The sequence below is a fragment of the Chiloscyllium plagiosum genome, unplaced genomic scaffold (genome assembly GCF_037043375.1).
Source record: "Chiloscyllium plagiosum isolate Xiang-an unplaced genomic scaffold, Cpla_swu_hap1 HiC_scaffold_4, whole genome shotgun sequence".
Taxonomy (NCBI): Eukaryota; Metazoa; Chordata; class Chondrichthyes; order Orectolobiformes; family Hemiscylliidae; genus Chiloscyllium; species Chiloscyllium plagiosum.
The window spans coordinates 10,441,914-10,512,334 of NW_028270142.1; the positions used below are offsets into that span (position 1 = coordinate 10,441,914).

General features: G+C 42.4%; 1 protein-coding gene across 1 annotated transcript; it reads right to left on the bottom strand.

Moving 5' to 3' along the window:
• Window positions 1-32,124: 32,124 nt before the first annotated feature.
• Window positions 32,125-60,584, bottom strand: prdm14 (PR domain containing 14). Its single transcript, XM_087985803.1, has 8 exons — window positions 60,140-60,584; window positions 59,982-60,038; window positions 58,815-58,975; window positions 57,161-57,428; window positions 56,864-57,066; window positions 50,649-50,750; window positions 49,503-49,725; window positions 32,125-32,336 (listed from the first exon to the last, which is right to left on the bottom strand). Exons 1-8 carry the CDS (start codon window positions 60,582-60,584, stop codon window positions 32,125-32,127), a joined length of 1,671 nt encoding a protein of 556 aa, XP_087841929.1.
• Between the last annotated feature and the right edge of the window lie 9,837 nt (window positions 60,585-70,421).

Below are 70,421 nucleotides of genomic sequence, written 5' to 3' on the forward strand. Positions count from 1 at the left end.
CCAACAATGGATTCATTAGATTCTTAATTCCATTTTTTAATGTTAAATTTGAACTCCACCATTTGCCATGGCAGAATTCTATTTCAGTAAAGAGTCTCAGATATACTATTCAGTACCATGTAAAGATCACATCATTTGGCCAACCAGGCCTCCACTTCCCTAAACTCAATGGATAGAACAATAAATCAAAGAAAATGATCATTATTTTACGTTTATTTCTAATTTTCTAGAAAGAGTAACCTCAGTAATGAGTTGATACATTAAATATCACATGCATAGGCCATTTAAAATGACCATGTAAAATGTTCCAATTCTGTTTTCGTTTTATAGATTATAATTTGTAACTCTTCTCAGTTGATTGCATTATCCATCAATACAATTTGAACTGATGGTTCATGTTACCACAAAACAATCTAAAAACTGAAGAAAAGCATTCAGTCGAATTAATTATTTAGCCTTAACTGACTTTAGTGAGATGATGTAATCCTGAAGTTCAGGCGGTTGTTATTCTTGATGTCAGAAACTTCACTCTCATGTTTTATCTCCATCCTTCAGTTGGAACATCAACTAACCATTTCTGCCTCGCATATCCTTCATTCCAAATTTCTTACTGCAATTGCAGAGGTGGTTTTTGGGAAAAGTGGCTTATAACCTGCCAGTTCTTGTAGAAATGTTATCTTTGTTAATAGTCCATGATATAGAGATGACACTCAGAGCTTGTTGAGGGACATGGAGAAAATCTATGGAAATTTGGAAATTTTGGAAAGTGTGAGATATGTAGATAGATTGTTTTCACATACAACCTATTTAGCCCTGGGGCATACCATTATATTGATGACCATTATCATAGTCATTGTCATGATTGCCTACAAATCTGCTCCCATTCTGTTTCACGTTTCTACAGAATGCATGGATCAGACTAGAGCAGCAAATGCATCGTCCAGAGGAGGGGGAGAGAATCGGTTAATAGATAAACTTACCCTCTTTGCCTGGTTTTGTACTAGCTTTGTTAATTCCAAGTGACATTTATTGATGACTTCAGTTTACCACCCCTACCATCCATCAACAGGACAATTGTGAGGCTGGTGCATTTGTGATCAGCAGTGCAGTAATACCTTGCCATATACAAGCTCTTATCAGCATACAGTGCACTAGGGACTTGATTATTAGCCTTCTGTTCCTGCACTAAGGCCATCATTGCGAACCATCCATTCAGGCTTGCATGCATATAATCTAATCTAGTAAAACTACCCTCAAAACGTTGACCAGGAAATCTAAATTTTTAATTGTGTGTATAAGTAGATGCCTGCGATGCAGTGGACCCCAGGTAAGGTGGAGCAATCAAACAGTTTGACCTGAGGCTAAAGGACCTGACTCTAATCAGTTCTAAATCCTTCCTTATTAATATTCAAAGCTACAGAAATAGGGCAAGATTGTTTTAATTATATTATTATCGAGAATGTAAAAGGTCTTTTTTCATTTCAGGGTGTTGGCTGTTCACGGCGAGTTGCAGTTCCCATGATAAATGTTATGAAGGTGTAGACAGAGTGAATAAAATGAACATGAAATATTGATAGGAGAATGAAATACAACACCAGAGATAGACCATTTATCCCTTAGAAGATATCATGGTCCCATAGGAAGGACGAGTCGATAAAGTGTGGTGCTGGAAAAAGCACAGCAGGTCAGGCAGCATCCGAGGAACAGGAGAGTCGACGTTTCAATAGGACCTTTCATCAGGACCCATAGAAAGAAAGAAATATATTTACTATCAAGCCTTTCATGACCTCAAGAACTCACAAAGCATTTGTAGCCAATGAAGTGTAGTTGCTCTTGCAATGTTGGAAATGAACCAGTTTGCACAGAGCAATCATGGAGATGGTAAAGTAGTGACTGTGTCACTGATCCTGCAATTCAGGGGTCCGGACAAAGGTGCTGGAGATATGAGTTCAACTCCCAAAACAGCTGGTACAGTTTGAATTTGATTAATATAATCTGGAATTGAAAACTAGTTTCAATAATAGTGTCATGAAAATAACACCAATTGATACATGAACTCACTTTGTTCAGAATGCTCTTGAGGGAAGGAATTCCTCCATCCTTACCTGGACTGTTTCCTTGTGACTCGAGGTTTTTAACTTCCCTCTGCAATATGGGATTCAGGGGAACATAGCTGCCTGGATACAGAATTGGCTGGCCAACAGAAGACAGCGAGTGGTAGTAGAAGGAAAATATTCTGCCTGGAAGTCAGTGATGAGTGGTGTTCCACAGGGCTCTGTCCTTGGGCCTCTACTGTTTGTAATTTTTATTAATGACTTGGATGAGGGGATTGAAGGATGGGTCAGCAAGTTTGCAGACGACACAAAGGTTGGAGGTGTCGTTGACAGTATAGAGGACTGTTGTAGGCTGCAGCGGGACATTGACAGGATTTAGAGATGGGCTGAGAGGTGGCAGATGGAGTTCAACCTGGATAAAAGCGAGGTGATGCATTTTGGAAGGTCGAATTTGAAAGCTGAGTACAGGAGAAAGGATAGGATTCTTGGTAGTGTGGAGGAACAGAGAGATCTTGGTGTGCAGGTACATAGATCCCTTAAAATGGCCACCGAAGTGGACAGGGTTGTTAAGAAAGCATATGGTGTTTTGGCTTTCATTAGCAGAGGGATTGAGTTTAAGAGTCGTGAGATCTTGTTGCAGCTCTATAAAACTTTGGTTAGACTGCACTTGGAATACTGCGTCCAGTTCTGGTCACCCTATTATAGGAAAGATGTGGATGCTTTGGGGAGGGTTCAGAGGAGGTTTACCAGGATGCTGCCTGGACTGGAGGGCTTATCTTATGAAGAGAGGTTGACTGAACTCGGACATTTTTCATTGGACAAAAGGAGGAGGAGAGGGGACCTAATTGAGGTATACAAGATAATGAGAGGCATAGATAAAGCCAGAGACTATTTCTCAGGGCAGAAATGACTAACACAAGGGGTCATAGTTTTAAGCTGTTTGGCGGAAAGTATAGAGGGGATGTCAGAGGCGGGTTCTTTACACAGAGAGTTGTGAGAGTATGGAATGCGTTGCCAGCAGCAGTTGTGGAAGCAAGGTCATTGGGGACATTTAAGAGACTGCTGGACATGCATATGGTCACAGAAATTTGAGGGTTCGTACATGAGGATCAATGGTCGGCACAACATCGTGGGCTGAAGGGCCTATTCTGTGCTGTACTGTTCTATGTTCTATGTTCTATAGAAATGGACCTTTCGATCCAACTCATCCATGCTGACCAGTTATCCTAAATTAATCTAGTCCCATTTGTCAGTGTTTGACCCATATCCTTCCTATTCACACACCCATCCAGATGCCTTTTAAATGCGTAATGGTACTACCTCCACCACAAGTGCTATCTATAATAACCAAAATGTTGCTGTGGGGACGTCGGCTGTATAGAATCTGAATTGTACCTTAGAGAGAATCTCTATAGCTAAGAATTTAACAAGTCATTATCTTTACTTGTGCTAATGCTTTTACAAAAATAATTACTTCCTCTACATTTGTCTTCCTAAATGCTTTCCAGACAGCATTTTTGGCCAAACAGAATAGTAGCAATGTTGCTAACACCCCAACCTATGCACAATGGATTTTGCAGATCTGTCTAGCTGGAGATCCTCTGATCTATTCATTTTGTACAATAATTGACCAGAAATGGTAAAACCTAAAATTGAAAAATCCTAGAATTTCAGTTATTGAAAGAGAATTGCAGTCTATAGTACCATGTGTAAGTGTGAAAATCAGTTTCAGTCAGGCTTGGGAATGGGTGAGCAGTCGGGAGAGGACATTTGGGAAGAGGCTGAAGACTGCACTATTCAACACTCTCCACTCTAGCTCCCGACAGTAGCAGGAAAGTTCACTGAATTCTTCACTGTAGGATTGCTCACCAGGATAGACTCGCTGAAGGTGGGTTTACAGTGGAAGATTACAGCTGAGATGTTTATGGGCAAATTTAATAGAGATGTTCAAAATTATGAGGTGGTATCGACAGATCAAATACAGAGAAACAGTTTCCATTGGCAGAATGGTCAGATGGAATATAATGTGCAAAAGAGAAGAAGGAAGGAGAAAGAAAGAGGATACCTTTTCCAAAAGCAAACTGTTAAAAGTCTGGGATGCATTGCCTGAAATTGGGATGAAAATAGATCCAGGAGCAACTTTCAAAAAACATTGTATAAAAGGGAAAAGAGAAACTGAAAATGCTGAGATTGCTCAGCAGGAGAGCAGCATCAGTTTGGATGGAAACATTGGACAGAATCTTGTTGGCCCACCCAAGCTTTCAGATAGAGTTTGGGAGCAATTTATTCAGTAGGAGGCTAAATGACACCTTCTCAAAAGGAGGGTTAACCCTTTGCTATTTAAGTTCACAGAATCGATGGGAACATCTTTTACCTTCATTAGCATGTCCTTAATACCTATTAACAGTCTGGCCCGCTACAATTATGTTCATGGGTTTAATTTTCTTTGCCAAAAACTGGAAACATGTCTGTTCACCAACCCAACAATATATCTGAGACATGTATCTGTCAGGGTCAACTGTTTCCTCTAACCTCTGGCGCACGATGGTGGTGTTAAACTTTAACTTTCGCCCTTTAATCATCCCCTTTTGATCTTTGTTTCACTTTTCCTGAAGAGTGCATGTGTGTTAGGCATAGTTTTTACATTTTAAAAATTCATTCACAGGATGGTGGCTTCACTTATTAGGCAAAAGTGAGGACTGCAGATGCAAGGCCAGCATTTATTGCCTACCCTTAATTATCCAGAGGACACTTAAGAGTTAACCACATTGCTGTGTGGCTGGAGTCAAACAGTGGCCAGACCAGGTAAGGACAGCAGATTCCTTCCTTAAAGGACATTAGTGAAAACCAGATTTTTTTTCTGAAAATTGACAATTAATTCATGGCCATCATTAGAGAGATGCTTATTGAATTCAAATGTTACCACCTGGCAAGGTGAAATTCAAACCCGGGTCCCCAGAACATTACCTGGGTCTCTGGATAACACTCCAGCGATGATACCATATCTGGAATGTCAAATGCAAATCCAATGTTTGATTGCTGCTTTCTTCACAGATAAAGGAACACCAAGTCGGATATGGGAACCACTGAACACAGCAGCTGTCTGAGCACTGAGAGAACTAAAAAGGTGAAGAAGGAGGAATAAAAGAGAAGTGAAACCACGGCAGAATCAGAGAGCAGCGGCTGAGTGGACTATTGCTGTGGACAAGCAAGCACTGTATGTCGAGTGAATTCAGGATCTTCGCCAAAGTCAAACAGCCCACTGTGAAGGCACTGCAGCCACCTCCCGATGAGTGGGGGAATAAAGCAGGAGAAATACTTGCCTGACTACAGCAGTTGTCACCTATATCTGCTCCCATTGAGGACAGGCTTGCAGCCTCTAAGCTTGGCAAGAAGGGCTATATCTATGGGGCTGAGGAACAAAGTAACATTGAACTTCTTCACAAGTAAATAAAAAAAGTGCTGGAGAAACTCAGCAGGTTTGGCAGCATCTGCGGAGGCAAAGCAGAATTAATGTTTCAAGATCAGTGACCCATCTTCAGAACGGGACTTGAAACCTTTTTCTCTCCACAGATGCTGCCAGACCTGCTGAGCTTCTCCAGCGATTTCTGTTTTTGTTTATTTCAGATCTCCAGTATCCGCAGTTCCTTATTTGTGAACTTCCTCACCCCAAAGTTCTTCCAAAGACTCCTGTGGCAGCTCCCAATTACCAGTCCACACATGCTTCTCCGTGTTTACTGATGCTGTTTACGAGAAAGCAACTCAGCTTCACTGTGAAACCGGAGAGCCTAGCTGTAGAACCATGCAATTTGCACCTATTGCTGGCTTCTCTGAAGTAGTAAGGCCATTAACTGCATTTCTGTGATGCTCCCTTTGCATTATGCAGCCAGATAACAGCCAGAGCTTTCACTCACTCACATTCAGATTATTTGTGATGAGTCCCAACAATGCTGACAGGTGTGTGCCCATGATCCAGAGAGATGACACAATGCTTGCATTCTGTAGCATTCCCAGGTTCCTTAATTGGTTGTGCACCACACCCCACCCCATCTCCAACACCATCTTCACCCTCGGGCGACTGTGTGGAGTTGCACATTCTGCCCGTTTCTGCGTGGATTTCTTCTGGGTGCTTTGGTTTCCTCACACAATCCAAAAGATGTACAGGTTAGATGAATTTGCCAAACTAAATTGCCCATTGTGTTCAGGGAAGTGTAGGTTAGGTGCATTAGTAAGGGGTAGATGTAGAGTTATAGGGTAGAGGAATGGGTCTGGGTGGGTTACTCTTTGGAGGGTTGGTGTGGATTTGTTGGGCCAAATGGCCTGTCTCCACATCGTAGGGATTCTGTAGAAGAGGTGCCCCAAGATGACATGGTAAATGACCCGAAATTCGATCACACTGCGTTCTTCCTCCCCACAGGGTTTGCTCCATCCAGGTGACAGAATATCAGCACCGTTCACAAACTGTGACCATTGCCCAACAAGTTAAGCTGGAAGGGAATGCAAAGCAGTTTGTGATGATTTACATTGTGCAAGATCACAGGACTTTGTGACACATTTTTTAACATGTAAGTACTGTACAAAATGTTCCCCCCGTGGGCCAAAGTGCATTCAATATTCTTTTGCATGGTTGCAGTTCCAACCTGCTTTGCTGGGTCCTTGGCAGAGCAGAGTTGTTGCAGCAGGACACCTCCAGAGTGTCCATGTTTGAAGGAAATGGTGCGGAACATTCTGTCATTTTAATTCAACATGGGCTGGGTCAGTGCAATGAAGTGGAAGGCACTGATTAGACTGTCATCCAAACACCTGCATGATGGTTTCATACAGTGGCAAACCTGTTATGGTAGGACAGATAAAGAATGAAATAGTAGATAATGGTACTCAATGAACATCAGAACACTAGGAAGCTCAGAGGATGAATCTTGGATTGGAGATGCCAGTGTTGGACTGGGGTCCAACCGGTTTATTTGGATGTTCGGAGCAGTGCTTCCAAATAAACCTGTTGGACTATAACCTGGTGTTGTGCGATTTTTAACATGGATCTTGAAGTGTTTGTCCACAGATCCATGAAGGCAGCTGTTCAGATTAACAGGGTGTTTAAGAAAGCAGTCGAGAGTGTGGTGCTGCAAATGTACAGCAGAAAAACACAGCAAGAAAGCCTACAGGATACTTACCTTTATCAGTCCTGGAGAAGTCAACGTTTTGAGTGTAACCCTTCTCCACCTCCTGATGCTGCCTGGTTTGCTGTGTTCTTCCAGCCTCCTGCTTGGATTCCAGCGTCTGCAGTTTTTTTGCCTTTATCAGACCCGGAGATTATGCAGAAACTATACAGACCTTTGGTTAGACTGCAACTGGAGTACTGTATGCAGTTCTAGTCTTCACTCAATATTGTGATTGGACTTGGAGGGGATGCAGAGGAGATTCATCAGGATGTTGCCTGGGATGGAGCACTTTATGTATAAAGAGAAGCTAGACAAGCTTGGGTTGTTTCTTTATAGCAGAAAGGCTTGAGAGAGTAGACAGTAAGGACTGCAGATGCTGGAAGCCATAGAGTCAATAGATATGGAGCTGGTAAAGCACAGTAGGTCAGACAGCATCTGAGGAGCAGGAAAATCAATGGTTTGGGCTGAAACTGTCCTGATGAAGGGTTTCTCCCGGAAACGTTGACTTTCCTGCTCCTTCCAGGTTAAGGGGAGACCTGATTGAGATGTATTATGAGGGCATGGACAAGACAAATACAAAGTGGCTGACGGTCAATAATGAGGAATCAATTTTAAGGTGAAAGGTTTAGAGGGGATCTGAGGAAAACCTATTTCACCCAGAGGGTGGTGGGTGTCTGGAATGCACTACCTGTGCGCGTATATGTTTCAGGCAACCTCACAACTCCTAAAAAGTACTTGAACGAGCACTTGAAATATCATAACTTTCAAGGCCATGGGCCAAGTTCTGGAAAGTGGGATTAGTGCAGACTCAAAGGGCCGAAGGGCCTCTGCTGTGCTGTGTAACTCTTTGGCACTTAATCTGGCAGATCATATCCTCTGGTGACACCACACCCAGTCACACATTCAGGTTAATTGGATACTGATGATCTCATCATCTTGCTGCCTTGACCAGGTGGGACAGCCTCTTGTTGCCATATCTACAGAGACAGGGGTGTCCCTGCACTTATGCACACTCTAATTGCAGGAACAAATCAAAGGAGCGATGACTCAATTTGGATGCTGCTTTCTACCTCTTCTCCAACATGCCCAGGGTGAGGGGTGGAGTACCAAGGTGCCAAAGCCATTGATGGTGCAGGGGTTCAGAGAGTGAAGCTCTGACTTTCATAGCTTCCCTACATTATGAAAGCAGGCCATTTGGCTCATTGAGTCTATACTGATCCTCCTGTGAGCATCCCACCCAGACTCACCCCCTCCTTCCATTTTACCCTGCATTCCCCATCTAGGCTGCACATCCCTGGGCAATCTAGCATGGGCAATACACAGTCAACCAAAGGAGGAATTGAACCTGGGACCCTGATGCTGTGAGGCTGTAGTACTAGCCACTAAGCCACTATGCCATCATTTCTAAACCTGGCTCCCAGGAGCAGGAGAGCAGAATGTGCTGGTGGGGGCAGGGCTTCTTGTCTACCCGCCAAAACAAATTGGCATTTTCCACACAAATGCATATGTCATGAACTTTCAAGAATATAATCGCATGAGCATCCTATCCTGACCCCACAGCATTAGTGCCTCCAGCTTTTTGACCCCACTATGACACTTGGCCTCTGGCAATATAATTCTACCCAGTAATTCTGTTTCTCTCTCTCTCTCTCTGAGTTTCTGCATGAGCTGTGGAGTGTTTCCAGGATTTTTATTTCCATTTTCAGATTCCTAGCAAAGTTTTGCCTTTGTTTGAAAAGGAGAAATTTGCAAAGTACACAGAACGAAGAGAGAAGATGACATTAATTGCATAGATATTTGAAAGAGCTACCACAACAGATAATGGGGCTGAATGGCCTTCTTGGGTGTTCTATGACCCATGAGAGGAAAGTGAGGAGTGTATTGGAGCAAGGAATGCATTAAATTGATTGGGACAGGGAACATTTCTGACAGAGAATCAAGTTGTGAGGTAGACATGCCTTGAGGAGAGTTCTAGGGTAAAATATCAAAGGGGAATTTGTTTTCCTTAGCCATCCGTGATGCTGTCCTGACGCTAACAGTAGGCTGACATGCTGTGTCTCTGCCACACAATCTGAGAGCAGTGATTTATCTGCTCACACGTCTTGTTAGATGTTGAGGTGAATGATTGAACTCCAGTAACATTCACATGAAAATAGAAAGCACCAGGTCAAGCACTTTGGGTTAAGCTCTTCTGTTTATTGATATGTATATTCATAAACAAAGCCCTCTGGGGGTGTTTTATGTAGTGGATTAAATTTAATGAATTGTAAGCTGGTAATCAGATTCTCAATGGAGAGCATTCAGAAACCCATTCATTCCTTTCTCTATAGAAGGAGAGCTGGTCTTCAAGAGGCTGTTGGGAAGCTTCATTGATAAAATTCAGTGATCTTTTCTCCTTCTAGCAGCAGAGTGGTGAAATGTTTTAGAGACTCCTCACAGCTGGTTACACAAGAGTTTTATTTTTAGTGTTAGTTAGAGGCCTCGCCCTCCCTTAAATAACAAAAAAATCAAATTGTAGCACAGCAAAAAGAGAGAGTCAACACATAAGGAGAGATCACGTCTGATGAAGCTGACTATGTTATTTGAAGAGGAGATTAAAAATCGTGGACGTATGGATGTCTGTGGATTTTAGAAGGGATTTGACAAAGTCTCTCATAAGGGACTGTTAGAACAAGTAGAGGATTATGGAAAAGAAAGAAATTATTGGCCTGGTTAAAAGATTAGTTAGAGGCAATAAAAAAACTGCAAATGTTAGAATCCAAGGTAGACAAGCAGGAGGCTGGAAGAACACAGCAACCCAGGCTTGCGGTGTGCTTCCAGCCTCCTGTTTGGCTAAAAGTTTGGCTGAGTGATAGTAGTGTTGAAAAGGGTAGTGCTGAAAAAACATAACAGGTCAGGCAGCATCCTGGATCCTCCCCTGACCTGCTGTGCTTTTCCAGCATCACCCTTTTCGACTCTGACTCTCCGGCATCTGCAGTCCTCACTTTTTCTTGAGTGACAGTGGTGGACTTGATGTTAGATAGGCACAAAAACAGAAGTTCCTGGAAAAACCCAGCAGGTCTGGCACATCTGTGGAGAGAAATCAGAGTTAACATCTCTGGTCCAATGACCCTTCCTCAGAACTGATGATAGTTAGGAAAATGTCGGTTTATATGCAGAAGTTAGGGTGGGGGGAGGAGATAAACGACAGGTGGGGATAGAGGCCAAAGGGAGATAGAAGAACAGTTGGACAGACAAAGGATTAGATAGCCCAGTTTGCCAGTTCCAAACAAAAGCAAATAATGTACTCTCTGTAACACTGCCAGAGGCCTCTTTGCACCACAGGGTTCTGCGTTGCATTGTGATGGAACCACACACTTCAGACAACCTTCCTTTTTTAAAGGCATTGTCCCTATACAAATGGAGTGGCATTATTGCATTGTGAGCTGCTGAATAATCACACAGTGGCACTAAAGCTGGTATCATACAACATGAAGGAAAGAGCAGCTCTTCCCCCTCAGACCCACTTGTCAGAGCAATGGAGGGTGTCTATGTCACTGCCAGGGACCAGGGAGACCTCCACAGAGAGAGAGAGAGAGAGAGACTGAGCGAGAGAGCCTCAGAGGGAGATAGGGAGCAGAAGCCATGGTTGATTAATAGCCGGGTTACCCAACACAGGGCATGGCAGCAGTGCCGAAAGATAATTAGTGACTTCATGCTTGAAGGCAAGGCAAGTGACTGCAAATCCCACCTCCTATCCACCATATCACCCAACCATCAATGCTCAATGCACCTCACCCACCATCACTCAACCTTAATGAGTTAGTGAGGATACCCTAGCGTATATCTCAGCTGAATACACCTCCCAAACCGATCCTAGAGGATGACATTGCTGTCAGATTGTGCTGCAGTGTACAGGTGAATACTGATGACAATATAAATCAAGATGCATGTTGCATTATCAGACCCATCACCATCTCCCCGTGTCTGCGTGGTTTTCCTCTGGGTACTCTGGTTTCCTTCCACAGGTTAGGGGGATTGGCCATGCTAAAGACCCATAGTGTCCAAGGATGTGCAGGTTAGGGAGTGTTAGACATGGGAAATGTAGGGATACAGGGATGGTGTAGAGTTTGGGTCTGAGTGCAATGCTCTTCAGTGTGCCAGTGTGGACTCGATGGGCCAAATGACCTGCTTCCACAAGCGATTGGATCATTCTATGATCTGAGAGTATGAAATAGTTTTGTTTTCTTACAGCTGGGTGCTTTGCATATAGCTTGCAGCCCACGTTCTCCACTGTGTCAGCAGTGATGGATTGGGCCATGAGGAGATCCCAGTCTCAGCCTCAACTGCAGTACAGGTGGCGTTCCGAGCTGCAGTGTAAGCTGAGATGGAGGTCACGTGATCAGTGTTGCTGACATCCAAGCTCAAAGTGCTCCCATACTGGGTGTCAGGCTCAATCTTCAATGGAGTACACAGAGTCTATCCACAATCCAGCAACCTGTCACCCAATACACCCTGGTACCATATGGAGGACAAACATGTCAGATCAACAGTATTCATACTCCTTTGACTGCCAGTCCCTTGCTGTTGCCTGCCAGCCAATGCAGAGCCTAGAGTCAGCAGTATCACAATCTTCAGCCAATTCAATTTACTCTACATGATCTCATTGAAACATAGAGGCTTGACAGGGTAAATGCTGAGAGGATGTTTCACCATATTGAAGAGTCTGGAATGAGAGGACATAGTCTCAGAATAAAGACATGCCCATTTTTACTCTGAAATGAGAGGAATTTCTTCTCTCAGAGGATTCTAAGTATTTGGAACTACTTGCCACAGAAAGCTATGGAGGCAGAGTCCTTGCGTATATTTAAGAGATACAGATTCTTGATCAGTTGGAAAATCAAGAGTTGCAGGGAAAGGGCATTATTGTCAGATCAGGCATGATCCCATTTAATGGCGGAACAGACTCAAGGGGCTGAATGGCCTACTCCTGTTCCCACTTCTTGGGCTCCTATGGTGTTATTTTAAGAGACAATTGTAGGCACTGGATACAACAAAACCTTATTGGTTCTGACAACATTCCTGCAATAACACAGAAGACTTAATGCACTAGTGTTTTCCTATCCAATAGTGGAGGTCTGTTATCTCAATTCCAGAGCAACCATTAGCAAACATCCTCACTTCTGACTGTACGATGGAGGGAAGATCATTGATGAAGGAGCTGAAGATGCTTGTGCTGAGGACACTATCCTGAGGAACTCCTGCAGAGATGTCCTGGAGTTGAGATAACTGATCTCTAACAACACTTACATCTTCCTTTGTACTAGATATTGCTCCAAGCACTGGAGAGTTTTCCCCGATTCCCATTGATTCCAGTTTTGCCAGGCTCCTTGATGCCACACTCAGTTGAATGCAGCCTTGATGTCAAGAGCTGTCACTCTCACCTCACCTCTGAAATTCAGCTCTTTTGGCCATGTTGGAGCCAAGGTTGTAATGAGGTCAGGAGCTGAATGGCCCTGGTGGAACCCCAGCTGGACGTCACTGAGCAGGTTATTGCTGAGCAGGTGCTGCTTGATAGTTCTGTTGATGACACATTCCATCACGTTACTGATGACCAACAGTAGATTGAAAGGACGTTAATTGGCCAGGGTGGATTATCATTTTTAGTGGATAGTTTTCCACATTGCCGGGTAGATGTCAATGTTGTAACTGTGCTGAAACAGCTTGGCTAGGGGAGCAGCAAGTTCCTGAGCACAATCCTTCTGTACTATCTCCGGAATGTTGTCAGGTCGATTGGGTTTTGCAGTATCCAATGTCTCCAACTGTTGCTTGATATCACTTGGAGTGAATCAAATTGGCTGAAGACTGGTATCTGTGATCTTGGTGACTAATGGAGAAGACCAAGGTGGATCATCCACTTGGCACTTCTGACTGAAGATTGCTGTGAAAGCTTCAGCCTTATCTTTTGCACTGCTGGGCTCTTCCATCATTGAGATTGGGGATATTTCTGGAGCATCCTCCTCCTGTGAGTTGTTTAATTGCCCACCACCATTCATGACTGGATGTTGGAGGATTGCAGAGCTTAGATCTGATCTGCTGGCTGTGGGATCACTTAGTTCTGTCTATCACTTGCTGCTTATGTTGTTTGGCATGCAAGTAGCCCTGATTGGTAGCTTCACCAGATTGACATCTCATCTTCAGGTCTGCCTGGTGCTGCTCCCAGGATGCCCTCCTGCACTCTCCATTGAACCAGCGTTGATCCACTAGCTTGATAGCAATGGTTGAGTGGGGAATATGTCTGGCCACGAGGTTATAGATTGTGCTGGAGTACAATTCTGCTGCTGTTAAGGGTCCATAGCCCCTCATGGACGTCCAGCCTTGAGTCTGTTCAAATCTGTCCATTTAGCCCAGTGATAGTGCCACACAACACGATGGAGAGTATTCTCAATGTGAAAGTGGGACTATGTCTCCACAAGGACTGTGCAATGGTCACTCTTACCGATACTGCCATGGACAGATATATCTGCAGCCGGCAGATTGGTGAGGATGGGGTTTGTATGTTTTTCCCTCTTGTTGGCTCCCCCACCAGCTGTTGCAGACCCAGTCTAGCAGTTATGTGCTTTAGGATGCGACCAGCTCAATCAGGAGTACTGCTGTCAAGCCACACTTGGTGGTGGACATTGAAATCCCACACCCAGGGGACATTTTTCACCCTTGCCACCCTCACTGCTTCCTCCAGTGTTGTTCAACATGGAGGATTACTGATTCATCAGCTGAGGGAGGATGGTACATGACAATCAACAGGAGGTTTCCTTACCCATGTTTAGCATAAAGCCATGTGACTTCATGGGGTTTCAGAGTCAATGTTGAAGACTCCCTGGCAACTCCCTCCCAACTGTACACAGGATCTTGATCAGATGGGCCAATGGGATGAGGAGTGACAGATGGGGTATAATTTAGATAAATGTGAGGTGTTGCACTATGGAACGGCAAATCAGAGCAGGACATATACACTTAATGGTAAGGGAAAAACAAGGACTACAGATACTGGAAACCAGAGTCAAGATGAGGCAGGTCAGGCAGCATCCGAGGAGCAGGAAAATTGACATTTCGGGCAAAAGCCTTTCATCAGGAATAGAGGCAGGGTGCCTGCAGTGGAGAGATAAATGAGAGGGGGTTGGGGGTGGGGGTGGGGGTGGGGAGAAAATAGCATAGAGTACAGTAGGTAAGTGGGGGTGGGGATGGAGGTGATAGGTCAGAGGGGAGGGTGGAGTGGATAGGTGGAAAGGAAGATAGGCAGGTAGGACAGGTCATGAGGGTGGTGCTGAGCTGGAAGGCTGAAGCTGGGGTGAGGTGGGGGAAGGGGAAATGAGGAAACTGGTGAAATCCACATTGATGCCATGGGGTTGAAGTGTTCCGAGGCGGAAGATGAAGCGTTCTTCCTCCAGGCGTTGGGTGGTGAGGGAGCAGCAGTGGAGGAAGCGCAGGACCTGCATGTCCTCGGCAAAGTGGGAGGGGGAGTTGAAATGTTGGGCCACAGTTAATGGTAAGGTCCTAGAGAGTGTTGCTGAAGGAAAATACCCTGGAGTGCAGGTTCATAGCTCCTTGAAAGTGTAGTTGTGGGTAGACAGGATAGTGAAGAGGTGGTATCCTTTCCTTAATTAGACAGAGCATTGCATACAGGAGTTGGCAGGTCATGTTGCAGCTGTACAGAACATTGGTTAGGCCACTGTTGGAATATTGCGTGCGATTCTGGTCTCCCACCAATCAGAAGGATGTTGTGAAACTTGAAAGGGTTCAGAAAAAATCTACATGAATGTTGCCAGGGTTGGAGGATTTGAGTTATAGGAAGAGGCTGAATAGGCTGGAGCATCGAAGGCTTAGGGGTGACCTCATAGAGGTTTATAAAATCATGAGGGCTTGGATAGGGTAAATAGACAAGGTATTTTCCCTGAGTGGGGGAGTCCAAAATAGAGGGCATAGGTTCTGAGTGAGAAAAGAAAAATGTAAAAGGGATGTAAGGGGCAACATTTTCATGCAGAGTGGTGCGTGTATGGAATGAGCTGCCAGAGGAAGTGGTGGAGGCTGGTACAATTACAACATTTAAAAGACATTTGGGTGGGTATATGAATAGGAAAGGTTTATAGGAAGGGAGGGATATGGATCAAGTGCTAGATTAGGTTAGATTAGGTTAGAATATCTGGCCGGCATGGATGATTTGGACCGAAGGGTCTGTTTCCGTGCTGTACATCTCTCTGACTCCATGACTCTACGACTGTATACCATTGTGTCAGCATCTTTGCTGGGTCTGTCCTGCTGTGGGGGACAGGGCATTTCCAGGGATGGTGATAGTCGTGTCTGGGACATTGTCTGTAAGGTTTGATTCTGTGCTTATGACTGTGACTGTCTCTTGACCAGTCTGTGAGACAGCTCTCCCAACTTTGGCATAAGGCCCCCAGGTGTTAGCAATGATTTGGAGGTGCCGGTGTTGGACTGGGGTATACAAAGTTAAAAATCACTCAACACCAGATTATAGTCCAACAGGTTTAATCAGAAGCACTAGCTTTCGGAGCGCTGCTCCTTCATCAGGTGGTTGACACCCACTTGATGAAGGAGCAGCGCTCCGAAAGCTCGTGCTTCCAATTAAACCTGTTGGATTATAACCAGATGTTAGCAAGTAAGAGTTTAAAGGGTTGACAGGGCTTTTTCTGTAGGTGTCTTTTCTGGTGTCTAGGTTAATGCCAGATGATCCATCCAGTTTTATTACTGTGAGACTTTGTAATGATTGGTACAACTGAAAGACTTCCTAGCCATTTCAGAGGGCAACAAAGAGTCAACCATATTGCTGGGGGTCTGGAGTTACTTGTTTGCCAGACCAGGTGAGTATTGCAAATTTCCTTCCCTGAAGGACATTAGTGAACTGGATAGGTTTTTCTGACAATGGTTTCACGATCATCAGTAGATTCTTATTTCAAGATTTTTATTGAATTCAAATTTCATCATCTGCAGCAATGGAATTCATACCCATGTCCCCTCAATATTGGCTTTGTTTCTGGATTAATAGTCTAGCAATAATATCACTAGGCCATCACCTTCCCTTAACTTCCTCTGGCAGTTCATTCCATATATGAACTAACCTCTGTTACCCCTCACGTCCCTTTTAAATCTTTCTCCTCTTACCTTGAAGATATGTCCTCTAGCTTTGAACTCTGCCAACTGGGGAAAAGACCTTTGTTATTCATCTTATCTATGCCCGTCATGATTTTAGAAATCTCTATAAGGCCACCCACAACCTTCTATACTCCAGGGATAAAATGTCTCAGCCTCTCCTTATAACTCAGACAGCTGTCCCTTCACACTGAGGCTGTGCCCTCGGGTCCTAGTCTATCCGATTAGTGGAAACATTCACATCCACTCCATCCAGGCCACTCAGTATTCAATAAGTTTTAATCAGGTGCCCCTCATTCTTCTAAGTTCCAACTAATCCTCAACCACTCTTCAAATGACAAGCCCTTTTTCCCCAGGCTCATTCTTGTAAACCTCCTTTGGAGGCTAGGGTTGGGAGGGTGTGTAACAGGATGCACAGCTGACTCAGTGACTGTCTAGTTGACTGGGAACTGGGAGTGTGGGTATGGTTCCATTCCACTCACTCACCCAACCCTCCCCCAGTTAGTCACTCACTCACTCACTCATCCACCCCCTCACGCTGTCCCTCACTCACTCAACCTCAGCCTCCCAGTCAGTCATTCTTTCAAACCTCATACACCCAAAACTCACTCCATTCACAATGTCACCCAACTCTGTCATCCCTCAATCACACAAGCCCTCTCCCAGTCGTTCAATCATTGAAATGTCCCTCAGTAACTCACCCAATTCACATACTGAATCACTCCAGTCTCTTATACATCCAACTCTGCAGTCAGTCCCTCACTCACCCATTATCTCTGAATTTTCTCCCTTTACCATGAGTGCCATTTGGCTGCAGTGCATGTGCAGGACACATTGCAACAAAACTGCCAAGTGTCTTCACAGGAATTCCCAAATCTGTGTGCCCAAAGACAATGCACTGTTCATGAACATCCCACATTGTGGACAGGTGTGGAAGAAATCAATAAATACTATCAAAGTCACGCTCCCATTGGCAAATTCAAGTCAGCAGAACACCAAAAAGCTGACTGCCAAGAGTGTGTCCCCAGCTAGAATCTTCAGATTTGCAGCAATTCCAAGGCTCAGAACATTAGTAACAGCAAAGTTTAATGTTTCTCATTCTAACTGGTGCATTGTGAGTGTAAATCCAGAAAGCTATGTTGCAGTTGTTGAATCATTTTCTCTCATTAGCTTACACTATAACGAGGTGATTCTTTAGCAATGTCAAGGAAGCTCCATTCACAACTCGTTTTAATGTCACCGGTTTTCAGTTCGCCCTGAACCTCAAATCTATGTCTTCTCCAGCATGTCCTCCACATTGCATGGCTCAGAATTAAAATTCCAGTTGAAATCTAAAAGTAAGACATCCACATAATTCCTATTGTCAACAAGGTATGTAATTCCTCAAAGAATTCCAGTAAATTATTTCAGTTTGCATACATCCCATAAAACCTTCTTAGCATTACTTATTAATGTCTGCTCTTTGCACCTTGAACCCTGCACCCTGGGTACACTTTGGTTGCACGATACATTGCAACAAGTCATCAAAGTTTCTTCAACAGATATGTCCATGACACCTACCATTGGGAAGGCGAGCCAACAGATAAATGAGACCATCACCACCTGCTATATTTCCTCATACTTGATCCTGATATGGAAACATATTGCCGTGACTTCATAATCTCTATGTCAAAATCCTGGAATTCCCTTGGCACCAGCATGACACAGATTGCAATGGTTCAAGACGATGGCTCAGTACCACTATCTTCTCATGGGAATCGTATAAAACCAAGATTGGAAACAAAACCTAAAACTGCTGGAGGAACTGGTGCGAGTCACCGCACTCACAACGTTAACCCTGCTTTCTCCCCACAGATGCTGCCAGATTTGCTGAGTTTTTCCAGCAAATTCTGTTCTTCTCAATGGGCACCAGGGATTGGCAATAAATGCTGGTCTTATTCACAATGCTGACATCACAAGAATCAACAAAATAAGCCTTTCTCCTGATGTTCAACTTCCAACAGACTTTAGGGTCACAGGTGCTGTGTTATCTATTTTACAATCCTTGGACATTACTCCCATTTCTAATGATTCCCGGAAGACAGTGGTGAGGATGTGACTGATTGATTTTGCTTGCTGCTGTTTTACTCACCCCTATAGGGGCCTGGTGCCTTGACTTCTGTTAACTTATTTTAGAGCCCATAGCATTTCCACTGTTCCTCCTAGAAATTTAATTTCCATGAAAGCAAATGCTTGCAGTTTCCCCTGCTATAAGGGAAAGAATAATTTGGTTGCTTTATTTTCTATCTTTTAATCTCATGATATCAGTATCACCTTTTTCAAACTTTCAATCAGCACAGCCTTTGTTTTCACTGGATTGCTGCAAATACATTTTTAAAATGCATTTAGAGTTTAGAATTTTAGAACCAATTTTTTTCAAATGCATTACAAATTAAAATTCCAGATCCTGATGTTTTTCCAGCTTTTTTGACTGGCTTTCTAATCTCTGTCACTTTGATTTTATAGTGATCTAAGTACACTATATTTCCCAATAGATTTATATTTTAAGAACAAACTCTTTCTTTTAGCTATATCCCACATATTTTTCCATTGTTGCTTCCAGCAGCTGATGTCTCTGTTAGCCCACTTGAATCCTGATATACTGTACTCAATGTAGCCTTCCAAAGTCAAGGGGATTACTTCACAGGGAGAAAAATACATATGAGGAGGGTTTACAACATTTTCCAAATTTGTCACCTTTCATAGTGACGTCCAGTCTAACATCCTTAGTTCACTCTAATCGAATCAAAGCCTGTCGTAAAGCTGGAGATGTTCTAATTAGGTGCCAATCAGGTACAATATGAGAATCCCCTGCCCAACAAAGTTGAGAGGTTTGGTTCTCATTAATGCTCTAACAGTCCACTACAACACACACCTTAGACCAGATGTAGCATTTAGTAGATGATTAAATTCCCTACAGTGTGGAAACAGGCCCTTCGGCCCAACAAGTCCACACCGACCCTCCGAAGAGTAACCTACCCTATATTTACCCCTGACTAATACACCTAACACTAGGGGCAATTTAGCATGGCCAATTCACCTGACCTGCACATTTTTGGACTGTGGGAGGAAACCCACACAGACATGGGGAGAATCTGCAAACTCCAACAGTGGCCCAAGGCTGGAAGTGAACCCAGGACCCTGATGCTGTGAAGCTGCAGTGCTAACCACTGAGCCACCATGCCACCCATGAGAACTTCTGTTGTGTACATGGATAGTAAAGCTAGAGGGGATGAGATTGGGCAGGCAGTTTGCTGCAAGATTTGCTGATCGCACAAGAATTTTCAATATAAGTAAATATCGAGTTTTTTTAGAAAGACCACTTTCATGGACAAATTTTTATCCTCTCAACACCTGAAGAAACTGAGATTGAATGCGTGTTCCATTTACTTGTAAAATGAAATTGTGATTGTGCTTCTGAAAGAGGCATTTTATCCCAGTTTGTTAAATTGAACACCCTTTTGTCTGCAGGTATCCATTTAAGGGCCTGTCTGAAAATTAAGCATGTAGCTTAATGGGTGCACAATGACTTCACCAGACTGTCATTAGAAAAGTATCCTAAATGGAAACGTTGACTGACAGTAGGGTTAGAGCTGAAAAATGTGTTGCTGGAAAAGCGGAGCAGGTCAGGCAGCATCCAAGGAGCAGGAGAATCGACGTTTCAGGCATAAAACTTTCTTCAGGAAGGGCTTATGCCTGAAACATCGATTTCCCTGCTCCTTAGATGCTGCCTGACCTGCTGCGCTTTTCCAGCAACACATTTTTCAGCTCTGAACTGCAGTCCTCGCTTTCTCCTGACAGTAGGGTTAGGTCAATGAGAACGTTCCTACATTCTGTTGGCTGAATCTGTGGCTTTTCTATTGTTGAAGACTGAGTTACTTATTGGATAAACTCAATCAGCCATTGGAAGACATGTTTGAAAATGATACGTGATTGGTCAATGCACAATTATACGGAGGATTTAATTATAATGGAGGTGACTGAGTTTGGTCTGGGTGTGGATAAGATGGAACTTCTGTGCACAATGATGAGAGAAACCATGATAATGGCCCTATTCTTTCAGTCAGCACTGATCCACCTTTTCTGAATCTGACCAGACAAACAATGACCTATTTATATTCTTCCCAATTCTCCTGAATAGCTTCACTGCAGGAATCCATGAAGGAAGTGTGACAGACACAATATTCAGTCCATTTAGCACATCTTTAGAATTTTTAAGAATTAGCTTTGATGGTCACATGTACTCAAGTACAATGAAAGAGATCATATTTGACAATGGGCCACAACATGCAGTCAAATCTTTTAGTCATGTACCAAGTGGGAGTATGAACCATCTGATATACTAACCACATTATTCCCGATCTAATAATCCTGCTGAGTGAATTATTTGCATGATTAAAACACTTATCATGAAATTCAGGGCAATGGAACAGGATCTTCCTAGTGCAATGTTACATCTACACTTTGGGACATGGGATTACTGTTAAGTTGGGGTCATGTGTGAAGACATGAAGACAAGTTTTTCAAAAATCAAAGGAGAATGAAGATAATACATGACCAACATGTACCAGTGGAACTGTCTAATCTATTCATACATCAGACAGTCAAAGTAATGCATCCTACACAAAGAACTTGATTATGCGCAAAGATTTCCAAAGTGTGCAGTGAGCTGAAATCCTACTAAGTCACAACAGCTAATGGAGCAATATTGTGGAGAAACAGCAGCCAACTCAGACTTGTACAGTACTCCAACTATGCATAGAACACACACAAAGACATTTGGATAATGAAAATGTGAATGGCCGTCATGACTAAAATGTCTCCACAGAGGCCAGCATCCCATCACCGAGTCACCCTTTGTTTAACACATGAACTGTCGTTGCCTTTAGTATTGCCTCTCAGAACGCCAGAATCTCTGGCACTCCCCTTGTTTTTTTTTTATTTCATTTAGCAATTACAAAATACAGTTTACAAAAAACAATTAACATTTACAGCTGTATACAACAGCAATTTTACAAGGGAGAGGAGCAGCAAAGCCGGACCCCAAACCCTACCGTTCAACCTGTTTACAGGGAATTGAGGACAAACCACAAATCCCAGTTTCAAATATGAAAAGGCAGCAACAATGACATTTATACATAAAACAATCCTATTACATAAAAAAGTGCAGACAATACAGACCCAGCAAGCCCCTGTCCCTCCCACCTTCCGACCACTCTAAGGCAGCCCGCCTCTACCCACCTTCTGGCTGGCACTCCTCTTGTTTTGTTTTTCCTTTTATATTAACCCCCACACTACCGCCTAACTGCGGTAGTGCTTATCTTTCCCCAGCACCCATGGTGTGAGTGTGCAGGTGAGCACTCCTCTTGTTCTTATTTTTTGCCCCAGCACCCATGGTGTGTGTGTGCAGGTGTGAGACACAGTGAGAGACACAAAGTCCACAAATCTTTATTCAAATTCCACCACCAGGAAGATAGGAAAACATCCGGGTGGCCAGTGACAAACACTGCCCTTCACATCAAAGGGCAGTGCTGTGTGATCAAAATAGTGAAGGGGAGGGTAGGGACTAAATCAAAATAGAGTTGGAGGGAGAAATAATGCACTCCACTCCCTGCGGCGCCCACCTCTCCCTGAACAACTCCAAGGTGTTGGTCGACACCGCGTGCTCCTTCTCCAAGGACACCCGGTCCCTAACGTAAGCACTCCTCTTGTTATTTGTCAGTCAGGTGTACCTGATTGGACCAGATTAACAGCCCCAATAAGGGAACTCATATTCTATGAGGTCCAGCTGACTGACCTAGTTATAATCACTAAATCCCTCCCCCTGATTGATTACCATGGAGTGCCTTCATTATGTGGTTTTAGTTCAACCTATCTTTTTGCACAATACCAGGTCCAGTACTGCTTGCTCTCTAATTGGCTCTAAACATGCTGTTCTAAGAAACTAGATGGAAATGTGTTGCTGGAAAAGCGCAGCAGGTCAGGCAGCATCTAGGGAACAGGAGAATCGACGTTTCGGGCATTAGCCCTTCTTCAGGAATGAGGGAAGTTGGTCCAGCAGGCTAAGATAAAAGATAGGGAGGAGGGACTTGGGGGAGGGGAGTCGGAAATGTGATAGGTGGAAAGAGGTCCACCAACCAACCAACCAACCCAACCACCCTGTAGCTCAACATTTCAATTCCCCCTCCCACTCCACCAAGGATATGCAGGTCTTTGGACTCCTCCATCGTCAGACCACAGCGAAACGACGGTTGGAGGAAGAACGCCTCATCTTCCGGCTAGGAACCCTCCAACCACAAGGGATGAACTCGGATTTCACCAGTTTCCTCATTTCCCCTCCCCCCAGCCTGTCTCAGTCAAATCCATCAAATTCAGCACCGCCTTCCTAACCTGCAATCTTCTTCCCGACCTCTCCGCCCCCACCCCAGTCTGACCTATCACCCTCACCTTGACCTCTTTCCACCTATCACATTTCCGACGCCCCTCCCCCAAGTCCCTCCTCCCTATCTTTTATCTTAGCCTGCTGGACCAACTTCCCTCATTCCTGAAGAAGGGCTAATGCCCGAAACGTCGATTCTCCTGTTCCCTAGATGCTGCCTGACCTGCTGCGCTTTTCCAGCAACACATTTCCATCTCTGATCTCCAGCATCTGCAGACCTCACTTTCTCCTGTTCTAAGAAACTACTCAAGAACATTCCACAAAGTCCTTATCTAGGTTACTTTGCCCATCTCATTTTTCCAGGGTATGTGTAGACCGAAATTGTCCACAATTAATGCCTTATCTTTCTAACAAGCTCTCAAAATTTCTTTCTTTATACTCTATCCTTGCTACAGTTAGGGAGGCTTGTACTTCATGCCTACAAGTGATGCCTTACCTTTCGGGTTTCTTACCTCTGTCCAAACTATTTCCACATCCTGATTTCATGATCTTGAGTCGTCCTTCACTCTTAGGTTAAGACCATTAACAGAGCCATCCCTCCATGTTTTCCTCACTTTCTGTCCTTCCTAAATGTTATGTACTCTTCAATATTCACCAATCAGTATTTGTCATTCTGCCAGAAACCTCAACACTCTGTACAAAGATAGTGGGATCACATAGTTGCGGCATTCAGTTTGTGGATCACAAACATATTGACATGGATGCAGGATCACATGAAGTACAATAATGTCATGAGTCATCAGGTGATCTACCTACAGAAGCCATATCCCATCAACTCTACCACAAGCTTCACTCATTGTTCTCATCACACACCTACCCATGATCTCCATCAACCTGATGTACATTAACATTCATTATTTATCTCAATCTCACGTGCACAGCACTGTTTAAGTCTCTCACTCACATCCCAGAGTTTGCATGTACAGGCAGTTCCCAGGTTATGAATGGGTTCCATTCCTGAATACAATTACAAATCCATTTGTACACCAGTCAGAACTCAATACAGCAGAATATAAACTGGCTGTTTGTAAGCCCAAGTGAATGCTCACATTTTGGATCCTTAAAATTAATATTAATATGGGATCTCATTCAGAAGTGTGACTGTTTGTAAGTTAGATGATTGTAAATTAGGAACCACCCATACCTCCAGCACATGGATGCAGTGTCACAGGAAGTACAATATGGCGGTGACGGAGTAGGTAGCATCTGACAGGCACAACTCCAAATGATGCATCACAATCACTGATGCACACCTTTCTATCTTTTTAGGACAATGTGATGCATAACTAGAGGAAGCAACATCTCCAGTTGGGTGGAGGATAGGTACGTTTTATATTCATGGACTAGCTATCACTTGAACAGCCGTGACCAAAGCTGAAAACAGTAGTAGAAGTGAGAGCATTGAAGTTGACAGTATACTCAGAACAAATTCCCCTCACAGCATTCCAGTTCTCCCCCTTCCCACAACCTCTTAAAACCAGATGTGGACCATTCAGCCCACTGAATTCCACCATTCAATTAGATCATGGCAGATTTGATAATCATCTACCCATGTTCATAAAGACACTTCTCCATATGTCTAACTGATGGAGTTCATTTAACGTATACACCTTTGCAAAATGATTCCATTCTAAGAAGGAGTTACCCTCAAGCTAGACATGGTGTTGTGATTCAATGAGCACTGTCACAATTTGGACATAGTTCTGAAGGTATCCGCCACTGATTGGGTACATGTTGATATAAAAGCTGAGCTTTCTTTGCCTGTAATCCCTGCCTTTAAACGGTTGGGTTTGCTGTACCTGTGACCCTGAGTGTGTTATATCTGTGTTACCAACACAGCAGGTTTGGATTGCAAGACCAATATTGAAGTCTTTTCTGAAGTTAAATCATTATTCTCTAGGAGGAGACTCTACCTAACTCGTGGAATGGAAGTACTTTCAATTAATTGATCACAAATTAATTAGGGATTAGGTTGCCAAATGTATATATAAAACTGTCACAGTGCTGCTCTGCGTTGTTTGATGGGTTAACCATTTCTCTGCCTCCTCTGATGGAATACATATCATGCAATCATCACACTTTTTTTGGAGAGAATTTACCACCATATCAATTATAGAAGCATCTTCTCCAAACTTCTCAAATACTCTGAGCGAATGCATGAGTATTGCCTTCATGTGATTTGCTGCTGCATCCAGATTGTCCATCCCCTGAGCAAGGAAGTAAGCCTGGATCCCCAAAGTCTCATGGCGTGGGCCAATATCCCAGCAGAGGAAGGAAAAGTGGCCTGAGCCAATAAATTTAAACATTTTTCCATCATTCTCAGAGCCACCTTTGTTGTAAATTTTGTATCTTGTGACTACTCAAGAGATAACACTAGTTTCTAAGTATGTAACAGGGCTTTATTTATGGTTCCATATAATGTCTGCTCAGCCCTGGCTTCCAGCTCTTTCTACAGTTTGTTTACTCTGAGTTCAAATCCAGGCTTGGTCAATCATAACGCAGTTATCAGGTTGACATAAGCAAGCACAAAGCAACTAAACATTGCAATCTTCAATAAGATACAAATGATTACGATAATAGAATGCAGAGTCAGGTGACAAGCAACAGAATGCATATCTGGTTAACTACAGGAAGTAGACGGTAAGGACGGTAAGTGGCATGAGGTGATCCCACAGAATCAATGAGGAAAACACTTTATTCAAGTTGATACTGATGATTTAGACTTTGGATTCAGAATGATGGAGTTGGGCTTTCAAAGTATCACATCTGGATGGATTTTGGGTCCTGACCCTGCACCTCAACTGCATCACTCATGTGACGCTAGATTTCAATATAAATGCCTTCTTTGGGCAGGAGGTGAGCTTGACGTTCCATTAGTGATGGCATGAGCCTCTCCAGGAGGCAGGAGCTGTCTACCTGACACCAGTGACAAAGGCAGACAGCAGCCATGTTGGATCCTGTCACTACCTTGCAAAGAAAAAGAGCAGACACCTTCCTGAGAGAAGAAGTATTAATGCAAAGGGAAGTCGTCTTGAGCCCAAATAAAGATACAGTGCTCAACTCTGGTTCAAATTAGCCCACAAAACAACTGTTCTCAACAAATAAAAAGAAACATTCAACTGTCCCCAGATGCAAACTGTTTCAGTTTGCCAATATGCCTCATGAAAATCCAATGCAAACATCCCCACCCCCACCATTCCTATTGACAAATACCTAAAGATTAACTGCCAATTGTAGGAAAAGCCCATCTGGTTCACTAATGTCCTTCAGGGAAGGAAATCTGTGATACTCACCTGCTCTGGCCTACATGTGACTCCAGACCCACAGGAATGTGGTTGACTCCCAACTGCCCTCTGAAATGGCCAAGCAAGCCACTTGTTTTCATTAATCGCTACGCAGTCTCAAGCAAGAAGTGAAGCTGGATGGACCAACTGGCATCGACCTAGGCACCAGGGACAATCTACAGCAAGTGGACTGCAGCAGTTCAGAAAGGCAGCTCAGCACCACCTTCTCGAGGGCAATTAGGGACGAGCTGTAAACGCCAGCCCAGCCAGTGATGCCCACTCCACACGAGGGAATTTTAAAAAACTGGATGTGAAAGGGTTCCTCATTCCACACCCAACTCCTACTCCATTTTGAAAATTGTACATAGCCCCAGAGTACAAATGTAAAAGTCAATAAAAGCAGTAATAATGGTTAATGAGGCCACGGCAAAAAAAAATCAAAACAAGCTTTTATTTGTAGAAAAATGGAATTGAAGAGTAGAAAATTTATACCAGGCTTTTACTGAACCTTAGACCATACTTCAAGAGTTGTTCTGTTCATCATGTTATTCAAAAACAATTGGAGATGAAGGAAGAAAGCCGTACAACTTTCTGAAACCAGATTTGCAAAGTTATAACCATCTGGAAAGCAAGGATAGACTGGGCCTCTTTAAAAGAGAACATTAAAGGGTAATCTAAATGCAAACATGATGAAGGTTTTGGAAGAATAGATGGAAAGATAATTTATTTCTCATTCATTCATGAATGTGACTATCGCTGGCTGCATCAGCATTTATTGCCTGGAGGGTAATTAAGAGTCAACTGTGGGTCTACATGTAGGCCAGACTAGGTAAGGATGGCAGATTTCCTTCCTTAAAGGGAATTAGTGAACCAGATGAGTTTTCCTCCAACCATCAGCAATCATTTCGTGGTCATCATTGGACCCTTACTTTCAGATTATTAATTCGAATTCCACCATCTGCTACAGTGGGATTCAAAGTCAGATCCCCAGAACATAACCCGAGGGTCTCTGGATTAATAGCGCAGAGAGAATACCACTAGGCTATTGCTCACTCATTTCTGGGGAAGCAAAATGCAATGCCATCAATATAAGATAGTTCACCAAAACAAAAAGACATGGAATTCAGGACAAACCTGCACTACCCAGAGAGTAATGAGAATGCAAACTCCTTACCATGTGGAGGTGAAGATTAGATTAGACTGTTTACAGTGTGGAAACAGGCTCTTCAGTCCAACAAGTCCACATCGACCCTCCAAAGAGTAACCCACCCAGACCCATTCCCCTAACACTACAGGCAATTTATCGTGGTCAATTCACCTAACCTACACATTTTTGGACTGTGGGAGGAAACCCACGCAGACACAGGGAGAATGTGCAAACTCCACACAGTCAGTCGCCTGAGGCGGGAAATGAACCAGGGTCTCTGGCGCTGTGAGGCAGCAGTACTAACCACTGTGCCACCATGCCACCCACAATGGGTATATTTAACAGAGCATGGATATATTTAACAGGAGGTTAGCCAAGCATCTAGGGCATAAACGATTGCGCTAAGCTTGATGAGAAATAGAGGGACATTCAGGTACAGCACAAACATTGGCAATGTTGGGTATATTGTTCTGCTTTTGTGCTGTACACCCTTTTCAATGTTGCGAAAATTAATGTAACATTCCTTATAAGGAAGTTATTGAATGCGAGATGGTTAATGGGGAGTTTATGACCCCACATGGCTAAGAGTCTGAGCCCTGGAAGCCCTGAATGGTTCCTCTGCACCCTGACAGCTATTAGAGAATCAATACTGGTAATATATCAGTTTCTACTCAGCATCCTATAAAATAGCATAGCATTGAAATGGAAACTGACAGGTAGTCATTCAGACAAAGTCTGTGGGTCAAACACATTGGGAAAAAATGTGCTCCTCAAGGGAGTATCACTGATGTTGTCATCCAAAAGAAATGAAAAGGGAAAACAGATAAATGTTCTCTTTACTTTACACAAAAACCAGTGACCTGGACAGTCATAAAATAGAATGTAACCAACCCTAAATGTTCCTTTAGTGAATGTAACACTACGCCATGGTTCATTTTCTGAGTAGCTGTGAAGATGTAGGCTGCTTTTTCTACATTTTCTGTTTCAGTTCATTTTGCCATGCATCGTGAAGTGAGAAATGCAAGATGAGTGTATCTTAAAGTAATGATAAATAACACGCATGAGAAAAGGAAAGAAGAGACTAGTAATTTGGCTGACTATTTGGGATTGGGGGTAGGGAGGTTGTAATTTGAAGGCTTAATGCACTAATCTTGCTTTACAGGTTTCATTAGCAAACAACACTCACAGTGCAGATCTCACAGCCGAAAATGCTTTAACTTGGTTATTGAGCAGAAGAACCCTAATCAATATCTTTTAGCAGCATTATATGTTACTGAGCTAGTTGGACTGTTTTTTTTCCCATTTCAGCATCAGACTTTGCATAAAGAATTGCTCAAAAGGGTCGACAAAACAAACTCAAGATATTTGATGACACACTGGAGCTTTCAAAGGGCAGCAGATGTCACCATACCAATGTCCTTTGTCCTAACACCAGCAAAACCATCTCACTGTTCCATTCTATTGTCATGAAGTTTGTGCCTTGAATAGTTAATTTTCAATCTCCCTCCTTCGTTCATTCATTATTGAACAGTCAGTCAGCATTACAAATATCTCCAATTAGTCAATAAGAGGAAAATAATCAACTGCACAAGCCGTGGCTATTTGGGCAAATTTATATGAAAGGTATTCATGCTTGAAAACTGTTTCTGTGTCAGAAGAAATATTTGTTATACATGAGATTTGGATGTCGTGAAGCAAACAGCTGTGGCGTCCTAGTGGAAAGAGTCCCTACTTTACTGTTTATGTTTCATGAATATTCATACTTTAATTAGCAAATAGGTTTGTTCTGCTTTAATTCTAATTGACTTTTACAACCATTCTCCTTGAGGGGCAATACCAGAAACTTGGGGATGGAGGAAAAAAATCAAGACTTCACAGCAGGGTTGCATTTTATTCCATTCTTTTCAGCCCTACCACATACAACAATACCTTAAAACAATTCTTAAACAAATGTGCCCTCCTGTGAACTGGGACACAGGAGGGAAAAATGCATATAATAAAACAAACAGCACTTTAAATGAGCAGCTTCAATTTAAATTACTTTGTTGATGATTAGTAATGTTAACGTTAATATATTGCAAGAAATTGCAAGTGGACAGTATATTGCCAAATACATTGCAAGACAGATAATTATCTAGTACGAAACATGGAGATACTTTCATTTCTGTTTTCTCTATACCACTAAATGTTAAGTATTTTACCTTTTTTCTGGATTGCCACAAAATATTCTTTATAAATGTAACAATATATGCACATCCACATAAAATACAACAAACCACACAACTCCAAATGCTATAAATATTAAAGCACACAGTGTTATGGAATTATATGTTTAACACAACCGCAAGCCATTTACATACAGCCACATGATTACATTGTAAAACAATTAAATTATCAGAACTGCTACAGCCACATAATGTCTTGAGGTAGTGTTACAGTTGCATTTTGCCCAAAGCCCAACACTAAACCTTATCTACTTAAAACAGATCTGTAATTAAGATAAACGTATTAAAAATCAATTCGAGAGTTTTCCCATAATTCTGTGTGGTTACCACAAATTAGGACCAGCGAAAGTTTTAATTGTTATTTAAGGATGAATGTTCTCTATACATTCACACATTAACAACTCAATTGCAAGGTGTAAAACAGTTCCTTGGTTAATGATAACCTTCTTGGTTTCCTCATGTTGAGCCTTAGTTCAGCACTAATCCAAATCAATGTCACAAAAACAGAAATTTACCACTGTGGCAGTTTGAACCAAATACGTACACTATATGCTAATAAGGCTTCAGCAGTAACTAACCACCTCAATGCTCAACCAAACATATAATTTAGGAGTCAGAATAATCAGTGAAATAAAACTGAGTAATTGATGGATAATATGGAAGGGTGTTTTTCTTCCTTGATGTAAGATATGATACAATTCATTTACTTATTATTGCATTTGAAATAGTGCAGTTCAAACAAATCCTGGGAGTGGCAACTGTGCCAGAATATTATGCTTTTGCTTGCATTAGGAAATTGAAAGGTGTTACTGAAAACAACTTCAGAGGAAAACCACCATTTTAAAATCATGTTAACTGAATTCTTGTATGAAGTGAGTTACTTTTTCTGGCTTACTTGCATATTAGTAATTTGAACATACGGTATCGCAACAAAACCTGAGGGAATTCTGAAGTCACTGCGGCTCAAGACAATATCTGCAGTTTCCCAGTTGAATTTAAGAACTTCAGACTGATTTCTGAGAGGATCTCATGTTCATGATAGTCTGAGCAAGCTACTCGTGTCATTCTGAACCATAGTTTCGAACAGCACTGCGTGATATATGCCTCACTGCTTCATCTATTCTGGCAGCATTATTTAGACATGTGTCTTGCAACTGATCACTGGACAAAAAACATAGATTGTCAAACCTGATTTTGTCTTTGATGCTGTGATCACATTACACTATAAATTCTCATCTGGAATGCAGTGCCTGAAAATATAACTAACTTTCAAAAAGGAAACCTTTGTAAGGCCATTAGGAAGAAGTGGGACTAATTGGCTTGAAAGAGCTGGCTTAGGTATAATTAGCTGAATGGTCTTCCCTGTGCTGTAAGGTGCTACAATTCTGCAGTTAATAATTCATCGAAAAAAATCTTCTTTCCACTAAATTAAAATAACAGAGAATGGTATTTCAGATAATAGTGGCAATCATTTGTGCCTACTGGAATAAGAGTCCAGAAATATTCTTCTAAAAAGATTTATACATGGATTATAAGTAATTCTCTTAGCTAAATTAAAGGAATATTTTTGTACCCGTTGGTTGGCAAATAGCCTAAAGTGTTAGTGTCAGAGCACCCTGAATTTATTATAACATGTTGTTAGAAATATTTGCTGGCCATCATGCCACTTGAACTACAGTCGATACACAGCTGATCAAAACACAAAATTTCAACACTGTCCTATTGTATAGAAATCCTGGTCCAGTTACATTTCTCAATACACTGGTTAATTTTTTTTTTGCTTTATTCTCACCATTCTCTCCCCTCCCCTCATTCTGTCTCTCCTGAGGTTATTGATTGTCCCAATGAGAATTTTTGTTTGTGAATTTTGAAGGTTACGGGAGCATGAAAGTATCAAGCTAATTTTCCTTCTATTCACTCAATATCCATATTTGCAATTCCAATATTTGCAAATCTAGCTGTGCAGATTGCTGGAAAGAAAACAGGACTAGTAACTTTGACTGGCATTCCTTCCCTCATGCTGTTGAAGATATTTGTCATTGTCTTAGAGCTCAGTTTCAGATCAACTCATTCAAATTGGGGAACACATCAGGAATATCGCTGGCCCACATGTCCAGCCAGATAAATTTATTATATCATTAGAAGAACTGAACCAGTTGTAGTTTATCTATAGGTTTTGCTTAATATTTAAGTAAAAGACGCAAGCAAGAATGATTCTTTACAATGTTGTATCTAACACTATACTAATTAATATAGATTGAGAAGAGATTGTTCCACATAATTAAAAGATTGTTTCAAATGTTACTATGTGTTTTCAAATAATCTCACTTCAATAGTCTAACTGCATTTCTTTGTTGGGTGTGCAATTCTCAATATAGATTCAATCAGTGCAAATCCAAGCCATGATGTGCATTTTGGGAATCAATATCTTTGCAAAAGACATTTAAAGGATCTATACTGTAACAAGTGTGCAAAATCCTTAATAATCGTACATAGTTTTTTAAAATTGCATCAATTCAATAATTTGCTTAACCCTGGGAGCAGAAAGGAACTGCCTGCACTTATGTGGTACTTTAGCAAATACATTCTGCAAAATTCTGTCAGTCTGCTGTTAGGTTGTCGATAGTTTGCTAATTCCAGGGTCTGTAGCCATCGTTGTGCAGAGTGGTGACTCCTGTGGTGACTCTGTAGGGACTGCATTCCCCTTTATATGGATTCCGTGGGGCTGCCGGTGAATCCTCGCTTGAATTGTAAGCGTAATCTCCATCCACATTGCTTTTCTGACTGATTGGCAAATGGTGCAGTTCCTGCGTGACTTCAGAATCTACCTGGAGCCTCTCATCTGATTAACAAATTAGTGTAGATGTTAGAAACAAAAATAAAACACACTCTCTAGAGGAAGTAAACCTGCAATTTCATCTCAGGCAATCATATAAAATCATGCGGGGCATGGATAGAGTAAATAGACAAGGTCTTACCCCTGGGGTAGGGGAGTCCAGAACTAGAGGGCATAGGTTTAGGGTGAGAGGGGAAATTTATAAAAGGGACCTATGGGCAATTTTTTCATGCAAAGGATGGTGTGTGTATGGAATGAACTACCAGAGGAAGTGGTGGAGGCTGATACAATTACAACATTTAAAAGGCATCTGGATAGGTATATAAATAGGAAGGATTTAGAAGGATATGGGTCAAATGCTGGCAAATGGGACTAGATTAGTTTAGGATATCTGGTCAGCATGGATGAGTTGGACCGAAGAGTCTGTTTCCGTGCTGTACATCTCTATTGCTCTATGACTCCATGGTAATCTAAGAAACCAGTAGCTTCCCATACAAGATATTAATTCAGAAAACATTGTGAATCATCTTCAATTCTAGCACTTGAGATACAAATTGTTTCATTGTATTCTTTTCCCTCCAAATTTTGGGAATCCTGCCTGTGCCATGCCTCATCCAGCAGGGTGCTCCAGTATCCTGCTCACAAAGTAGGGTGCCGGATTGTCCCTCTCTACCATGTCCAGGCAAATGTCAGGAACAGTACAGGGCAGCTCTGGGGCTGACAGTGTTTGTCTGGCTGAGTAATGGTCTTTTAAAGATGGCACCAGCATCACGGATGCTGAATGATTCCAGGATCTCCGTTGAGGGATGGGTTGTCCTGGGAATGGCGTGAGTTAAGATGGGATGGAAATGGGTCATGATTACTCACCATAAGGACTGAAATAACAATTAATGTGGCAAGTTTGGTAAGATATGGAGAGATAACCCGCTCAGCCTTGCAACCTCCATCAGGCCTGACATAACTCACACTTAGCCAAAAAAGCTAAGATTCAGCCCTTAATTTCTATTAATGCAAATGTCTAATATTTTGCTGCATTTATTTCAATGGAGTCATTTAATGATATTGCTATTCTAACCTTGTGCTTAATTAATATCTATGAATGTACATCCTGCTGTTTAGATTTGCCAGAAAGTGGATGCAAAACCAACTTTTCTTTGAGGTTCTTACTTTAGATTGGGTTAAAATTGCCAACCTGTTGTATCTGCAGTTCAGTATTGCATTGTAATGTTAGCTAGTGCCGCAGCCAGCATGTTATCCTTGAATTTAGACTCCATAATGATAATGCAGATAAAGGCACAGCTCAATGTAATATTAAACCACATATATTGAAAGATTTCCGATTTGACTCCTGAATTAAACAAATTAACTGATCTTAGCCCAGATTGCAAGAGTTGTATCATATTTACAGCAACAAAATGGAGCATTCAGTCAACAGACCAATTTCACCAGTTAGCTCTGCTCATCCTCCTCGTTTAATCCAATCAACGTATCCCATTATTCCCTCCTCCATCATCTACTTATCTAACACCCCCTCAAATATATCCATATTATTTGCATCAACAACTTCATGTCACAGCCAGTTCCACAAACTAAGCATATCCATGTTCCCTATTTGATTGCCGAAGGGGCTGTTTCCATGCTGTATTACTCTACCCTATGTTTATGATAAATACGTTTAGTCATTTCCATAAGTGTAAACATGATCAAAAAATTATTCTCTGAAATCATCTCTTAAAATTAAACACAGGTTGGACCGAAGGGTCTGTTTCCATGCTGTACATCTCTATGACTCTATGACCTGACAGTGTTCTCCATTCTAGAGAAATGTCCCAGACATTTCTTACCTGAATCTTACATTAAATCTTACCTGAAAGATAACCATTCCGTTCTGGATTCATTCTATTAAATCCTACATCTTCAGCAGTGCCCAAACTATTCACAGTGATCCTAGTGTGGTAAACCCAGGTCATATTTATATTTAACACAACTTTCTCAATAATATCCCTTGAATCCTTACAGTACTTGTGTTTTTTCATGATCTTTTTCATCTGATTAAAAAGTTTTAGTCATTTGTATTCCCAAACCCTAGTTAAACCAATTTTCCCATGAGTAAATGCCTTCTTTATAACTCCTACCCAAATGCACACCAGATACTTCTACTGAAACTAATTTGTGAATTATAGTTATTCTGCAAATTTGTTAATGCCTCCATGTATCCTTTTTCCCCTATGTTTTGGCACAGTTCCCTTCTGTCTTAACTAAATTTGCCATCTGATTTCATCCACAAAGATTAAAATGGCATTTGTAGTTCCTGAATCTAAACTGTTTGTATAAATGTGGTACCAGCACAGAGGTTTGCAGGAATGCTGCATTTTCCAATGAGTAGCTAGTATTCAGCCTCACTTTGTCTTCTGTTTTATAGCCAGCTTTCTCTCCATTGTGCTACTTATCCTCAAACTGTACATGTTCTGTCCTTAATCATAACCCTAATATGTGGTGTTTTATTAAATGCATCATAGAAACCTTTTACTTAGTCTCACGCAGTGCCTAGTAATGTACCCTTTCCTTTACTGTACTACTTCAAAGAATTAAATAAGATTGTCCAAAAATGATCCTACTTTTTGTAATCTTTGCTGATGATTCTTCCTTATATTATTCATTTCTCCATGGTTTTTATTACAATTTTGTGTAAAAATTCCATTATCTTTGTGACCACTGATAATAAACTGATTGATCTATGATTCCCTGGACTTATTCAGTTTTATTATTTAGATATAGAAGTCACACTTGCTGGCTTCCAATCCTCTGACACTAGTCCCTTTCCACATGGAAAATAGACATTATTCTCTACTATCCCCAACGTAATGCACATTGAATCATGTTTGGGACTTTGTTTTTATCCTTTTAAAATCTGATTAATTTATCAATTCTTTAACCATTTATATGCTTTTATATCTTTTTGTAATAACTTCTTTTGATGCTATATGCTTGTGTTGGTCACCCTGGTAAATATCAAAGCAAAGTAATTTTTTAACATTTCATTCTCATCGTCTTTGAGGTTATTGTACATATCCCTTAGTCATCACCGTCGAAATTGGCTTTTTTTTCAATTAATTATTTATCTTTAAAATACTTGTTTTTCCATTTTATATTCCTTCATGGTTTTGCTTTGCCTTTGTCAATGAGCTCATGGCTTCTCTCTTAACCTCTTCATATTTCTTTTGTCACCTTCTGCATGTTGATTTAGTATCTACTTTTTCTTGGTTTCAATTTGGTCTTTTCTTTTTTTTTAATCCATTCTGTATCATTACTGGTTGGTTTGTTCTATCCTTAGACTTTACGAACAACTATTTATTGTTTCTTGTTCTATTTCTTTCCTTGCCAGTAGACTTTTCTTTCCTAATTTTATTCTCATTTCCCTAAAATTAATTTTTTCCAAGTTATTACTTTGATCTTATGGAGTCCTAGAGGTCTACAGCATGACAACAGGCCCTTTGGTCCATCCTGCCCATGCTGCTCAGTTTAAACTCATCCCATTTGCCTGTGTTTGGTCCATATCCCTCCATACCTATCCCATCCATGTACCTATCTACATGTTTCTTAAGCCTTACTTATATCCTTCTCAATATCAGTCTTAAACCTAACATCATTATCAAAGTTGCCCTAGATGGTCCCCTCCAGTTATTTACATACTCTGGTAGATTTTCTATTACTAGACCCAGATGTAACCCCATTCTTAGAATCCCTACAGTGTGAACAGGCCATTAGGCCCAACAAGTCCACACTGATTCTCCAAAGAATATCCCACCCAGCCCTATTCCCCTACTCTATTGCTCTATATTTCCCAAGACTAATGCACTTAACCTACACATCCCTAAACACTATGAGCAATTTGGCATGGCCTATTCACCTAACCTTTTTATCTATTCACCTAACCTGCACATCTTTGGACTGTGGGAGGAAATCCACACAGACATGACAAAAATGTGCAAAATCCACTCAGACAGTCACCTGAGGTTGGGATTGAACCCAGGTCCCTGGTGCTGTGAGGCAGCAGTGCTAACCACTGAGCCACCATGCCGCCATTCTGTTATTTTTACACGATGAATAAGAAAGGATGTATCCTCGAAAGTCTAAATCCTATATGTCATTTTGTTAATTTCCCCATCATCCAAATGTCTGTGAAGTGTGCTCAAGTGGTCAGTAATAGATGCTGTCGGTGTGCATGGGAAACCAAGGGATAAAAAAAGTTTATTGAAGCATTTAAGAACTGAACTATTAAACTACTAAGCAAAATGCCTGGTATAAAATTGGAGGAGATGCATAGTATTTAACATCCTACTGTCTTGGAAAAAACAAAAGCTAATTTTGTAACTGAGGAAACAGAAGAGAAATAGTTGAAAGAAGAAAGAAAATATATGATAAAGTCTTTGAGCCACATTTATATAGGAGGAATTTGGATCTTATTCATAATGCCAATTGCATGTTGCTTGCACACCATACTAAAGAGAACAATAAGTGCTTCAGTCAGTGGTAAAGCAGGAACAGCCCAAATCAACTAACCAGTTTCTCCTCAAATTTATCAATAGGGGATGTACAAAATAATGTCAGCAATCTGATTACAGTCAACTCCCATTATCTGGTATTCAAGCATCCAAAATTCTCATTAACTGGCAAAACTTTCAAAGAACATTTACCATTTTTATAAGGTTTCTTCAAAAATATCCATTTGAATTTGATGCACCAGCCAGCAATGTAACACAGTGACAGTCAAACCTCTAACTAAGCTCATAGGGGAAAGATGATCACTGGGGCAAAATATAAGACTGTTAATGCTTTTGACATTCATTGCTCATACAATCCCTACAGTGTGGAAGCAGGCCATTAGGCCTGACAGGTCAACACTGACCCTCCAAAGAGTAACCCACCCAGACCTATTCCCCTGCCCTATTTCTTGATATTTGCCCCTAACTAATGCACTTCACCTACATATCCCTGCACACTATGCGCAATTTAGCTTGGCCAATTCACCTAATCTGCACATTGTTGGACGGGGGGAGAAAACTGGAGCTCCCCAAGGAAACCCACACAGACACTGGGAGAACATGCAAACGCCACACAGTGGCCCGCGGCTGGAATCGAACCCAGGGCCCTGGTGTTATGAGGCAGCAGTGCTAACCGCTGGGCTGCTGAGCCACCATGCTGTCCATGCAAACTCTGGAAAGAAAAAGCAAATGGAAATTAAATTTAAAATGTCTATCACATTGTCAGGATGTCCAAAAGTATTTCACAGTAAATGAACCTCTTTTCAAATGTAACCTGTAATGATTGCAACGAGGTCAGCCAGGTGGACCTCAGAGTATGAGTTCCCTGACTGGGGCTATTAATCTGGTCCAATCAGGGAGCCTTGGCTGACAGAGAAGAATGGGAATGTCAGATATTCTGTTCACTCTGAGCACTGTCTCTGAGGGAACTGGATCAATGTCAAGGACTCACTGCTTGTAAATAAAGGGTGACTTTATGGAATACTGGCCTCTGTGAAATTATTTCAGGGGCAACAAAATAAAAGCACACTCCTGAAGAAATTTGCTTGCAACAGTCAACTCTGGCATCATGCCATTATTTGGGAAGCTTGACTTGTTTGATCCTGCTGTCAAAGACTGGGCCCAGTATGTGGAAAGAATGCATTATTTTTTTCAGGCAAATTACATTAAGGCAGACAAAAAGCAACAAGTAATTCTCCTGATGGCTTGTGGACCTACAGCCTTTTTGATTATTAGGAGCCTGACTTCCCCTGAGGCAGCAGATACTAAAACCTTTCAAGAGTTGACAAATTTAGTTAAAGAATATTATGACCCAAGTCTTCTCTACTTCTGAGATTCTATCAGTTTTACTCAGTAATTCAAGAACCAGGGGAATCCGTATTGGGATTTTTGACTCGGTTAAGGTGACTAGCAGAGGCATGTGATTTTGGTTTCACTGTAAATGAGGTGCTGAGACACTGTTTGGTGTGTGGGATTAATGATGTAACTGTGCAAAAGTGCCTAGTACCTGAAGTCCAACTGGACTTCAGACAGGCACTACACCTAGCTTTGTCACTGGAAAATGTGGCAAGTGGAGCATATGAGCTGCAGGGTATTCTGAGGGAAATGCATATCCTCACCAGTCTGACTGAGCTTGGGGAACACCATTTGAGTGTAGGCAATTGCACAGCCTCATTCAAGATATATCCTGAATAGAGGGATTCTAGGTCAGCCCACAGCAAAATCCCAAAACAAAGACAAGCCTTGGCCAAAAGGTTAACATTTTCCTCAGGATCAGGGCCAGCAAGCCATAGTAATTACCGACAGTGTACGGACTCGAGACAGCAAAAGAGTCCCACAAGACCTAAATTGAGGAAGTGAACTCATCGGCCAGTAATTAGGAGAGTGCACACCCTGGAAAGTCCACCTACATCTGGTTTTCAACAATTAAATTTCTTAGCAACATCCAAATCAGAACAAATCAAAATAAATGTCTTGTCCCGGTTCTAATGGAGAACAGTACCACGCTGCTGTTTCAATGATCACAGAACTAGTCTTTAACAAAATTCACAAGACCTTGGCTAGATTGAGAACCTATACCAGGGAACCTTTATAGAATAACACTACAACTTTGGTTCTGGTCGCTTATGAGTTGCAGCCGGTTCAGTTACCATTGATTGTAGTAAAAGGTTTGGGCCCAAGCTTGATGGGGCGAAATTGGTTGAGAAAGATTCACCTGGATTGGCTCAATATTTTTCGATTAGAAAATGGCTGCCTGAGTGAAGTCCAATGAAATACCCAGAGGTGTTTCAGGAAGGACTAGGGGCTATCAGAGGAGGCAAGGCCGCCTTGTATTTTGACCAGAAAGGAATTACACAATTTTGCAAGGCCCTCCCAGTGCCATTTGCCTGACAGGTAAAAGTAAAGGCAGAAATCAGGAGGCATGAATCATTGAGCTGCATCCCACTGGCAGATACACCACCACTGGTACCACCTTTGAAAGAGTCCATAATGATTTTAAATTTTCTGGACAAACTTCCAGTGACAGCTGACAAAATCAGACTTTGGGTGCAGAAAGATCTGGTCCTGGCAAAACACGAACAGCTGGTGGTGACGGAGGGAAACCAAAGGGCCGACACAACCAGAATTTAAACCTTTCTGGACTGGGAGAGACCAAATCACTGTAGAGGATGGCATATTATTAAGGGGAGCAACAGTGATTGTCCCAAGCAATAATCACCTCCAGATACTGGCTGAACTCCACAAGGGCTCATTCAGGGGTGTCCAAAGTTAGATGAGAAGTTAGGTCTGGTGGCCAGGTTTGGATGCAGAGATAGCTGCGTTGATGGAGCTGCACACAGAGTGCCAACAAGGACAAATATTACCACCAGCTGACCCCACATATTTGTGGGAATGGCTGTGTAAACTCTGGACTCAGTTACACGTCAGCTATGCCACTCCTTTCATGGGCTCAATGTTCTTAGTCACTGTGGATGCCCACTTAAAATGGCTGGACGTACATTGAGTTCATTCATCAAACACGGGGATGACGATAGAAAAACTGTGAACCTCTTTTGCAATACACAGATGTGTTGGTCACAGATAATGAGCCATCATTTACCAGCAGGGAATTTGAGTATTTCCTCAAGTCAAATGGGATTCAACATATAAGGACAGCTCAACACCATGCATCATCCAATGATCTGGCAGAAAGAGCAGTCTTGACTTTGAAGGCAGGTTTAAAGAAACATCCTACAGCTTCACTAGATACCAAACAGACCTGTTTCCTGTTTGATTATGGGACTATCCCTCTTACAACTACAGGGATAGTTCCAACAGAGTTTCTAATGGAGAGAAAACTTTGCACCAGGTTAAACCTAGGCGAAAGTGATTACCGCAGATGCTAGAGATTAGAGTCAAGAACGTGTTGCTTGAAAAGCACAGCAGGTCAGGCAGCATCTGAGGAACAGGAGAATCAAAGTTTCAGGCATAAGCTCTTCATCATTCATTTCTGATGAAGGGCTGATACCTCGGATATTGCCTGACCTGCTGTGCTTTTCCAGCACTACACTCTTGACCAGGTTAAATCTGAAATTCCTGTACTTGGGTGGGAGGATGAAACAGCATTAGGAATGTCAATGCCAGACAGAAAACTCCGCTAAGCAAGAGCGATAATTTCCGTAAGTTTGGTGTCGGGACCACAGGAATGGTAATGGTAAGAGGTGAGGTCGACGTGAGGTCAGGTGCAGTGGCGTCTGGAGTTCAGGTAGGTGTGATGGTCCTGAACAAGCACATGGACCATTATAAAAGCTGAAAACTCGCAAACGATGCCGTTAGGCGGATTGGCCAAACTAAATTGTCTTAGTGTCCAGGAATGTGCAGGTTAGGTGGATTAGCCTTAGGAAATGCAGGGTTACAGGGCAAAGGTTGGGGGCTGGGTCTGGGTGGGATGCTCTTTGGAAGTGGTATAGACTCGATGGGCTGAATAGCCTGCATCCATGCTGTAGGGATTCTATGAAGCCCTTCACTATTATCCTCACAGTTCACAATACTTCCCAGTTTGGTGATCTATAAATGTTTGACATTGTGCCCTGTACACCCAGGTGGCTAAAGATCAGAAAAATCAGCTATCCCAACACTAGCTACTGAAAACATTCCTGCATTCTTCGCCCTAACACTTTCTCAGCCATTCCAAGCTTCTGCACTTTCTGATCAGCATGCTGTTGCGTTGACCTCTGGTTCAGGAAGTGACTGCCAAAGGTCACTGAGTGTGTGGTCATTGAAGGTCCACGCACCAAAGATAAAGTTACAGGGAGTATTGCTTTCCTCCAGACAACTGCTCTGCATAATTCTCTCATTGCTATAACTCAACCAACTTTGTTTTGCTTCTACTGCCTCCCCCCTTTATAGTCTATAGGCTCCAGCTTTGCTGGCAAGGCTGTTATGTGGCACTTATCAAATATCTTTTGAAAATCTACATGCACCTTACCAGGTGTGCATCAAATTTCTCTGCTGCTTGATTAAAAACATCAGTTAAATCAATTTTAAAAATTCGCCTTCAACAAGATAAAGCGAAAACTGCGGATGCTGATGATCTGAAACAAAAATTGAAATTGCTGGAAAAAACTCAGCAGGTCTGTCAGCATCTGTGGAGAGAAAACAGAGTTAATGTTTTGAGTCCAATGACCCTATTTCAGCTCTGAAGAATCTTAACTCTTTTCTCTCTGCAGATGTCACCAGAGTTTCTCCAACAACTTATTTTTCCTCAACAAATCCATGGCAGATCTCTGTCAGTAAAACACACATGTCCAAACGTCTGTTAACTTTGTCCTGGATAATAATTTCTAAAAGCTTCTCCATCTCTGAATTAAACTGGCTGAGCGACAGCAGCTTGGTTTAGCCTTCCAACATTTTTTGTTTGGAACATTTGCAACTTTCCAGATTATCTGGCACTTTCCACTGACCCTGATCTCCATATACTAAATGAACAGAGACTCATTTTGCCTATGGTGTTGTGGCCTGCAGTCAGAACAGGTGTAGTTTCCTCCCACCACTAATACAGCCACGAATGTGTACTTGGGAGAATCCAAGGTGAGAGAACACAAACTGATACAGTAGCTTGATTGGCTAGGAAGATAGAGAAAAGGATACAGAGAGAGTTGATGATAAAATTAACTAAATAAAAGCAACAAGAAACAGAGTCTCTGCTACTGGAAGTGGAGATAGAACAAAAAAACAAGTTTCACTTCCCCACACAGCCTCAGAAATGCAATGAAGATGTGAAGGTGGCAGCTCTGGTGTAATGAGTTCAAATTAAAAAAAAACGAACGTTTTCAAATTAGATAGCAATTTTCCCATTGATTACTTGTAAATAATGTCACTTCACCAAGTTTGACATGAAGTATTCTATACAGTTGCTGCCTTCTTGTCCTTTCTCTATTGTATTTGCAGGACAGCAGTCACCCTAAGCATAGCAAACAGGCCAGGTTCCCAGGCTAGACACACAAATGAATGGTAACGTGGAAAAGGGAGAGGATTAACAGTGGCAAGTGTACAAAGATGTGTATCTACAGGGATTTCAATTATAATGTACCAGGGATGTATTGAAAATATTGAAGAAGTGGGAATAGCTGGTATATGCAAGAACATTCAAATATTGTAATCAGGATTTAAAATATATATATAGTTTCAGTAATGTCGTGAAATGTGCTGGGATTTAAAATGTTTCTTTACAAACATTGTGCCAAGGTTGGAGGATTTCAGCTGTAGGGAGATACTGAATAGATTGGGGTTGTTTTCCCTGGAGCATCGGAGGTTGAGGGGTGATCTTATCAAAGTTTATAAAATCATGCAGGGCATGGATAGGGTGAATAGTCAAGGTTTTTTTTTCCCCAGGGTAGGGGGGTCTAAAGCTAAAGGGCATAGGTTTAAGGTGAGAGGGGTAAGATTTAAAAAAGGACATAGGGGCAACTTTTTCACACAGAGGGTGGTGCGTGTATGGAATAAGCTGCCAGAGGAGATGGTGGAGGCTGGTACAATTACAACATTTAAAAGACATCTGGATGGGTATATGAATAGGAAGAGTTTGGAGGGATATGAGCCAAGTGCTGGCAAATGGGACTAGATTAATGTAGAATACCTGGTTGGCATGAACAAGTTGGACTGAAGGGTCTGTTTCCATGTTGTACAACTCTATGACTCTGTGACCAAGCAGCTTATATTTTGTTACATTTGCCTTGTGTTTTAAACTGATGTTTATCAGAACTTTCCAATTTGCGGAATCAGATTTGCATTCACAAATGGAAATATATTTGTAGTTCATGGGCCAGGCTGGAACATGACAGAGGGTGGTGGTGGAGGGTTGTTTTTCAGACTGGAGGCCTGTGACCAGTGGAGTGTCACAAGGAGTGGTGCTGGGTCCTCTACTTTTCATCTTTTATATAAATGATTTGGATGCGAGGATAAGAGGTATAGTTAGTAAGTTTGCTGATGACACCAAAATTGGAGGGGTAGTGGACAGCGAAGAAGGTCACCTTAGATTACAACAGGATCTTGATCAGATGGGCCAATGGGCTGAGAAGTGGCAGATTGAGTTTAATCTAGATAAATGTGAGGTGCTGCATATTTGGGAAAACAAATCTTAGCAGTACTTATATACTTTATGGTAAGGTCTTAGGGAGTGTTGCTGAGCAAAGAGACCTTGGAGTGCAGGTTCATAGCTCCTTGAAAGCGGTGTCACAGGTGGATAGGATAGTGAAGAAGGTGTTTGGTATGCTTTCCTTTATTGGTCAGAGTATTGAGTACAGGAGTTGGGAGGTTGTGTTGCGGCTGTATAGGACATTGGTTAGGCCACTGTTGCAAGGTTAGGTGAATTGGCCATGCTAAATTGCCCGTAGTGTTAGGTGAAGGGGTAAATGTAGGGGAATGGTTTGGGTGGGTTGCGCTTCGGTGGGTCGGTGTGGACTTGTTGGGCCGAAGGGCCTGTTTCCACACTGTAAGTAATCCAATCTAATCTAATTACCCTCACCCCCATTTCCAAACAGAAGGGGAAGAGAGAGGAAATATACATTCATTACCTCACGTGTACTACAGGAGAATGGAGGATGAGAAACATATAGCCATGATCTAATGGCGGTGCAGACTTGATGGGCCGAATGGTTTAATTCTGCTCCTATATCTTATGGTCATTTACAATTCTGCCCAAGGTCATTGCCAATTGTATCAAGTCTGCTTTGGAGTTCGGTCCGCCCTGATCAAACCTGTGCTGGACCCCGCAGGAAGATATCCTTACACACTCAGGGACATATGGTCTACTTACAGGACAGAGATGGCCTTTGTCACACCATTGCACATCTACATGATGGATGCACTCTCCAAAAATGGGGGTTTGGGGAGGAAATTGGAATTGGATCCAACATGGGGTTGTTTTCATTGGAGGAAAGAAGATTTAGGGGTGACTTGATAGAGGTGTACAAGATGATTAGGGGTTTAAATAGGGTTGACCGTGAGAACATTTTTCCACGTATGGAGTCAGCTATTATGAGGGGGCATAGCTTTAAATTAAGGGGTGGTAGGTATAGGACAGATGTTAGGGGTAGGTTCTTTACTCAGCGAGTCGTGAGTTCATGGAATGCCCTGCCAGTAGCAGTGGTGGACTCTCCCTCTTTATGGGCATTTAAGCGGGCATTGGATAGGCATATGGAGGATAGTGGGCTAGTGTAGGTTAGGTGGGCTTGGATCGGCGCAACATCAAGGGCCAAAGGGCCTGTACTGTGCTGTATTCTTCTATGTTCTATGTTCTATGCTCTGCACAAGCATCAGTGGCACAGTTTCAATACAGGAATCAGAAATAACCTCAGAACTCATGGGCAAGAAAAAGTTCAACTGGATCATGTCTACAGGGACATGATATACAATCTCTAGACACAGGGAAAAATGTGACAATCCCCCATTCTGATCCAATCTGTGCCTAGACCCCTGATATTTAAACACCCAGAGTCGTTTACATGCAAAAGTTCTGTCTGTCTCTAGTGTTGGGAAGAATGAGTCAGGCCACGTTATCACAGAGCACTACATTCATTTGGACCACACCATATCAAATGACTCTCATGGAAACGTTTATGCAGAAAAACGTTTTTCTCCAAAAGTCCGTCAGGCAGAAGTCCACACATAATGCACTTGAGACCCTGTAGGAAAAGGAGATGATCCTCTCCAATGGCTTCCTAAGCAGACAGTCAAATGTCATTTGGCAGAATGCTCCATTGTCAGCACTTGAAATTGCTGGAAAAGCTCAGTAGGTCTGGCAGCATCTGTGGAGAGAAATCAGTATTAACATTTCAAGCTGAGTGACCCTCCTCAGAACTCCCCAGTTCCCCAGTTCCGAGGAAGGGTCACTCGACCCAAACGTTAATGCTGATTTCTCTCCACAGATGCTGCTTGACCTGTTGAGATTTTCCAGAAATTTCTATTGTTGTCTCTTATATTTGATAATTATGCTGATTTATAAAACACTTCCAATCCTCATGTTTGCTGGTATTCTTTACAACATTATAAGGCTCTTATTTTAATCAAATCTGACCCTTAAAAATCTGAGTGAGTCATGGATGGATCATTTTTGCTGAGTTTTTATTTTTCAACAAAATATGTTTTTGTTGAACATTTTTAAACTGTTTCTCTAAATGGTTCCACTGCATTTTTACCAGCACATGTTTTAGTCTATTTAACTAAACAACTTTAACCACTCTCCTCCCATATCTGCACAATTGGCTTTAAGTTTAAGATTCATATTTGTGATTGAAATATGGAAGTTTAAAGATTAATATGGAATTCAATTGCATTAAGATCACTACTCCCCAGTAGATTTTTTTTTCTGACATTAGTAATTAACATTGTCTTGTTGCACAATACCAGATCTAAAATAACTATATACCTAGTTGGTTCTACAACATATTATTCCAGAAAAACATCACAAAAGTATTCTACAAACTCATTTTGCACTGTTGTCAGACTGATATTTGCACATTAACAGCAAAATCTTCAGCATTTCATGTAATAAATATTTATTTCCTACTTATTAACATAACTGCTTTTGCCCTGTATTTATAAAACTGCATTACTAAACTGCATTGAACTAGCCCACAGTGCACAGTAGTCACAGGCCAGAATATCAAAAGCATCCAAGCCCACTTTTGTATCAAGCATCCTTCTCCACAATTGGAATGGATTACTGGCATATGGAGTGTGCTGTGGAGGTTAACCTGGTGAATGTGTCACATTCGTTCTGAAAGGGGCTCAGCTTGCTATTAAAGAAATTTGCTGGTGACAGAAAAATATTATAATTGGTATTAATTCCTTTTGAGTTCTGAAAACAGGAAGCCTTCAAACAGTTATACAGCTCTCTGGTGGCTCAACTCGTTAAGGCATTGAATAGCTGAATCATAGAGTGGAAAGTCCCAGATGCAGCCTTCACTGTTAACTGATAAGTTAGCTCATCTCAACCAGGATGCCAATAACAATGCTTCATTTGACCTGAGGGCCCTTGGGTGCTTGAGGACGCAATCATCCAGAGTTTAACTCTCAATTGCTGTCCAAAGGCAAAAGCACTTATAATTCCTTGTTCAAACAGATTACTAAACCTCACTAAGTAGTAAAAAACTGAATGAGATTTTCAGTTGTCCAAAATTGGGTGGGCTCCAAGTAAAAAAGATGTGAGGGCTCCTCTTGTGGTGCAGTGGTAGTGTCCCTATACCTGGTCCGAGAGGCCCAGATTCAAGCCTCACCTGCTCCAGAGGTGAGTAATAACATCTCCGAACAGGTTGACTAGGAAAATAGGTAGAAAAGTGAGAGGGGTCCTCTAATGGCACTGTGTCAGTGTCCCTATCCTAGGAGGCTCAGGTTCAAGCCCCCCCTGCTCCACCAGTGTTCATAATATTTCTGAACAGGCTGATTAGTAAGAATAGGTTAAATAAATGGGATTTTAAAATACAACTAGTATTCTGCAATGTGTTGTAAAAGCAATGATTATTGTTGAAAATTAGTATCAGCAATACCTCCACTGCCTTGTCAATGAAACTAAATGTTATGTAACCTAGATCAATGCATGTTGGTGACTAACTAACTAACCAAACATAATCCTGTGCTCACCCATTCTTGTCTTCTCCCCGATATCCACACAAACATCAGGGCCAATGTTTATCAATTCTAGCGACAAACTTTGGATGATTGCTGACTTTCTTCATCCTTGCATGGGGTAAGGGCCGAGGTGAATTAAAATATCTCTATTGCTGTCCATATGAGATTAATTAGGCTAGAATAGACCACAAATTGATACATTGTTGGTCAGCCCAGTTGGTTAGACAGCTGGCTTGCAATGCTGAGTGATGCCAACATTGTGGGCTCAATTCTCATATGGGCTGAGGTTAACTTGAAGGAACCTTCTTCCTAACCTCTCATCTGAGGCAAGGTAACACAAAGGTTCGATCACCACCAATTGTATCTCTCTCTCTCTCTAATAAGAGAGTGGTCCTCTGGGACTACAGTGACTTTAGACTACAAGTTGGAGGCATTCTTTGTCTTTTGGCAGTCCCTCAGAGAAAGGAGAATGTTTGTATGGACTCTAGTAAGAATCTTTTACTCTGGAGAAGCTGTTCCAGTGCAGCTGCAACACAGTTCTGGCAGATCAGGAGTCTTTCCTGATTGCCTTCGGCATGTTCATAACTAACATATTTTGCTGCATCATGAACACTCCTTCCTTGACCATCAGGTCCTAGAGTGTGGCTTCAACCCAGAAATTTTGCTTTTAGAGGTAGTGACACCATCTACTGTGCCAGAAAACCTCCGGTCGGGAATCCACTGGCGGACACAGTGGCTTCACCAACTCAGTTATCAAATTAGTAAGTCATTAATTTTAATAAATGCTAAGACTAGTTATTATCCTTCATATGTATGATGCTTTCTTGTTATACAGCAGGGTTAGGAATTCATAATCGTCTTGAAGAGAGTTGACTATCAGCATTTGTGAAGGGAACAGAATATTACCTTCCTATTCCCAATTGATAGGCCAGTTCCACCACAATGTTTGTGTCACAAAATAGTGGCTTGGTTTCACATAGATGCACACTGGATTACTTCAGCCTTGAAATCATATGAAACGTATATAACACAGGGATATGACACAAACTTCAAGAAGATAGTTTCAAATCAATCAATTGGACTACTTGGTAACTTCCTAAAAAATATTTCTGAGGGCTTTAAATACCAGCAGGTAAAAATTGGGCACATTATTCTCCTAATATTCAAATTCAATTACCATTCTGAAGCCTGGTGAGCAGCCCTGCATGTGTGAGCATTTATACATTGGGGAGCCAGCAACTGTTTCAGGTCTGCTGACTCTGAAAGTAATTCTGTATAGGTAACATCTGCACACTTAAACTGAACTAAACATTCTCAAAGCAAAGCATGAGAACATAGAAAATTGGAGAAGTGCGGGCCATTTGGTCCCTCGAGTCTGCTACTTCATTCAACTAGATCATAGCTGGTCATCTACCTCAACACAGTTTACCTGCATGATTATACCCTTATCTCTTGATATCTTTAATAGATAGAAATCTATCAACCTCTGTCTTGAACATGCACAATGACTGATCATAGGATCATTACAAAGACCAACCCCTTCCACGTGAAGAAATTTCTCTTCATCTAAGTTCTAAATTGCTTTTTATTCTCATGTTGTATTACCAGTTTCTGGATCACCACCCCTCAAGCCTATTGAGCCCTGAAAGAACTTTATATGCTCCATGACATCACCTCTCACTCTTAAAATATAGGACCAAACTCCTTAATCTCTCAGCAGAGGACAATTCCATCCTAGAGATCAATCTGGTGAATCTTCACTGCACTCCCTCTATACCTTTCTTAGGTAAAGAGACCAAAGCTGTACATTATATAATAGGTCATAAAAACCCATACGGTTTATGAGTGTCCTTCAAGGAAGTCTGCCATATTTACCTGATCTGAAGTACACGTGACTCCAGGTCCTCAGAAATATGCTGATATGGCCCAGTAAGCCAATCAGATCAAGGACAAGTAGTGGTATGCAACAAATCTTGCAATACTCAAGTTCTATCCTAACAAAGGACTATTTCCAATATTAAATTATTTCAGTCTCTCATTGCCTTGGCCTTGGTTCTCAGTTATTCCTGGCAGATCTAGTTTTCATTATCCTCCAAAAAGACAGACACAAAATATTTATTTGGTTTTTCTGCCATTTCCTTATTCCCCATTACAAGTATTCTGTCTTTGCCTATATTAAGCCCACATTGGTCTTTGACAATATTTTCCTTCCCTTGCTTAGCGAGTGAAGCTTTTACAGTTTGTTTTGGTTTCTCACTACGTTCTTTCATATTCTATTTTCTCTTCCTTTATTTACCATTGCATGAATTTGTTGAATTCTGAAAGGTTCCCAGTCCTGAGACTGACCAATTTTTGGCAACTTTGTAAGTCTCTTCCTATCATCTAATACAATCTTTTAACTAGCCTTGGTAGCCATATTTGTCTCACCTTTCCTGTTGGATTTTGTGTCTTAGAGGTGTATTGGTAATTAAAGCACTGGCTACTGCTTGCCTATCACACAGTATTTAACATCACTGACCTGTGTGGAGTTGCATCTGGTGATACTTGAGCTCATGCGCTTCCACAAAGCTCTTGTCACAGATTGCACAAGCAAAACCTTTGTCTTTGGAATGTGTGCGTCTTACATGGCTGTCGTGAGCTGCATGTGAGGCAAAGGCTTTGCCACAGTGTCGGCATTTAAAGGGCTTCTCTCCAGAGTGTTGTCGAATATGAGTACGCAAGATGCTCGAGGCAGTGAAAGCCTAGAGGCAAGGAAAAGCAGAAATTTATTTCTGATGCTTATAAGAGCTGCCAAAACTAAGAAAAAGAAACATTTCAATTCTTCTCTCTAACATTCAGACTGTAGAATTTAGTTGAATTTAAGACGTCCTCAATGCTTTTATCTTAACAGCTACACCTTGATGTTTATTCCAAATATTTCTCACACGTTATGTTTTTGCACTATTGGACAATTAGTCCTGTGAAGAAAGTGAGGACTGCAGATGCTGGAGATCAGAGCTGAAAAATGTGTTGCTGGAAAAGCGCAGCAGGTCAGGCAGCATCAAAGGAGCAGGAGAATCGACATTTCGGGCATAAGCTCTTCCTGAAGAAGGGCTTATGCCCAAAACGTCGATTCTCCTGCTCCTTTGATGCTGCCTGACCTGCTGCGCTCTTCCAGTAACACATTTTTCAGCAATTACTCCTGTGGTCTTAGTTCCCAAAACATGGGTAATGCAGAGCCAAGAGCAATGTCTAAATAAATGTCCAGGATCTACTGTGGCCATGGCCATGGGGAGATCTTGTAAGAAATGTGTCCGCTTGGTTGCCAAACTTAAGAAATCCAACAGGTGTACTTCAATTTGTTGCCAAGCGTGATAGGGTCAGGTGTCAAGAATTGGCAATATTAAGACAAATCTTAACTCGATATAGAAAAACATATTTTAAGAAATTAAGTTTTTATTATCTGCAACAGAAATGAAAATTTCTGGAAAAGCTCAGCAGGTTTGACGCCATCTGTGGAGGAAAAGCAAAGTTTTGGGTCCAGCGACCCTTCTTCAGAAACCCTTCTATTGTTTTTGTTTCTTTATCTGTTTTAAATTTTCATTGTATCTATATTATATTTCTTTGTTCTATTTTTCTACATGCCTTGCTCACAATTTTTGTACAAATGGACACATGAACCTACCTTGTTGCAGTAAACACATTTGTATGGCCGCTCTCCTGAGTGAACTCTCATGTGTTTATTAAGACTAGAGGACTGCGAGAAGCTCTTACCACACACAGAGCACTGTTCAACAGAGAGAGTCACATTTGTAAAAGGATTGTAAAAGTAATGTTCAGCATTATCTCCCGCTTAAAACTAAATTGATTATCAACATTACACTGAATTAAGACGAGTGCAGGGTAGGTAAGTAAGTGTAATGAAATGTTAAGACCATTAGAAATAGGAACAGGAGTAGGCCATTCAGCCCCTTCACCATTGAATAGGATCATGACTTATCTGACATTCCTCATATTCACTTTCCTGCCTTTTCCTTGTAATACTTGATTTCCCTACTGTTAAGAGTAGTATGGGATGCAAAATGAATTGGTGTACCAGTGCATTCTAGCACAATGGGTTTACCCCTGGTAATGCTCACATCTCTTAGCTGTGTTACCATAAAGAGCTACACAAACAAAGGTTTGGCAACTCTCTAAGTGATGGTATGATGGCATACTAAGAATGGAGTGAAAGCAAGAGTGTTCTCAAGTAATTGATTAGAAAAATTAGTACAAGTTTAGATTCTCTACAGTATGGAAACAGACACTTCAGCCCAACAAGTCCACACCGACCCTCCAAAGAGTAACCCACCCAGACCCATTCCCCTACCCTTTATTTACCCCTGACTAACGCACCTAACACTATGGGAAATTTGGCATGGCTGATTCACCTGATCTGTACATCATTTGGATTGTGGGAGGAAACTGGAGCACACTCACGCAGACATGGGGAAAATGTGCAAACTCCACACAGGCAGTCACCTGAGGCGGGAATCAAAGCCAGGTCTCTGGCGCTGTGAGGCAGCAGTGCTAACCACTGAGCCACTGTGCCAAAAACATTTAGAAACATTCATGATAATTGGAAAGAGTATGGTTTTGTGGAAGTGAGGTCATGGTTAGCCAATATATATTTGTTAATACTGAACACATAAGTGACATTCTCAGTGCTTGGGAGCCTCCTGTGAAGCGCTTCTGTGATCTTTCCTCCGGCATTTGTAGTGGTTTAAATCTGCCGCTTCCGGTTGTCAGTTCCAGCTGTCCGTTGCAGTGGCCGGTATATTGGGTCCAGGTCGATGTGCTTATTGATTGAATCTGTGGATGTGTGCCATGCCTCTAGGAATTCCCCTGGCTGTCCTCTGTTTGACTTGTCCTATAATAGTAGTGTTGTCCCAGTTGAATTCATGTTGCTTGTCATCTGCGTGTGTGGCTACTAAGGATAGCTGGTCGTGTCGTTTCGTGGTTAGTTGGTGTTCATGGATGCGGATCGTTTGCTGTCTTCCTGTTTGTCCTATGTAGTGTTTTGTGCAGTCCTTGCATGGGATTTTGTACGCTACATTGGTTTTGCTCATGCTGGGTATCGGGTCTTTCTTTCTGGTGAGTTGTTGTCTGAGAGTGACTGTTGGTTTGTGTGCTGTTATGAGTCCTAGTGGTCGCAGTAGTCTGGCTGTCAGTTCGGAAATGCTCTTGAGATATGGTAGTGTGGCTAGTCCTTTGGGTTGCGGCATGTCATCAGATGCCTAAGGGAAAGACAATGGAACAAGGATATGCTGCAACCCAAAGGACTAGCCACACTACCATACATCAAGAGCATTTCCGAACTGACAGCCAGACTACTGCGACCACTAGGACTCATAACAGCACACAAACCAACAGCCACTCTCAGACAACAACTCACCAGAACGTAGGACCCAATACCCAGCATGAGCAAAACCAATGTAGTGTACAAATCCCATGCAAGGATTGCACAAAACACTACATAGGACAAACAGGAAGACAGCTAATGATCCGCATCCATGAACACCAACTAGCCACGAAACGACACGACCAGCTATCCTTATTAGCCACACATGCAGATGACAAGCAACATGAATTCGACTGAGACAACACTACTATTATAGGACAAGCCAAACAGAGGACAGCCAGGGGAATTCCTAGAGGCACTCATCCACAGATTCAATCAATAAGCACATTGACCTGGACCCAATATACCGACCACTGCAACGGACAGCTGGAACTGACCACCGGAAGCGGGAGATTCAAACCACTATAAATGCCGGAGGAAAGATCACAGAAGCGCTTCACAGGAGGGTCCCAAGCACTGAGGATGTCACCTAGACAGGGGACGAAACGTCTGCAACACAAATTCCCAGCTCGGCGAACAGAACCACAACAACGAGCACCCGAGCTACAAATCTTCTCACAAACTTTGAACTGAACATATAACATTTCTTTGGAGGTATACATTGTGCTGTAGATAAGTAGAAGCCCATTGGTCCACTGTTTCTTAGATTTCCAAATGGGATTTGACAAAGTGCCACATAAACGGTTATTTCACAAATTAAAAGCCTATTGCACAGGAGGTAACATACTAACATGGATTGAGGATTGGCTGGCTGACAGAAAACAGAATGTATATAAACAGGTCATTTTTCTGATTGGGAGGAGGGTGACAAGCAGAGGTCTATGTTGGGCCTTCAACTTTTACAGTTTATTTTAACAACTTAGCTGAGGCAAGTGGAAGTTTGGGAGGTAAATTTGCAAGATACAACAGATCTTGAAGAAGACAGTATGAGTTTGCAGATAATATAGATATGTAAATGGGCAAAAGTCAGGCAGGTAGAGTATATTGCGGCAAAATATGAAAATATTTATTTTTTCAGGAATAAAAAAGCAGGATATTGCCTAAATGGAGGACAACTGCCAAATTCTGAGGTGGTCAGTGTTCTAGGTCTTTCTAGTGCATCAGTCACAAAAAGTTAGCAAATAATTAAGAAGTCTAATAGAATGTTGTACTTTATTACAACAGGATTGAACAGAAATTTAAGGATGTTATGCCTTCAAGAAATTTAAGGATAATGTTAGGGAGGGCAGTGGTGAGATTATATCTTGATACTGTGGAATTGAGAATTGGTCTCCTTATTTATGGGAAGATGTAAATGTATTAGAGGTGTTTTAGAGAAGGTTTTCTACATTGAGACATATAAAAAGAGAACTTGAGTAATTTGACTGAACCATGAGATCCAGAACAGTCTTGACGAGACTGATGTGGAAATGATTTTCTTCTTGTGAGTGAGTCTAAATTAGGGAGCATTGTCTTGCGAATTGTCTCCAAGGAGATGAGGAGAGGTTTTTTTTCTCTCACCGAGTTGTGCAACGGAAGTCGAATCATTAAGGCTTTTAAGGGTGGCAGTAAATAGACTTTTGTGAGTTGGGGAATCAAAGGTTATCAGGTATAGGTAAAAATGTGAACTTTGAAGCAAATAGATCAATCATGATCTTAAAGAATGGTGAATAGGACTCAAAGGGCTGAATGGCCTATTTCTTCTCATAATTTAAATACTTATATGTTTATAATTATAACAGTCCCCTTTACAGAAATGTAAGGATAGTGGCAGTACTGAGAGAAAAGTGATCATATTGTCTACAAATCATTGGTAGTTTTTCATGTGTTGCTTGTGCGTAGATGTAGCAGCTGGCCCAGATGTTTTGGATGTGGTGCACATCTGCTGAGCTGGTATATCAGGTGCAGAATGGTGGAATTGAAAAAAGTATTTTATCAGGATTGATACTATATCTCTAATTAATTCATGGGTAAGTAAATCAAAATGAATACAAAATGAAGTACTGAGCCATGCTAGAATCGGTAATGAATACCATCAACATATTTGTGATATTTCACAACCTAGATTGTTACAATAATATTGCAAATCTTGGAACAGTATGTGTTTGCTTTTCCAATGTTTCCAGTGTATCACTTAATTAGACAATAAATCCCTAAAGGGTGATTATTGCAAAGAATATTCCTTGTACAATTTTTCAGGAATCATTTAATGAGATGAGATAGCTAAAAAGGACTATGCCAACAATTTAACCCTGGTAGCTCTTAATTCAAATGGGACTATTATGGGTGGCACGGTGGCTCAGTGGTTAGTGCTGCTGCCTCACAGCACCAGGGTCCCAGGTTTGATTCCAGACTCAGGTGACTGTCTGTGTGGAGTTTGTCTCCCTGTGTCTGCATGGGTTTCCTCTGGGTACTCCAGTTTCCTCCCATAGTCCAAAGGTGTGCAGTTCAGGTGAATTGGCCATGCTAAATTGCCGATAGTGTTAGGTGCATTAGTCAGAGGGGGTGGGTTACTCTTCGGAGGGTTGGTGTGGAATTGTTGGGCCGAAGGGCCTGTTTCCACACTGTATGGAATCTAATCTATAGAGTTTTAGTTTACAGAAGGAGACCACTTGACCCATTGTGCAAGTACTAGTTATGGCCTTTGCAGAAAGAAAGAATTGTGACATTTGCAGTGAATCCAGTGGGTATGTGATCTGATCAAAAATAAATCATTTCATCATAGTGTATAACAGGGAGGTTTTTTTTTAGATTAGATAACTTAGATTAGATTACTTAGAGTGTGGAAACAGGCCCTTCAGCCCAAAAAGTCCACACCGCCCCGCCGAAGCGCAACCCACCCATACCCCTACATTTACCCCTTACCTAACACTACGGGCAATTTAGCATGGCCAATTCACCTAACCTGCACATCTTTTTGGATTGTGGGAGGAAACCGGAGCACCCGGAGGAAACCCACGCAGACACGGGGAGAACGTGCAAACTCCACACAGTCAGTCGCCTGAGGCGGGAATTGAACCCGGGTCTCTGGCGCTGTGAGGCAGCAGTGCTAACCACTGTGCCACCGTGCCGGAGTTTTTACGTATAACTGCAATGTGAGCTCACTGGAATGTTCACATTTACAGCTGTAGGAAGGATGTGATTAAATTTGAAAAGGTTCAGAAAAGATTTACAAGCATGTTACTAGGGATAGACTGAATAGGCTGGGGCTATTTTCCAGGAGCATTGGAGGCTGAGGGGTGACCTTGTAAAATCATGAGGGGCATAGATAAGGTAAGCAGACAAGATATTTTCCCTAGGGTGGGGAGTCCAGAACTAGAGTGCATAGGTTTAGAGTAAGAGGGGGAAAATTTAAATGGGACCTAAGGGGCAACTTTTTCATGCAGAGGGTGGTACGTGTATGGAATGAGCTGCCAGAGGAAGTGGAGGAGGCTGGTACAATTACAACATTTAAAAGGTATTTGGATGGGTATATGAATAGGAAGAGTTTGGAGGGATATGGGCCAAATGCTGGTAAATGGGACTAGATTAATCTAGGATAACTGGTCAACATGGATTAGTTGGACCTAAGGATCTGTTTCCATGCTGTACATCTCTATGGTTCTATGAACTCATGAATTTTTAGGGCTATTTCGGAAAATAGACGGTCAAAGAGTGAGAATTATTATCAAACAGAAATTGTCCCCCATCCAAATTAGTTGAAAAATTGCGAGTGGGGCTTTGGCGACTGATGAAGCAAAGCAATGAGTCCACAGAGGAATACTGTCAGGTTTGGATTGAGGGGAAATCCACTCGTTTAAAATAAGGAGCGAATCTAAACCCAACGAGTGCGAATTCACGGCTGGATTTGGGGATGTGGTCCACATAATATCGGAGATACTCTTACCCCCCCCCCCCTGTGAAACCCCCTGTTGAACCTGTTCCTCTGATAGGGATTTGGATTTCGGATTTCCTCCTGACTTTGTAGGGTCTGTGTTTCTCAGCCGGGTACTCACTTTGTGGGGTCTGTGTTTCTCAGCCGGGTACTCACTTTGTGGGGTCTGTGTTTCTCAGCCGGGTACTCACTTTGTGGGGTCTGTGTTTCTCAGCCGTGTATTCATTTTGTGGGGTCTGTGTTTCTCAGCCGGGTACTCACTTTGTGGGGTCTGTGTTTCTCAGCCGGGTACTCACTTTGTGGGGTCTGTGTTTCTCAGCCGTGTATTCATTTTGTGGGGTCTGTGTTTCTCAGCCGGGTACTCACTTTGTGGGGTCTGTGTTTCTCAGCCGGGTACTCACTTTGTGGGGTCTGTGTTTCTCAGCCGTGTATTCATTTTGTGGGGTCTGTGTTTCTCAGCTGGGTACTCACTTTGTGGGGTCTGTGTTTCTCAGCCGTGTATTCATTTTGTGGGGTCTGTGTTTCTCAGCCGTGTATTCATTTTGTGGGGTCTGTGTTTCTCAGCCGGGTACTCACTTTGTGGGGTCTGTGTTTCTCAGCCGTGTATTCATTTTGTGGGGTCTGTGTTTCTCAGCCGGGTACTCACTTTGTGGGGTCTATGTTTCTCATGGACGTGCAGAATGTGGATTCTCAGTCTGTCTCTCTTCTCGAACGACCTGTTACACAGGTGACAGGGGAATTTCCGATCTCCCTGGTCCACACAGCGGGTGTATTTCAGATGCTTGTCCCTGTAGTATTTGTAGGCAAATACCTTGCCACACCTCTCACATTTAAAACCCTCAGCGGACTCTGCCAATGGAATGAAAGTGGCATTTTAGTCAAAGCGATCGCGGCTAATGACAGTAAACCGCAAAAGGGCAGAAAATCGTTTAAGTGTTTTAACCTTCAGCCTGCTGCGCGAATGGCCTTTCAGTTACTTCCTTTAAAGTGACCGGGATTCCCATAAACTGGAGGTAGCAGTCCCCATACCACACCAACAGCTCCTGTTTCTCTGTCACATCCTTGCAGGTCTCATAGAAGATTTTGCCTTCGCTCTGGATAGCGGTTAAGTTCTGTTCCTGGGGCGTTCTGGCGCAGTTCACCAAAGCCATCCAATTACTCGCCGCCCCTTTGCCGTCTATGAAGTGACTCAGTGTGCCGCCTTCAAAAATCTGGAATGCAAGTTGTCCCATGTGTGTGTGAGAGAGAGTATATACTGTAACTATAACATATAGTTGTCCCATGTGTGTGTGTGAGAGAGAGAGCATATAGCTGTAACTATAACATATCATTGTCCCGTGTGTGTGTGAGAGAGAGCATATAGCGCTAACTATAACATATATGTGTCTCATGTGTGTGTGGGAGAAAGCATATAGCTGTACCTATAGCATATCATTGTCCCATGTGTGTGTGTGTGTGAGAGAGAGCATATAGCTGTAACTATAACATATAGTTGTCCCGTGTGTGTGGGAGAGAGCGTATAGCTGTAACTTTAGCATATCATTGTCCCGTGAGTGTGTGAGAGAGAGCATACAGCTGTAACTATAGCATATAGTTGTCCCATGTGTGTGTGAGAGAGAGAGCATACAGCTGTAACTATAGCATATAGTTGTCCCATGTGTGTGAGAGCATATAGCTGTCCCATGTGTGTGAGAGAGCATTTGGCTGTAACTATAGCATATAGTTGTCCCATGTGTGTGAGAGCATATAGCTGTCCCATGTGTGTGAGAGAGCATATAGCTGTAGCTAAAGCATATAGTTGTCCCATGTGTGTGTGTGGGAGAGAGCATATAGCTGTAACTATAGCATATCATTGTCCCATGTGTGTGTGAGAGAGAGAGCATACAGCTGTAACTATAGCATATATTTACCTGTGTATGTGAGCATATAGTTGTCTCATGTGTATGTGAGAGAGCATATAGCTGTAACTATAGCATATAGTTGTCCCGTGTGTGTTAGCATATAGCTGTCTCATGTGTGTGTGAGAGCATATAGCTGTAACTATAGCATATAGTTGTCCCATGTGTGTGTGAGCATGTAGCTGTCCCATGTGTGTGAGAGAGCATATAGCTGTATCTATATCATATAGTTGTCCCATGTGTGTGTCAGCATGTAGCTGTCCCATGTGTGTGCGAGAGCATATAGCTGTAACTATAGCATATCATTGTCCCATGTGTGTGAGAGAGCATATAGCTGTAACTATAGCATATAGTTATCCCATGTGTGTAAGAGAGCATATAGCTGTAACTATAGCATATCATTGTCCCATGTGTGTGAGAGAGCATATAGCTGTAACTATAGCATATAGTTATCCCATGTGTGTGAGAGAGCATATAGCTGTAACTATAGCATATCATTGTCCCATGTGAGAGTGAGAGTGAGATCAGACTGACAGCATGCAGCTGCCCTTCCCCATACACTGGAACCAGCTCCTCTGGGACAGTCAACACTCAAACACACCCTCACCCTCTACTACACACAGTCCTTTAGCTGTAAACTTCAAAAAGCAGCATCCCGATACCCTGGCCGTGTTTGAGATGGTCCAGTGTAACTCTCACCTCCCACATTAAGGAGTTATCGTCGTAGGTTTTAATTTCACTCGTATTCACCACTTTTCCGGTAAACGGTCCGAATCGGACCCCCTTGGGGATCAGCGTTTGGGAACAGAAGACCCCGAGGTGGTGCACTCCGCCGTAAAGCGTGTGAGAGACAGCGAGCCCTGCCACAGAGCCGAGACAGAGAGAGACAGAGAGAGAGAGAGAGAGAGTTAGCGCCGCTGGGTGGGGAGCGAGGGACCGAGAGAGTGGCATCGCTCCCCGCCACTCCCCTCGTCTGCCCCTAAGCCACTCCCCACTCGGTCCCCCAGCCCCCTCACCCCCTCCCCACTCGGTCCCCCAGCCCCCTCACCCCCTCCCCACTTGGTCCCCCAGCCCCCTCACCCCCTCCCCAGTCTGGGGCCACTGTCTCGGGGAGCAGTCTCTCCCTGGCTTTCCTGAGCGGTATTTATTCCTCAGTCAACACCCACTCTGACAGCCTGCCTTGTTATCACCGCATTGCTGAATCCTGAAAGGCGCTTTGTAAATGCAGATCTGCACCCAGGCAGCCTCTCCCACCCTCCCTCTCCTCCCTCCCCGCACTCATTCAGTTCAAAACCCTTCCCAGCCTCATTCATTACCCTCTCACACCCTCCATCACTCTCCTTCATCCACTCATCACCCTCTCACACCCTCCATCACTCTCCTTCACCCACTCATCACCCTCTTACACCCTCCATCACTCCCCTTCACCCACTCATCACCCTCTCCCACCCTCAGTCACCCTCTGTCACCCACTCGTTACCCTCTTCCACCCTCAGTCACCCTCTATCACCCACTCATCACCCTCTCCCTCCCTCCATCACTCTCCTTCACCCACTCATCATCCTCTCCCACCCTCCATCCACTCATCATCCTCTCCCACCCTCCATCACTCTCCTTCACCCACTCATCACCCTCTCCTACCCTCAGTCACCCTCTGTCACCCACTCATCACCCTATCCCACCCTCAGTGACCCTCCTTCACCCATTCATCACCCTTTCCCACCCTCCATCTCCCTCCGTCACCCACTCATCACCCTCTCCCACACCCCCACTCCATCAGCCAAAGGTCCCCTCACTCCCTCATCCCTCTCTTGCCCTCCCCCATGACCTTCCCATCCCCATCCCCAACCCCTCCCCCTGACTCACCCAGTGGGATTTCCAGACCCTCTCTGTCCACCACGTGGAGCTGACCCTCCAGTGCACCTACGGGGGAAAGAGCAGGGAGATGGGTCACTGGCCAAGCCTTGCATTCTGCAGGAGAAGCTGCTGCTGCTAGCCCGCCGAGCCCGGAGTGGCCTCAGTACCTGTGTTGCCGGAGATGCGCAGGCCTGAGATAGCATGAGGAGCCAGTTGGTCACCACTGGCGGAATCCATTCGGCCGTACAGCACGGTGTTGAGATGTTCCTCTGTGAAAGGTGCCCCTGGAAGCAGACAGGGCTGGCAGTACGAGACCTCCTCACCCAGCGAAGTGCCCGCTGCCACCCGCGGCTCCAAACCCAGTGGGGAGGCTGGCACAGTGCTGCCCAGTGCCCGGGACTGGCCCAGGAAGGAGAAACCGCTGAAGGTGAAAGGCAGGGCCGCGTTAGAGGTGGGCAAGAGGCTAGCCCGGGGCTGGAGGGGCAGCAAGGACTCGCCATTCAGGAATCGGGGCTGGGGCATTAAGGAGCTGAGATAACCCGGGATGGTGGGGGCAGGAACCCGCTTGAAGCTTTCCACCGCGTACAGCTGGTCCTTTGCCGATAGAGACATGCCCGGAGTGCAGACCCTGTGAGAAAGCAAGGAGATGTGTAACCGGGCTGGACACATTAACATGAGGAGGAATAAAACACACTTCCTCCATACCAATCCCTGTCATCACCCTGAGGTGAACAAAACCCATTGGGACCATCCCCTCTCGGTCAGTAACTTACTCTAAGATCTGAAACAAGACCAGTCCCCAGAAAATTGCTGGTGAACCTCAGTAGGTCTGTGGGGAGAGAGAAATCCGAGTTAGAAACCAAATGTGACTTCTCAAAGGAGGCTGGGGGGGCTTCTTTTTTAAAATATAGAATCCCCACAGTGTGGGAACAGGCCATTCGGCCCAACGAGTCCACACCGACCCTCTGAAGAGCACCCACCTGCTCTACTCTTGTATCCTTGCATTTCCCATGGCTCACACACACCCCCGAATACTAAGGGCGATTTAGCGTATCCAATCCACCCAACTTGGACATCTTTAGACTTCAAGACCCACCTGCTCCAGCGGCTGTGTCACAACCTCTCTGACCAGATGCAAAAGATAAATACCGAAAGAACTGCGGATGGCTGTTAGCCAGAAACAAAACAAACGTTGCTGGAAAAGCTCAGCAGGTCTGGCAGCATCTGTGCAGAGAAAGCAAAGTTAACGTTTCGGGTCCGGTGACCCATCCTCAGATATGAGAGATATTTCGACTACATTTCCTAAGGTATGATAACATCACTGGTCAAGAATTATTTGGGAATGTAGAGATCTCTCTGGTGCCTGACACTGAATGAGAAAGGAGGTAAAAACAATGACTGCAGATGCTGGAAACCAGATTCTGGATTAGTGGTGCGGGAAGAGCTCCTTGGATGCTGCCTGAACTGCTGTGCGCTTCCAGCACCACTGAATAAGAAAGGTGACCACAGCCGTGTCATTCACAGGAGTATTCTGGGCTGCGAATCTTTCCAAACCTTTACTAAAGCTGGTAGGAATTGTTTCGTTTTAAATTCAACAAATGTTCGATTCAAAAATATCTAGAGAAGGAAAATAAAACCATATTTTGAAAAACAATCTAATAAAGACAATTTAAGATATGTTGGACACAATTCACAATGGTTAAAAATTAAATACGTTGTAAAATGTTATTTTGGGGATTTGTCGCTCGGTTTGCCACAACGTTTAAACTATACAAGTGCAGCAAGTTTTAGCAACCAAGCTGAATTTCAGGTGAAATAGACACCTCGGCCCAACGAAATTTACATTCGATTTGAGACCAGATTCGGAAACAAGATTAGATTTATAAACGGAGGTGTCATAAAGAGATTTACAGACTCGATTTTGTTTTTTTTTAAAAAAAGGGCTTTGCGAACGAGGTGAAAAAGAAACAAGTCCTACCCGAGTGTGCAGGAACAAATAAAAACGCAAATTCTAGCTTTTTGTAAAACAAAAGCGCAGAGAACAATCGGTTCCCAAATTACGGCGCGACTCTAAGAGAGATAATGAACAGGCTACCAGCTCTCTCCTCAATGGGCAGCCTCCGGCGATTAACCAGACAAGGGCAGAGACAAAAGCCACGCTAGGAACAGTGATCGAGGCAAGTCTCTTTCAAAAGTAAGATTTGATCAGGGAATCATCCAACTGGAACCCGAAAATAAAACAAAGCTGGAGATCTGAACCAGAAACAGAAATTGCTGCGGAAATTCAGCAGGTCCGGCAGCATCTGTGGCCTGGAAGCAGAGTAAATGTTTCAGGTCCACTTCAGTTATCTCTCTCTCTCCAGACCTGCTGAGTTTCTCCAGCAATTTCTGTGCTTAAAGTCATGCAGCATCGACATAGACCTTTCGGTCCAACCAGAACATGCCGAAACTAAACTAGTGTCACTCCTGGTTTGTACATCTTACCTCGGAATCAAAAACAGACATTGCTGGGAAAGCTCACAGCAGGTCTGGCAGCATCTGTGCAGAGAAATTCAGAGTTAATGTTTCAGGTCCGAAATATTAATTCTGATTTCTCTGCACAGATGCTGCCAGACCTGCTGAGCTTTTCCAGCAATGTCTGTTTCTGGTATACAGCATCCGCAGTTCTTTGTTTTTTTTTAAACTTACCTGGGAATGGTTCCTCGGATTTTAACGCTTGAAGACGTTATCCCTGAAGGGGCATGAATTTGGTGTCGAGACCACACACACCCCTTCCTAAAGAGCCGCAGTTGGATTGTCCCCAGTGTTAACCGTTTGAGGGGAATTGCTGTAATGAAACATTTAAACAGTGAAATGGCCTTTTTACTGGGAAATGCTGCCGCGGGAAACTGTGATGAGAGATTGAGAAATTTCGTCGTTCTTGTTAAATTTAATCACACAAACCTTTCGACCTAAGGAAACCAAAAACGGGAGATTTGGGCTACAATTTTCCCCGTTCCTAAACACACATTGAATTCATCCCGCAAGAGATCAACGTTGGAGGGAGTGTGTGATCTGTGCACCTTCCAATAAAGCTAAGTAGCCCCGGCCTCACCGCGCGGTTTAATGGGGCAAAAGCGATTGCCTTTTAAAAGCAAGTACAGGAAACTTGTTACCTTCTCTCGCGTTCTGTACTCTCGGTGTTGCGAATCGCCGGCAGGGCTCTGATGCTTTCTCTGGAAGTGAGTGTAAAACAGGGGTGAACACGACGATTTGCTTTTGTGGAAAGTTGGCAGTCGAGCGGAAAGGGCAATGAATTCGATATTATCCATTGGATCAATATTCGCCAATAATTGAAACAAAACAGGGTCGTGACACTTAAATTAAAGAACATCGGGTCAACCGCAGAGGTCAGGAGGGACTAGATCATGAACACATCTAACGCCTTGGTTAAGTATTGAGTAAACACATCGCCAGTTTGATCAATTAGTTTTTAATACACGATGCTACAGCTCCAAGACCTTTTTTTATTTAAAGAATTAGACTTTAAAATAATTGCACTCCCATCGCCCGGGTCACTAGGAGTAACGTTTCTGGGCTGTCACTCACCTGCTGTGGAAGTTCTTCAAATCCTTCAGGATTCTAGAGGGAAGCTGTTTAGCCAGCGTCTCCGCTGTCCTGCTGTAATATTGTGCTGGGTGTGGAGCGTGCGTGTGCCTAACTCAGGGCAGATGGTAGCAGAGGATCAGAAATGACCGCGGTATCTCCCCCTTCATCGTAGCCATTGGTCAGAGGCAGAGAGAGAGAGCGAGGGCAGAGAGAGAGAGAGAGTTGTCCTTGGGGACAGCACTCTAACACATGAGAAGCTCAGGGATCGCTGTTACCACATCCAAAAGCTCCCTCAGAGAGAATCTCTCTGTCCAAGCTGACAACAAGCTGCAGGGGTTGGGGGCTGCGGGAAGGGGGAGGGGGTGCTGGTGGATGGATTTCATCACTGTTGACCTATCCTGTAATGTCAAACAAAACAGTAACAACAAAAAAAACGTTCGTTTCAGATCTTCGCCTGCCCTCCCTCAGTCTCTCCCACTTCCCTTGGTTAGAAGTAACATTTTTACCCGAGCTCGCTGATGGCCCAGATGTGAGCACTCGGTCACCTGGCCAAGGTCAGCGGCCTTAAAGGAGAACCGGCCCTCTCCCTTCATCGGGCGAATTCAGAAGAGACTTTAGATAACGCCGGAACCCATCGTTTGCTTTAAGATCTGCTGCTTTAAGTCAACGCAGACAAATGCTTTCAGAACCGTGTCTGCTACTGTACATGTGACATCAATATAACTTTATAGAAAGGCTAAATCTAGATTCATACCCAGTACAAGTACCTTTTTATTAAGGCCTTGTATCTCAGACTGAACTGCAGATGTTCAAAATGTCACAAGGAATGTTTCATCCGATCCTGTAAGCTAGCTTATGTACATAAACATAGTGCTACATTATAGATGTTGACTAGTCAAACCTACCTGATTTTCCATTATTTTTATTGCATTCTTTTTATAAATTTTGGTTTGGATCTGGGGACTGGAAACAGTGAGCTAAAGATAACTTTAAGACTGTGGGTACCAACATGTGTTAAAAGGAAAACATACCAAATAAACTTTTCAAGATCAAAGACAAAACCAGAAACTGCCGGATAAGCTCAGCAGGTCTGGCAGTATCTGTGGAGAGAAATCAGAGTTAACATTTCACGTCAAGTGACCCTTCCCAGTTCGAAGAGAACATTAACCCTGATTTGTCTCCACAGATGCTGAGAGACCTGCTTAGCTTATCCAGCAACTTCTGGTTTTGATCCAAATAAACGACGGTTTACTTGTGAGGTTAGACCTGAAGGTTTATTACAGGTTAGTTCCTGATCAAAAGATTCTCCAAATGCTTTGTCACCAGGATAGAGCACTATGTTTAAACAGAGAGCAGAAGGTGATTATTCATCATGTGAATGCCTGTGAATTGGTTCCAGCAAGTCTGGAAAAGACCATTTCTTCAAGCAGATGGTAGACGTCCAATGGTAACTGAGAACTAGTGGAGGAGACAGTCAGTCTGTCATTGAGTAGTCAGGGTTTGTGTTAGGGTTTTGATTGTGTTTTCTGTGAAAACAATGGAATCTGGCTGTAGGTGCCACAGCATGAGGGTTTGAAATCTCCCTCCCATCAGCAGCTACTGGAGGTGCAGAGAATAAAAAAGGAAATGATAAATATTACTGCCTTTATCTAAGTGAACATTAAAGATGACCCTGATCGACATCTTCAGAAAATCATCCAAGAGTCTTGTGAAAACCATTTATATAATCTGGCTGTTTTTCTTATTTTACGTATCCTTTAACTGCGTCTGTTTGCCTGCCTTTGTGTGAATGGGACTGAAAGTGAACCTGTTTTGGGTTTAACATATAGACCAATTAGATTACTTTGTTGTTTAATTTTATTTTGTCAATAAGTTTCAAAGTCTTCTGTTTAAGCTTCAAACTAGTGTCTGGAATTGATTATTTGCAAGATCTGAGATTGGTTATTGAAAAGTTTGATGAGGAAACATTGGGGACAATTTTGGGAGTCTTTGAAGGTTTTAATTTTACTGTGCTTAATAGAGGTACAGAGGAACAGGCCATTCAGCCCCTCTAACCTGTTCCACCATTCCATGGGGTCATGGCTGATCTGGGCTACAAGAACTGATTTAGTTTGCCTGTCTGCTTCAGTATCTTCACCATCTGTAACCTAGCTGACGCAAGACTTCCGTAAAATTGTGCATAAAATTAAAGGTTTTGTCAAAAAAAAGGAATATGGTGCAGAGCAGTTACTGAAACCTGTCAAAGGAAGAAATGCACCATCTGGATGATTACATCACAATTACAAATATTCGTCAAATTAGTTCAAACTGGGTGGGTCGGGGAGGGGGGACAATTTTAAATTGGCCCCTGTAATGTAGCACTGCGTCACATGTGGTCACTACAGTACAGATCAGATTACAGAACATATCTGGAACAATTCCGTTTTGCGTGAGATTTAAGCTGTTAAAGTCACCTTTAGGCTGAAATGAAACTTTTTAAAAAAAGTTCAGTGGTTTGGAATATTAAGAAGGTGTGTACACAATAACCACTGTATCAGAAATAAAGACGGGTGGTAAAGAAGGCTGTTAATTAGAATTCCATTTGAGATACATTTTAAACTGACCAAACGGAATGAAAGTTCGCAAGTGTTCTTCAGAGATATAATTTCCTGTAACTTCAATCGTTTGCTGTCTTTAAGAGATCCGCTCAGTTTATCAGAGGGCTGAACGTTGTGTGTTTTTTTATATATTATTACACATCCCACAAACTAATCATCACGACTTTTATCATGCGATTTACTACGCTATAGATCTGAAAGATCGATAAGTCCAGGGGCTACTTACAACAACCGCGCGAAATGCAGGGCAGTTTTAGAAGGCTATCCTCAAAATGAAACAGAAAATCCTGGTTGTGGCCAAAGCGGGAAAAGGGACAGCAGTTTCTGTTAGATCATGAACTATTATTTACAAAACTGAAGTACAGCGGGAAATCGTCTGGAGACGCCCCGCTCAACTCCCGAAGTAGCACTGGATATTTTTTATTCTGGATTAGTGGTGCTGGAAGAGCACAGCAGTTCAGGCAGCATCCGAGGAGCAGTAAAATCGACGTTTTGGGGCAAAAGCCCACTTTACCTGGATATTTTTTAATCAACCTGTTCAGCGATGCTACTATACAGGTGGGACTCATTCCCAGGCCTCCAGGCTCAGCGGTAAGGACACTACCACTGTACTAACAAGGGCTTACCCGAAGCAGCAGTGGCATCAGCAAACAAAATGCATTCCAAACGTACTTCTGAGGAAGGTTAACTGATTTCTCTCGCACAGATGCTGCCAGACCTGCCGAGTTTTTCCAACAACTTGTGTTTTTTGTCTCTTGATTTGCAACATCCGCAGTTCTTCCGGTTTTGAAATGTATTTCAGGTGTTGGGCAATAGGTTTCCTTTACACTCACAAAGAGAAACCCAAATGCAAGGTTGCATTGCGCCGTCTTACCCTCGAAATATTGATCAGGCTGGATGGTTCGTTGGTTTTTATTTCGCCCAAGAACAAAACACTCACTCGCGCTGGGAAAAGAAACACGAAGATAGATATTGGAAACTGAATTTTTTTTAAAAAAAGGATAATGCTGGACAAAAATTTTCTGTTCGCTGGCGAACAGTGACGTGAATGCTCGGGTACAGATTCTCCCCCATTTAACAGTCAGATAACTGCAGGCATTGTTACGGAATTTCACTTCAACGGGTCCGGCGGGTAAATATCTACATACAAGGTCATGTTACCTCTTGGACTTTTATTTTTAACTCGGAAAGCACAGCGCTAAAACAGCCCAGTCCCTTCATTGACCACAAACTCTCATTTATACGGAAACTAAACAAAAAAGACTTGCGGATGTTGAAGATCCGAAACAAATTGTGGGTGAAACTCAATAGGTTCTGCAGGATCACCGGACCCGAAATATAAACTCTGTTTTCCCTCTGCTACCAGACCTGCTGAATTTCTCCAGCATTTTTTTTTTGTCTTTATGCAACGTGACCCAGATGGAGTTACAAGATTTTTTTTAATCGTAATTAGCGCTTTGGTTTTGATGGCTTGCGCTTGAGATGCTTTTAAACAAAATATCATTTTTCACTTTTTTTCATCTCTCTGGCACCGCTTTTTAATTTTTCTGCAAAAATACACGGTCTGATGCACATTGATAATAGTTTTGTATGAAAAAAGCATGGCACTTTAAGGTAACAAACATAAAATGTAGCAGATATGCTCAAATGTTTTGTATGTTGAATTGGATAACTGTGGTTAAGTTGCCCAGATGACAAAAATATTACGTGCTTGTTTTTAACAGTTAGAATTGTAGACTGGAAGCAGGGATCTAAATTAATTCTTCATGTTGAAGAGACACAATCAGATTGCGTACACTGTGCATTCTTGAGTCAAATGATTTTTAAAATATAGAGTTGAATGACTATACCCAGTAATTTTAGATGCTGAATAAAAAGTGGAAATATATGTTAGAATTTAACTCATTGATATTTCAGGAGAGCAATGTTAGCATTAATATACCTACATTCTTAATATAATTTAGTTATGTTAAATTGAATTGCAGACTTATTCCTCCTAGTACTCTAGATTTGTAGGTCTTGCCCCACAAATCCACAGGGATTCTTTTTAGTAAATAAATTGATAAGGTGAATATAACAAATTTTCATAGGTGTTTTATAATCTGAAGCTTTTAAAGAAGGTAAAGGGATATCGAATTAACGACACTGTAACAAAATGAATTGAACAGCTCAACTAAACCTTTCCCTGGGTTTAATATGTTGTGACTGGCTCCTAACAGGTCGTCGAGAACATGCGTGGGTCACATCAGTGGCAAGTTGGAAGTCTTTTCGTTAGGAGTTGAATTCACTCCTGACAAAACCTGTCGCTAATGCACCGAAAGACATTAGCATTCGAAGTTCACCAGACGGTGAGGTTTAGTGAAAACAAAATGGAAGAAAAACTGGCTCCTGCTAGTCTTTAGATTTTGGAACTGCACTCTGCATCGAAATAATAAAATATCCCCGAATCCAGTGTACGGTCTACCGACTTGTCACAGCACAGGGCATCCAGGCTGCAGAGATCTGGGAGGCAGCAGCTTTCCCTTAACAATCGTGTATAATAAAACAAATGACGTTACACGTTCGGTGATTGATCTAAGAGTTACCGAAGTAACTCTTCAAAAACAAACCCCATAAAAACAGAAGTAGCTAACCCTTCACTGGAATGGAAACATTAACTCTGTTCTGTCTCTCCACTGCTGCGGCCAAACCTGTTGAGTTTCTCCAGCAATTTCTGTTTTAGTTTCAGATTTCCAGCATTCGCAGTTCTTTGTTTTTGATATTGAGGTTTAAAATGAATAACCCGTGCTTTTCCCCCCAAATGTTATCTAGCCTCATGAACCATCTCACGGTGACAAACTTGGAGCCCAGAATAAAGCAGGTTTCCAGTTCAATAAAATGCTCGATTTCAGCGTGACAAAAGCATTGGCAAGACTGCTTCCGCCATTTCAATGGCAGCTGTCAGACCATCTCTCAGAAGGTCAATGTTCATTAACAATAGTTTGGCTTAAGAAAATATAATAAGAAAAGGCTGTGTTGTGCCTTATTAATTCACTATAAACTTTTTTGAAGTGTTGTCCATTATCCTAGAATATTTAATCCTCAGAAGAGATAAATAACCACAGGTAAATCTCTAGTAACTTCCTCTGACTCCAAAGATAACTGCAACATATCATAGGTGTCCATGGATTATTACTGCCGAATACTAGTGCAGGTGTAATGAGGTCAAACAGAAAGATGATTTATTTTTGCTCTGTTCAATTCTCAAGCATCTCAAAGTGATTAATTAATTAAACATCCCATATATTTAGTCCAATAAACCTTTTTAAAATTGTCTTCCTTTTGTTTCTTTTTATTCTGTCAACTCCTTCCTCTCATCCTTCTTCCTCCTCCAGTACCACACATATGATCTAGATAGTGACTGGTTAAGCTATAACAGAGCGTATTAGGGGGCAAGGTGACACATTGCAATGACTTCTCTCCTATTCTCAGATAATATTCGATTCTTCTCTGGACTATAGAGTTTCCTGTTTAAAAGCAACATTTTTTTAACTTCCTTGGATAATGGTTCTAGGTTTTACTACTACAGTCCTGCCATGGTGCTGGCTGAAATCAGCTAATTCAGGACAGCCCAGGAAATTGACCCAGAGACCTTCCTTGCTTGGCCGACTCAATCATTCACTTGTTTAACCAGCTGAGACAAGAGGAATCATGCTCATAATCACTTACTATTTTCTCTTATTGAGGCAAGTTTCAATCCAATTTGCTACATTGTCATTAATTCAATAGCCCTTTACCTTCTTTAAAAGCTTCAGATTATGAAACACCTCTGAAAATTTGTTATATCCCTTACCAATTTGTTTATTAAAAGAATCCCTGTGGATTTTGGGTCAAGACAGAGAATTCTAGAGTGCTAGAAAGAATAAGTCTGTAGTTCAATTTAACATAACTAAATTATATTAAGAATTTAGGTACTTGAGTTATATTAATGCTAACATTGTTTGTCTGAAATGTCAATGAGTTAAATTCTAATCTATGCTTCCACCCTTTATTCAGCATCTAAGATTACTGATTAATATTTTTAGGTTTAGTCATTCAATCCTATATTTTCAAAACCATTGACTCAGGAATTCACAGTACACACAATCTGATTGTGTCTCTTCAACATGAATAATTAATTTAATACCGTAAGAAATAGGAGTGGAAGTAAGGCCATTTGGCCCATCAAGTCCACTCCACCATTCAATCATGGCTGAAGGGCATTTCAATGCCACTTACCTGCACT

Coding starts and splice junctions, on each gene's coding strand:
- prdm14 (XM_087985803.1), bottom strand. CDS start 60,584: ATGTCTCTATCGGCAAAGGACCAGCTGTACGCGGTGGAAAGCTTCAAG. Junction 50,751..56,863: donor AGAAACATAGACCCCACAAA/GTGAGTACCCGG, acceptor TCTGTTGAACAG/TGCTCTGTGTGTGGTAAGAG. Junction 49,726..50,648: donor AATGTGTTTACTGCAACAAG/GTAGGTTCATGT, acceptor CCTTGCCTCTAG/GCTTTCACTGCCTCGAGCAT.